Here is a 72089-nt window from a genome sequence, read left to right on the forward strand (position 1 = left end):
TATAGTGTTATTGTGCTTGTAAGTGTTGTATCTAGTGGCTAGCAAAGGCTAGAAACCAAGATCTTTGCGATCTAACGCTAGAAAACACAAGATAGTTCGGTTTTCGTGTGATTTAGTGATTTTGGACAGATTGTAGAGTGCTTAGATTCGGGTCATGAAATTTCACAGAGATGATCTATACATGAAAATATGAGATCTGTGAATTTTTGGTAATTTTTGGATAAAAGATGAATATTTGGTGAATTTAATGCTCGGTTTTGGCCAAAAATGGTGAAAAATAGCTAAACTTGATGAAAAATTCTGGAAAATTTAGGATAAGCTTTTTATAACATATAAAAGTCACACACAAAATTTGAGCTCAGTTGGAGAAGTCTAAAGGGGCTTTTCGGTAAAACGAGTTCTAGGGCTTTCTAGCTCGGTTTTTGTGAAAATGGCTTGAAAAATGAGTTTTGGGTTCTGGAAAAATTCCAGGGAGTTATGAGGATGGCAGGGATCATCCCGGAAAAATTTGGGATTTTTCTAAAGTCTTTTGGTATTTTTGACATATTTAGTGTTTTAATAATGTTTAAAAATAGATAAATAAATGTAAATATAAAAAAAATAAATCTGGAAAATTTTTATAAAATTTATTACTGTCAAAATAAGTTTTGTGCAAAATTTCAAGACCCGAGACTAAACGGGTAATTATTTGTGCTAAAAAGAACATAAAAACAAATTTTTAAAGCTTAAAACGTGTAAACCGGCAAGACTCGCATAAGCGAGCTGACTGGTATATAAAAACCTAAAAATAGACCATTTTCATAATACTAAGTAAATTAAATAAAAGAAAATCATCCGAAAATAATTCGGATGATTTGGGTAATTTCACCCGATTTTACTGTTTCCGACACCTAAATGACGGAAACGGGCCCCGCGGCCAAACGGGGTGTCCAAACCGAGCTCTAATTTCATCACGTTAACTAAAGTAACAGTCAAACACCATTTTTGGGTCGGGTGTGAATAAACTCATTTTTGAAACTAAAAACGGATGACCGTGCTAGGCACGCAAATCAAGGAAAACATAAAAATGATAATTTTGACCGTCCGTCTCTAAGTAATGGCACAATCTGAGTCCTTAGGAGTGTCACGGGGTTAACATTGTCCCCGGATCGAGTACAGTACTGGGTTAACAATGTCCCCAGATGTACCGATTAACACGGATTTAATTTATGGGAATTATATAGTAACGATTAGATATTATATTACAGATCCAGGCTTATAGCAGTTCATTGTATCACGTCCCGACTCACAGAAAGGTGAGTTTTCACGAGCCCCTTTTACTGAACTGTTTTAAATATTTTCCCGGGGCGGAAAGCATGTATTTATTAAAGTATTTAAGTACATACTGATCGTATGGAAACACTTGTATATTTAAATATATATATGGTTTGATGCATAGAATATATAAATTGTTTATCGTGTGGGATTGTTCTGGGGTAACATAGTTCCCAGAGGTTATTATTATTGTTCTGGGGTAACATAGTTCCCAGAGGTTATTATTATTGTTCTGGGGTAACATAGTTCCCAGAGGTTATTATTGTTCTGGGGTAACATAGTTCCAGAGGTTATTATTGTTCTGGGGTAACATAGTTCCCAGAGGTTATTATTATTCTGGGGTAACATGGTTCCCAGAGGTTATTATTGTTCTGGGGTAACATAGTTCCCGGAGGTTATTATTGTTCTGGGGTAACTTAGTTCCCAGAGGTTATAAATGTTCTGGGGAAACATAGTTTCCCGCATAATTACATTGTTTAATAAATGATTATTAAAATGATCTGTCAGTGTTTATTTAAATTAGTGAAACTCACCAACTATTCGTAGTTGACCCGTTTTCTTTACATGTTTTCTAGGTAAGCCCAAGTTGGAATGATTGATATGTGCTTAATGATCTGTGCTACTTGTTGGAAGCTTGCTGATCTATATTTTGTAATGAATATATTAATGTCTTATCGGTAAAACTTGTGTGTAACACCTAGACAGTAACGAAACTAGCAACAATGTAATATGATATAAATTAATGTAGTGGTATTTTCTTTATAAGCAAGGCTGTTGATATCAGATGTGTCTGTTGCATCCCGTGTACGTTTCCACTGCGGTTACGGGGTGTTACAGTGCACATCATGGTGGGTCGAGTTTAACTGTATGTATGTATGTATGTATGTATGTATGTATGTATGTATGCGTACGTATGCATGCATGCATGTATGAATACTATAATTATTCAGTTAAACGTTCAATGAAACAATCAAATCGACTTGATTATCATATCGTGTGTCTCAATTAATCATGTATCACCATAGCGACCAACTCCTAGCTCGTAAATCATTTTCACAGTTGGTATCAAAGCACTCGTTGCTCTTGATACATCAACTCTGTTGCAAAATTTGATTTGAGATATGTTTTTCGTGTTCATGCACTGTGTTTAGACCGAAAATGATTGAATTCATATGTTTTTGATGCAACTGATTGATGAATTGAAATCGTGAACCGAGTCTAAGACTTCGTAGATTAGTTTGGATAATTATTTTAGTGATGCGGAGGTTAATTGATGAATTTTATATGTATTAGAGTGTTCTTCATTTTTGAACTATTTTCGGACTAATTGGATCATCAAACAGAAGAATTAAGTGATTATTAGCCACATGATTTCATTTCGGGATATAAGATTGACGATTTGATGATCAAATTGAGGTTTGGAACAGTTCTGGTAATGAATCGACATGAACAGACCTTTCAGACTTGCCATACGCATGCCTTTGCTTCGTCATACGCCCCTAATCCATTCTCATATGCATGTAACTGCTCTCAATGGCTAATACGCCTAAGATCTATTTCATAAGCATGATTCAATGCGTATGGACATCCATTTGTGTGTATAGAGCTTCATACACACCAATTCCATGTGTATAGCATTTTATTGTTGGTGTGTATAGGGTCTTTTATGCGTATGAAGGTATTTTGGGTGTGTGAATATGTTGTTAGGCGTATAGAGGGTTCGTTATTACAACATGGACGCGAGTGTCCCTTTACACAAAAAAATAGTATTTTAGAAAAAGTTTCTTAAACGAAATTTTTCAGAGATATTTCAAATAAGAGGAGCATTCTTCTTGATAATTTTAAGGACAATATTTTCTGGCCAAAATTTCGACATTCCACACTTATCCGTATTCCATTTCGGGTTAGATTAGTTATTTACCGAAGGGAGGAAACACTACTAATTGAAGTGTTTATAGGAACTTGTCGAATTTATAAAAGAAAAGGGGGGAGATAAAATTTCAACTAGGTTTCTTAGATTTCGAGCGGTAATACATGCTTACAAAGCTGTGTTTGACCGATTTCAAGATTAAATGGCAGCAAATTTCTGAGATTAATTTAGGTCATTCAAATTGAAACATGACCAGTTGGCTACGAGTATTCGAATGATTACTTCTGTTGAAGGGGACAATATTGGAACGGGTTGATTTTATTAAAGAATACAAATCGAACTCTGCATCATATGCCTAAAACATTAGTGTATCCAAATGAATAAATGTATAGAGCTTCAAACGGTTAATTTTAGGAGAAGCGTTATTGAGAGAGGGAAAAACAAAGTGAAAAATATCTAATAATCTGGTTATTCATCAAGATGTGTGGAGGTCAATGCAAATTTATTTATGCTTTATCAATGTGGATAGATATATGATGACTTGTTGTTGATTGTTGAAAGATTGATCCGGATCATATGCTAGTTGAATGATTGGAGTGATCACCTGGAGTTTCTTACATTGAGGAGGAGATATGATATGAGAATCTATGAGTTATTGGGTTTGCTTACAAAGACTAGAGATTAATCTGTCTACAGAAGCCTGAGATCATTATTCAAGGTGGAGTGATGATTTGTATTTAGTATTTGACAGCAACGGACTAGGTGAGGTCTGTTAGTGCATTTTATGGTGTCCATGGCTATTCGAATAGAGTAGGAATACTTAATGGCTAAGTATATTTGTTATGTAGGCCCATACGCATGAATATGCAAGTGTATAGTGTCCATACGCATAGTCTAAAGCCTATACGCTTAGAATGTGTTTGTATGGAGTCCATAAGCATGGAGCCATGTCACACCCCAACCTAAGGCGGAAATGTCGGAGCGTGATCCGATTGCTCACAGCTTGAAGATACTATCATTATATAAATGTAACAATATCTAATTAATTATTTTATTTCAATTATACACACAATATCCAAATACAATAAACAATTTAAATATACAAATATAAACTCAAATAAAGGTTAACTTGATTATATCCTAAGGTCTTGTCTACATGTCCAAAACTTCAATCTTCAATACAAGCAACCTGCATATGCGTATAAAATGGAGTTTTGTCAACATAAAGTTGAGTGAGAATATCACCAGTTTCGACACAACAATATAAATAAGCATGACGTGATAAGTGCGGTAAATATAATCAAAACAAAAACAAGTATGTGGACCGTTGCCAAGCGAATCGGGCGTTGGTCACCAGCAGGAACACCCGCTATATGATTGATTGAATAGTAATACCAATATACGATTGATTGAATGGCAACACAAGTAAGCAAGTAGCACGTATGTTTGATTAAATCACTCGCAATAACACGTATGCATTTCTTAGAATATATACATATAGTATGAAATACGAATACGTACGCATATGTCCCCAAAACATTTAGAAAATTGAGTAAAATAGGGGAATGATAAACTCACCTTAGATTAACGACAAGCGAGTATAATTAAGAATAAACGAGTCAATGAATAAGCGAGTTGTCCAATACGCGTCAAAGGAGATAACCGATCAGAACCTGAATCTTTGAGATCTGATAATATAAGTAAAAATGAACCCGTGGCCGCTGGAATCAATCCAAACGGGCGTTTAGAACTCAAGTTATGTTTATTTTAAGATTTAAGCGAGCTGGTACTGACCAGAATCCGAACAGCGAGTCGGAAGTTGGGTTTTGGTCAGTAGCCTTAAAATTTCGTTATGGGAATAAAAGTCTTCTGGACCGAACGTTGAATCCGACCAGAAGTATGAGAAAACGTTAAGTCAAACTTGTTGACTATTATGCCCTTAAACGGGTTTGAGTCCAATTGACCATCGAGACTCCCTCAATAGGCAAAATTGTATGAGGTCTTTTGTTCTACAGATAAAAATCTACAATATTGAAGAAGACAACTTACCCTAACGATAAATGGAACAAGAGATAATCGAGGTCAAAGGGTCTTGAAGCTTGAAAGTCAACGAAGGCTTAAAGAACTTGAAGAAATTGAAGAAACCGACAATGGTGAAAGGTAAATTTCCTGGATTTTAGATGTGTTGGCTGGTATTGAAGTAATAATTTAAGGTTTTATGATATGCCTTGTTTAAATATTAAGGGTTAAGGCTTGTTTATTAGGAAATAGTTATTTTAGGAAACCGAATAATCAAATAAATGACAAAATCAGGTATAATAACTTAAAGATTCGGTTTTGACATCAATAAAATGAAATTTGAATATTTTATATAATTAGTTGACATATCTTGAAGCTTAAGTTTCGTTAATTTAATCGAAAACATGAAAGAATTGACAAAACTAGCCCCTGTAGTTCCCGAAAATGCGATTTTTAGCCGTTTTAAGCGATTTGAAAGGTTTCTAAGGATTATTTGGCATAATTGAAAGTTATGAAATTATAAAATAAGTTAAATACCAATAAATACAAGTTTTAAATAGTTTTAAAGATCCGAATTACGTTTCAGAATCGATTTAAACAAATACGAAAAATCCGAGATGTTACAGTCTCCCCTACTTAGGGAATTTCGTCCCGAAATTATGGAAAGCCATAACATCATTGTTTTGAAAACAATTAAACTTTTAAAGAAAATATCATAACATAGAACTTCTAGTAACCGAAGCAACGCTTCAAATGACAATCCGATAAGGGCAATTATATATAGGATGTACCAGCGGCGTATCCACCATGTCCTTATCATCTCATCATTCGTACCGTTACCCAAGCTACCTTAGGTCCTAAGTTATGACACACAATTTTACGTATTATGATTTCCATGCGAGGACTTGAATAATTATGTTCCGGACCATAATTACTCTTATCGTCGGATGGTCCACATAACTTGTTTCATCATGTGGGTTATAAAACATTTAAAACCATCATTTGAAAGAAGCAAACGTTTTGATAACTTTAAACTTAATAAATGTTCGAGTTGTATAATTAAATCCGTAAAAATTTCTAAAACATCTTGTATAGCAAAGTTACGAATTTCGGAGATAAAAATGGATTTCTTGAAACAGACATTCGAAATGAATTATGATGATCGAGAATAAGCTAAGAGTGGAATATTAAGTTAACCGTTAGATAAAGGAACTTGATTCATGAGATGATATGCGCAAAAGTTTAATTTATAACAATTCTTAAGATAGTTAATAACATGTGGAATATTTAAAGATCGTATTCATTAGGAACGGAATTCTTAAAACCGGGAGTATAAATTTAAATGAATATTTTGGTGAGTCGAGTTTAGTTAGTTTAAGAACTTACGAGATTAAAGAGAAGTTAATGTAAAGTTTATATCCTTTCAAATTGTGAATTTAAGATGAGATTAATTCGATTAAGATATTTTAAAATATTATAAAACTTAGTAATTAATAATTTAATTATTAAAATGCGAAAATATACCTATTCAAATACATTGTTAATAGATTAAATTGGGAAGCGGATATTCCCGAATCACCGAGATAGTCCTATTCTAATTAAATCTTTAAAATTAGATAAAATATAAAGTGTGTAATTGAAGATATTAAATTAGATTAAATTAGGAATTCGTGGATTTTTTTTTCTTTTTCACAAAATCGTTATAAATATTAGGAAATAAGTAAATTGAGTTATCGATGATTTATAATGGAAATTCAAGTAGATAACAAATTTTTAAATTAATTATGATACCAAAAATAAGATGTGAATTAACATAATAAAATAAGATAAACGCGAGGCTAGAAATGCATGAACCAACATGACTATTCTAACACTACGAATTTATCTTTTAAAACGTTCAAAATTTTTCAAGGTGTATTAAAATCAAAGTAGGGGTTGAAATATTTACGAACCAACGTTAGTTTCAAATAACGAACTTAATCAACAAATAAAGTGAGTGATGGGTTTTAATAAAGATTTATCAAAAAGTCAATTTTAATGGTAAAAATTTAATTAACGGAAGATTAATTTAACAATGAAATTTAAATTTGAATGATGAGAATTTAGTTTAATATAAATAAAATTTATAATATTTGAATTTTAATAATAAAGACTTATAAAATGAAAAATAAGTTGTGAAAACCATTATGATATTGAGGAAAACAAGAGATAATAAAATATTTATAGTTTAAAGTTGAGGATAAGGATTTAAATGTACTTAGAAATTTATAGTTTGAGGTTATGGATATAAATAAGAAAATATAATTTAAATAATATTTTAACGGATATGAGTTAGTATAAGATTTCTTGTTCAGTGTATTTTAGTTTTGTCGAGGTTGACGGTCGTTTGGTCGGTTAATGGCATACAGTAGCAACTCCTTGTTGATTCTAGTAGTCGAACGGCGATCGTGAGAAGCAAATGAACGACGTTGATTATGACGATGGATTCTTAGGGAAAGACATTCTATGAGAACCAAAGATGAAACCCTATAAGATGATGGGTAAGTTGGGGAAATGAGTTGATATGAAATAATGGGGATGCGTATGTATATGTATATATATATATATATATATATATATATGTGTATATGAATTAGTACTAGTAAAGACTCGAGGACGAGTTGGGATTTAAATTAATATGTATGAGTTTGAAGCATTTTAGTAAAGGAACAATGTTTTTATAAGATTTTCCAAGAATAACATAATCAAGCATATTAAACTAGTTGACCTCCCATGAGCTTTCCATGGCAATTTGAATGGCCCAACTTAATAAAGCAACATAAACTTTGTGAATTGACCTCCCATGAGCGCTCCATGGAAATTTGATGGCCCAATTCAAATAACGAGTAATAAACAATTGAGTTGGTCAGCCCATGAGCGTGTACATGGCATTTAACTAACCCAACTAATTAACGAATTATCGAATCAATGGAGTTGTTCGAACCATGAGCATTACATGGCATTTAACCGACCCAACTAAATATCGAATCAACAAATCAAATAAATTTAAAATAACTAAAAACACAATTTGGAAGTATAACCGTTTAGCCGGTTATGTTTACCACGCAACCGTTTAGCTGATTACGGGTACCACATAAAGTTATGGTTGTACGACATTTGTCACACCCCTATTCTTCAAGGTGAATGAGCAAAACAAAACACGGGAATTCTTAAGGAATTTCCCACAATAAAAGACAATCTACCAAAATAAAAGATATAGAAAAATATTTCGAATGTGAGGCATAGCCTCAGAATTTGTGTGTGTGCAATAAATAGAAAAGATACAATACAATAAAATAATTAATCTAATGAAGCTGTAAACAATTTATTAAATAGCACATAAGACAGTTCAGATAAGCACGTATAGGGTTCCTAGCATATGTCTAGGACCATTTCTAACGACCTATTTTATAACATTCGGCTCTGATACCAACCTGTCGCACCCCAACCTAAGGCGGAAATGTCATAGCGTGATCCGATTGCTCACAGCTTGAAGATACTATCATAATATAAATGTGACAATATCTAATTAATTATTTTATTTCAATTATACACATAATATCCAAATACAATAAACAATTTAAATATACAAATATAAACTCAAATAAAGGTTAACTTGATTATATCCTAAGGTCTTGTCTACATGTCCAAAACTTCAATCTTCAATACAAGCAACCTGCATATGCGTATAAAATGGAGTTTTGTCAACATAAAGTTGAGTGAGAATATCACCAGCTTCAACATAACAATATAAATAAGCATGACGTGATAAGTGCGGTAAATATAATCAAAACACAAACAAGTATGTGGACTGTTGCCAAGCGAATCGGGCGTTGGTCACCAGCAGGAACACCCGCTATATGATTGATTGAATAGTAATCCCAATGTACGATTGATTGAATGGTAACACAAGTAAGCAAGTAGCACGTATGTTTGATTAAATCACTCGCAATAACACGTATGCATTTCTTTGAATATATACATATAGTATGAAATACGAATACGTACGCATATTTCCCCAAAACATTTAGAAAATTGAGTAAAATAGGGGAATGATAAACTCACCTTAGATTAACGACAAGCGAGTATAATTAAGAATAAACGAGTCAATGAATAAGCGAGTTATCCAATACGCGTCAAAGGAGATAACCGATCAGAACCTGAATCTTTGAGATTTGATAATATAAGTAAAAATGAACCCGTGGCCGCTGGAATCAATCCAAACGGGCGTTTAGAACTCAAGTTATGTTTGTTTTAAGATTTAAGCGAGCTGGTACTGACTAGAATCCGAACAGCGAGTCGGAAGTCGGGTTTTGGTTAATTGCCTTAAAATTTAGTTACGAGAATAAAAGTCTTCTGGACCGAACATTGAATCTAACCAGAAGTATGAGAAAACGTTAAGTCAAACTTGTTGACTATTATGCCCTTAAATGGGTTTGAGTCCAATTGACCACCGATACTCCCTCAATCGGCAAAATTGATTGAGGGAATTTCATCTACAGTTAAAAATCTACAATATTTAAGAATACAACTTACCCTAACCATGAATGGAACAAAAGATAATCGAGGTCAAAGGGTCTTGAAGCTTGAAAGTCAACGAAGGCTTGAAGAACTTGAAGAAATTGTAGAAACCGACAATGGTGAAAGGTAAATTTCGTGGATTTTAGATGTGTTGGCTGGTATTGAAGTAATAATTTCGGGTTTTATTATATGTCTGGTTTAAATATTAAGGGTTAAGGATTGTTTATTAGGAAATAGTTATTTTAGTAAACCGAATAATCAAATAAATGACAAAATCAGGTATAATAACTTAAAGATTCGGTTTTGACAGCAATAAAACAAAATTTGAATATTTTATATAATTAGTTGACATATCTTGAAGCTTAAGTTTCGTTAATTAAATTGAAAATATGAGAGAATTGACAAAACTAGTCCCTGTAGTTCCCGAAAATACGATTTTTAGCCGTTTTAAGCGATTTGAAAGGTTTCTAAGGATTATTTGCCATAATTTAAAGTTATGAAATTATAAAATAAGTTAAATACCAATAAATACAAGTTTTAAATAGTTTGAAAGATCCGAATTACGTTTCTGAATCAGTTTAAACAAATACGAAAAATCCGAGATGTTACAAGCCATGTGCATGGAGATGTATGCGCATGGTAGACCTATTTATCGGTAAAAGTTTTACCGAAAAATAGGTCTACCATGCGCATACATCTCCATGCACATGGCTTGTAACATCTCGGTTTTACCGTAAAACCTATGAATATGAGTAATCATTGTTAGTTTTACCGAAAAATAGGTCTACCATGCGCATACATCTCCATGCACATGGCTTGTAACATCTCGGTTTTACCGTAAAACCTATGAATATGAGTAATCATTGTTTGCAATTGATTAGTTATATTTTGTCAAAATCTAATAGAAACCCCACGGATTTTGAGCCAAATATACCTGACGGTTATTTTGTCAAAACCCGATAGAAAACCCGATGGGAAAACCTGAAACCCGACGGGCAATTACCCAATTAAAACCCGAAGGGTTTAGGGCGGGTTTGGGACGGGCTTTAATAATCGGGTATGAGTTTTGGAATACATAAACCCAACCAACTGCCATCCCTAGCAAGCTGCAACGTATTAAGTTCCTTTCAAATTGAACTTATCTATTTATGTGATAATTTACCTGTTAAAGAAACCAAATACTGATCTATTAGCAAAAACATTTTTTTGACAATTAAGCATACAAAATTAGCTAGTTAAAGAAACAAAAAAAAATGATCCGTTACCGGTTTAATTTGACCAGATTATAAAAACCTTTTTTTGATCGTTAACAAACCAAAACAATGACCCATTATCGGGTTATATTTGAGCCGACATTATAAATTGTGTTCACGAGTGTTTTTAGGAGAGAACTTAACAAGTATGACAAATGACACAAATGCCCTTATTTGATTAACTTATAAATACAAACTCAAGTACCTAAAAACTCGTTAAGTTACCTTCATAATCTTAATCAATTATATAAATAAATTTAAAACCTAAAACAGCATGATAATAACGACAAAAAAAATAACAAAACAAAAAGAATGTCACCATAGTATAAAAAAGAGATTTAACTTTCAATACATTATTTTAATTAAATTTTGATTTATTATATTAAGATAAAATGGCAAAAGAGGTCCTTTACGTTTGACCTGATTTTCATTAGACGTTCTTTAATGAAAAAAATAGCAGAAGACGTATTTCATGTTTCAAATTTGTTTCACGTTACGTCCTTTGTCACTAACTCAGTTAAATTTTTTGTTAAATCTGATCATGTGCCTTGCACATGAGGGTAGTTTTGTAATTTTACAATTTATTTAATAATCAAAACTAAAAGAAATAAAAAATATAAATCTCTCGATCATGGCTTTGATTAAACAGGTCCCATTCCTTCTCAAACGGCAACCGTCACCGCCGGCGAAGATTCCGGCACACCGGCAAATCAAGCCGTCGAGAAAACAACAAAAAAGCTTGAAAAAATGAGCACATCGTTTAGCATTTGGTCGCCGACGCAACGCACACGCGACGCCGTCATCAAACGCCTGATCCAGACACTCACCGAGAAATCCGTTCACTCCGACCGGTACGGAACGGTACCTTTCGATGAGGCCGCCGTCATCGCCCGCCGCATCGAGTAAGAGGCCTTCAATGCCGCCCCTGCTTCACCGGCCGATGACGGAATCGAGATCCTTCAGTCTTACTCCAAGGAGATCAGTGAGAAGATGCTTGAGCCAGTCAAGTCCAGATCCGTCGCGTCGGAGGCGGCGATGGTGGTGGATTATGACGGTGATGAGGCTCCGAATGAAGAAAGCTTGACGGCGGAACCCTAATTTGAACGGTTAGGGTTTTTCGTATGTGTGTGTGTGTTCGTTTATCGGTTTTCCAGAACTAATTTGTGTTTTTTGAAATCAAGGGAAAGTGAGAACAATCCCTTACTAGGTTTTGATTTTAAAATTGGTCGAACACCCAATTCAAATCTCACAACAACTCAAATGACCAATCTGCTTTTTCATTAACCCTCAAACCCTTTTTTCTATTTCAGCTACCTCGTTTTTCCGATGAGGTGGTATGGCGGAAAAGGTAGCGGGTCGGTGACGGTTTTGGTGTTGATGGACGGTGGAGAATTGATGGACGGTTGGAAGATTGACGGACGGTCGGAGGTGGAAGATTGATGAACGGTTGGAGGATCCTTCGCAGGAAAACCAATTTTGGTGGTGATGGGTTGGATGGTGATGATGAAGATAATGGGGAGGAGATGATGTTGGAGATAAAAGAGTTTTTTCAAGAGGTCAAAACAGTTTTTAAAGAGGTAAATGACCACACTGCCCTCATGTGCAAGGCACATGATGAGATTTAACAAAAAAATTTAACTGGGTTAGTGACAAAGGACGTAACGTGAAACAAATTTGAAACATCAAATACGTCTTCTGCTATTTCTTTCATTAAAGGACGTCTAATGAAAATCAGGTCAAACGTAAAGGACGTCTTTTGCCATTTTGTCTTATATTAATACGAAATTTTAGAATTTAAATGTAATTTAATTTAATTTTAAATTATTTTATTAGCAATAAATTATGAAAATGCATGTTATTTATAGAAAGAAACATTGATTTAATAGTATAGTAGATAAATAGATTATAACTGAATTTGCGAGAAAAGTAATAAAAGCATAATTAGAAAACTATTAACACTTACGAAGGAATTTATATAATAACAAACTTTAAAAATGTTTTCAAACATAATTTGTGATGGGTTAAATACACACTACAATAAATTTATAAATGACCATCAACTATATTTTGTGAAAGAAACTAGTTAAATTTAAAATTTAAAAGAGCTATAAAATATATTTGTGACGGAAATTTCTTGTCGAAAAGCTGATTTGCAACGGTATTGTTTCACATTACAGAATGATCAAGGGATCGTCTATTAACGTTAATATCTTATTGAATAAAATATACGTCGTTTTTTCCGTCACAAATATGATAGTGGGCTTAAATCCTTACAAGTTATGTAAGGTTATGCAAAATGTTAGGTTAGAGATGTTAGAGCATTCCCAGCTTGTTCCATATCTCGATCTTTATAATTACACTAAAAAAACTGCATTTCTCTCTTTTGTTCAATTAAATAGTACTTTTTTATACCTTTATCATTACAATTTTATTTCCCCTCTACTCACAATCAATTCAACAAATACTAAAAAGAAAAATTCGATTTTAATAATCCCAACTTTTTGTTATTTACCGATAATAATCCCAACTTAGTTTATTCCCACCAGTGGTCCCAAATTTATAAAATTTGGCTCTCAATGGTCTTCTGTTAAAAAAAACCTAACGGCGTTAAATGTTTTCCGAATTTCAAACTGATTTTTAGGGCTTTTGATCGGAAGGAGGATACGAGTCGATTAACGTAAAACTTAGCTCGAAATAATTCTTCAAATGACTTAATTAGTGTTTCAAATCGGGTGTGAACTTTAAATTAACAAAAATTAAGATGTTTGGAGTACCGTTTCGAGCTAACTTTTACATTAATCGACTCGTATCCTGCTTCCGATCAAAAGCCCTAAAAATCAGTTTGAAATTCGGAAAACAACTTAACGTTGTTAGGTTTTTTTTAACGGGGGACCATTGAGAGCCAATTTTTTTAAATTTGGGACCACTGGTGGGAATAAACTAAGTTGAGATTATTATCGTTCAATAACAGAAAGTTGGGATTATTAAAATCGAATTTTTATTTATTTTGTAATAAATAAATAATTATTTATTTATTTATTTTGTAGTCTTTGCTTGAAGGATACATAAAAAGCCCAAAAAACACCCATATAAATTCGAAAGACAGGGGGAAGCGTGGGCCAGACTACAATCAGGAGAAGCAGCCGCATTCTATATATATTGATAGGAGGGAACTCTAAAGACTATTATCAGATTATTATTTTTTTCGTGGAGTTTAAAAGGAGCCGCACAGTTTGTTATATTATTGGTTCAGAAAGCAACTGCAAAAGAGCAATTAGAGTCGCAAGTGAGAATTTTTAGGAGGTGTTCGGGTTCACACCTACTCATTCAAACACGGTTCATTGTTTTAATTTTATTAGTTTTATTATGAACTCCATTATTGAACTTATTTATTTTATTATTTTCTTGAGCATGGTTGTTGGCTAAAGTCTTATCAGTTGCCTAGGTTTTTGAATGAATATTTGTTGAACTTTGGATTGCTTGTCGGTTTTATTGGTTATTGGTGCTGGACTAATATTATTGTAACCAACTTTTTGGTGCTTTTAAGATGAATATGCATACTTATTATAAATTTACTTTTATTCAATTGTTCCATATGTGTCTTTGTGAAAGTCTTTCATTGTGTGGACGCATATTAGGTTACCTTATGTGTGTTCGTAACTAGTTTATGGTTTATAGTCGACATAATCCATAGGAACTATTTTTTGAGGGTTTAGAGATTTTAAGTGTTCTACCTATCTTGAGACTGAGAGGTAATAGATAGTTGGGGTTGTCTTATTCATTAGGTGGTTTGGGCATAGATTACATGAGAGTGGATTCCCCCCTTATTGTCTTTTGATTTTTGATATCCTAAGTCTTTTTAAGCATCTTTAGGTTACTCCTTACGTCCCATACACTCCCGGATGTATTGTGATTAGTGAGACTGAGAGGTGATCTAGTTATTAGAGTACTTTAATATTGTTGGAGAGACTGAGAGGTAATCCAACCAACCGGTTTGCTTCATACGCCCCTTAGGTATTCCTTTTAGGTGACACCCAGAGAATGATCAGGGATCCACTAGGATGTCTAGGGCGTCATATCTTTAGATCCCGGTTCCATCACAGTTTTCATAGCCGATAAGCATCCAAGATTCACAAATAGGATTTCAAGCCTAGGTAACGCCTTTCTTAATAGTGTTTTCCTCTAAGTCTTAGACTTTTAAGTTTAATTTATTAAATCACTTTAGCTTAATTAATTAGTCTAAGTAATAATTAGTTTTAAAATAAAATAAATAAAAATCTAAAAACAAATCTTTTTCTTTATTATTCATTTATTTAGCTTTTAGAATCTAGTTCGTTAATTTAATTAGTGTCTCTAGGGTTCGATATTCCCGGACTTCCCATAGCTACTCTACACCCGATAGGTACACTTGCCTGTTGCCAGTGGTTTGGTTTAGGGTATTCTAGGTTTTTATTACTTATTGTGCTAGGTTGATTTATTGCAGTATTTTTATATACCACTTTTAGGCACATCAAGTTTTTGGCGCCGTTGCCGGGGACACTTGGTAATTGGCGAATTAGATTCTATTTGCTTTTTCTTTGTTTTTAGTTTTAGTTTAAATAATTAGATTTTATTTTATTTTATTTTATTGCTTAATTGCTCTTAATTGCTATCTGTGCTTCATGTGCTTTAGGGATAAGTTTGGGTCCTCACTATTTTATCTGTTTTTCAGCGAATGCGACGTTCTCGTTCACTAGGACCACCAGAGTTCACTGTTTCTGACGAACCCGAGAGAGATTTTCGTGAGCGCCGTAGGGAGCTTTGGGAGATTACACGTGCTCTACGCGAAAGCAAGGTACACGTTTCAGATTCCACTTTAGATATGGGTGACGCTATTCCCCCTAGGCGTACGGTTCACTCGAGAGCGAATGAGGGAGTTATGGGGAGACGGTCTGCTATCACACGTCCAGCGATGCCTGATGCTAATAACTAGCATATTCCGCCCAACGTTATGAATTCTATTACTAATTCCTCCCCATTTCACGGACTTGAAGACGAGGATGCGCCGGGCCATCTAAACAAATTCACTCGCATCTGCGACACTTTTCATATCGCCAACGCCACTCGTTCTTCTATTTACCTTCATTTTTTTCCATTTTCTCTTGAGGGCCGAGCTTCATCATGGTTGGAAAACCTTCCCCCTGGGTCCATCACTACCCAGGACGAACTTCAAGATAGATTTCTAAAGAAGTATTTTCCGCCATCTAAAGCCTCGCGACTTCGTGATCAGATCTACTCCTTCCGCATGGACCCTGACGAGTCATACCCTTTGGCGTGGGAAATGTTCCATAATCTGCTTAGTAGATGCCCCCAGCATGGTCTTTCCGAATGGGCCGTAGTCGAGAAATTCTATAACGGGCTGACTTTTGAGATGCAGCAGAGATTCAACACGTCAGCTGGAGGGGACATGTTAGAGAAGCTGGATATAGATGAGTGCGAGTAAATGTTTGAGAGCTTCGCCCTAGCCGAGCAGCGGGGGCCGTCCGCCCGAGGCACTTCTAAGACCACCACTTCTTCCGCTCGAGGTGTCCATCAAGTCTCGAATGATACTAGCATCACGGCTGCCTTAGAGGCAATTCAAAGGGAAATTAAGGACTTGAAGAAGGTTGTTGATAAGTGCAAGATCTGCCGAGGAGGGCACGACACAGTTGATTGTCCGGTCAACCAGCAGGAGTAGGTGGACTACTTGGGAAATCAGAATAGAGGACTGAATGCCTACGGGAACCCCGGATGGAGGAATAGCTCAAACTATGGTTGGAGGTCGGGAGGTAATTCTCAAGGTTTTCAGCCGAGGCAGGAGCAAAGTCAGGTTAGAGATACAGAGGTGGCAGGGAGTTCGAGTGCGGGGAAGTGCAGTGGTATGGACCCCGATCTTAAGGAGTTTCTATCTAAGCAATCTACCATGCTTTCCCCCTTATTGATAGAGATAGTAACACACAGAATAGACTGGCTGAGCACGACACCTTATTGAAGAACCAGCAGTCGTCAATTTTGGAGATGTCTCGAAAGATGGATGAGATGATGAAACATATGCTACCTAATAAGCAGGTCGGAGCGTTTCAGGGCAGCACCGAGCTTAACCCGAAGGCACAGTTAAAGGCGGTGACCACCCGCAGTGGCAGAGGAGGCTGTAGAGAGCAGCCGCCGGCAGATGATGAGGAGCCGGTGGACGAGGAAATAGAGATGGAGGCTCCTGTGAGGACGCACGAGAGGCGAGCCCCAGCAAGTACCGCGTCAAATGGTGAGTCTCCTGTGGAGAAGGTTGCTGAGAAGAAGATTGAAGAGAAGAAGAGTCCCGAAGTCGATCTTACTCGAGTTCCGTATCCTGCTCGTCTTCTGCGGCAGAAGTATGTGGAGGAATATGGACATTTCTTGGACATGTTTAAACAGCTTAAAATCAATCTTCCGTTTGTTGAAGCACTCCAGCATATGCCCAAATATGCTAAATTCTTAAAAGATCTTCTTTCGAACAAGAAGAAGCTAGATGGGCTTTCGACCGTATGTCTAAATGAAGGATGCTCTGCGGTAGTCCAGAACAAGCTGCCGGAGAAATTAGCAGACCCGGGACACTTCACGATTCCGTGTTTGTTTCGCAGCTTGACTGAGAGTTTCGCGTTGGCCGATTTAGGTGCTAGCATAAATCTGATGCCATATTCTCTCTATAAAAAACTAGACCTAGGCGAGCCGGTCCCAACGCGCATGAGTTTATCCTTGGCCGATCGTTCGGTCAAATATCCGCGGGGAACCGTGGAAAACATACTCGTTAATGTCGATAAATTCGTTTTCCTTGTGGATTTTGTTATTCTTGACATGGAGGCTGACGATCAGGTCCCGCTCATTTTGGGACGACCCTTCCTGCGTACTGCTAAAGCGCTTATTGACGTCTTCGACGGCAAAATTACACTTCGTGTAGGGGAGGAGAACGTCACCTTTGATGTCATCAAATCGATGAGGAACTCCAGTAGTCAAGACGATTCCGTTTACTTTCTTGACACGCTCATATCTCAGTTCGAGCGCTGTCTTGACTACATCTCTGGAGCAGATTTGCTCAATCAGGAGGATGAGGTTGATGTTCCCCCGGAGCATGACCTGAGCATTATTGCTAGCTCACCTTCTGAATACCCCGAGGTGTTCACGGTTGCCGATAGCACCGAGGGACCGAAGGAGAGACCATCGATTGAGGCACCGCCGTCCCTTGAGCTTAAAGAGCTACCTCCTCATTTGGAGTATGCTTTCTTGGACGGTGAGGCCGATTTGCCCGTCATCATTTCTTCTCGGTTGACAGATGATGAGAAGTCGAGGTTGGTTGATGTGCTCAAGGCACACAAACAGCCTATTGCATGGAAACTCATGGACATTCAGGGCATCAGCCCGAACTTTTGCACGCACAGGATACTCATGGAGGATGAGTACAAGCCTGTAATCCAATCTCAGAGGAGGCTCAACCCTAACATGTCGGTGGTGGTCAAGAAGGAGGTTATCAAACTCCTCGACGCTGGCCTGATTTATCCCATCTCTGATTCTTCATGGGTGAGTCTCGTTCAGGTCGTCCCTAAGAAGGGAGGGATGACAGTTGTCACTAACAAACGTAATGAGCTTATTCCGACTAGGACAGTCACAGGTTGACGGGTTTGCATTGACTACAGGAGGCTTAACGACGCTACTAGGAAAGACCACTTTCCTCTTCTGTTCATCGATCAAATGTTGGAGCGTCTGTCGGGATGACAGTTCTCCTATTTTCTTGATGGATTTTCAAGTTATTTCCAGATCCCAGTCGCGCATGAGGATCAGGAAAAGACCACCTTTACATGCCCATACGGTACCTTCGCGTACAAACGTATGCCTTTCGGGTTATGTAATGCTCCAGCTACTTTCCAGCGTTGCATGGTAGCGATATTCCAGGACATGATCGAGAGTTCCATGGAGGTCTTCATGGACGATTTTTCGGTATATGGGGACTCTTTTGATCAATGTCTTTCTAATCTTGAGAGAATGATGAAGCGGTGCATAGAGACGAAGTTGATGCTGAATTGGGAGAAGTGCCACTTCATGGTGACTGAAGGCATTGTGCCCGGGCACAAGATTTCGCGAGACGGTATTGAGGTAGATAGAGCTAAGATTGACACCATCAGTGGACTTCTTCCACCGACTAGTGTGAAATCCGTTCGTAGTTTTCTCGGGCATGTGGGTTTTTATCGTAGGTTCATCAAAGATTTTTCTAAGATCACCTGGCCCATGACTCACCTTCTAGAGAAGGACATCACATTCGACTTCGATGCTGATTGTTTGAAGGCGTTTGAGTTTCTCAAGGGGCAGTTGGTTAATGCCCCTATCTTAGTAGCACCCGACTGGAGCTTACCCTTCGAGCTCATATGCGACGCTAGTGATTTTGCAGTCGGGGCTATTCTAGGTCAGCGGAAGGACAAGCACTTCCATCCTATCTACTACGCGAGTAAGACCCTTAACGATGCTCAGGAGAATTACATGACTACTGAGAAGGAGCTTCTAGCAGTGGTCTTCGCGTTTGACAAATTCCGTTCTTATCTTGTGCTGTCTAAAACCATCGTTTATACTGATCATGCGGCATTGCGATACCTGTTTGCCCAGAAAGATGCCAAGCCTCGTTTGATACGATGGATTCTCTTGCTTTCCGAGTTCGATATTGAGATTAGAGATAAAAAGGGAGCGGAGAATGTTGCTGCGGATCAATTGTCACGTTTAGAGGATCTAAAGAGAGAGGAGATTAGAGAGGACACCATCGGGGATAGGTTTCCCCACGAGTCGTTGATGATGGTGAGAGTGAGATTTGAGAGCGAGCCAATCTTGTACGTGAGTGCTGAAGAGGAGGGTCTGCCATGGTTCTCCGACATTGCGAATTATCTGGCCGAAGGAGTGGTGGTCAAGGGCATGAGTTATCAGCAGAGGAGGAAGTTTTTCGCAGATGCCAGCCATTACATATGGGATTCACCGTATTTGTTTCGTGTAGGCGCCGATCGAGTGTTGAGGAGGTGTGTGAGTAGGGAAGAGGGCCTTGAGATTCTTAGACATTGTCATGAGGGTTTAACTGGTGGCCACCATGGTCAGTCTTCCACCGCTAAGAAGGTTCTGGATTCCGGTTTTTATTGGCCATCGATTTTCAAAGACTCACACGAGTTTGTCAGACAGTGTGACGCATGTCAGCGCACTAGTAACATCTCATCCCGTAATGAGATGCCCCAAAACCCTATTCAGGTTTGTGAGGTTTTCGATGTTTGGGGCATTTATTTCATGGGTCCGTTCCCTTCTTCTCGAGGGAACCGATACATTCTCGTGGCTATCGACTACGTTTCCAAGTGGGTTGAGGCTCAAGCCTTTCCCACTAATGACGCCCGAGTTGTAGTGGGATTCTTGAAGAGGTTGTTCTGTCGGTTTGGTACTCCCAAGGCCTTGATTAGTGATAGGGGCACACAATTTTGCAATGCCCAGATGGAGAAGACGTTGGCACGGTATGGGGTCACCCATCGTTTGTCCACCGCCTATCACCCACAGACGAGCGGGCAAGTGGAGAACGCAAACCGAGGCGTTAAGCGAATTCTAGAGAAAACTGTCGGTAAGAACCGCAAGGACTGGTCCGATAAGTTGGATGACGCGCTTTGGGCTTTCCGCACAGCTTTTAAAACGCCTATTGGGACCACATCCTTAAGGATGGTTTACGGGAAAACGTGTCATCTACCGATTGAGTTAAAGCATAGAACGTATTGGGCGTTGAGATCCGTTAATCTTGACCTGACCCAAGCTGCGAAAAACCGGTATCTCCAAATTCATGAGGTTGAGGAGATAAGAGATGAGGCGTATGCGAGATCTTAGAGTTATAAAGAGCGTACGAAGGCGTTGCACGATTGGAAGTTGAAGAAGGTGAAAGAGTTTAAGTGTGGGGATCGAGTTTTGGTTTATAATTCTCGTCTGAAGTTATTTCCAGGTAAACTTAGATCGAGATGGGTAGGACCATATACGGTCAAGGAGGTGTTCCTACATGCTGCGATTGAACTTTAGGATGTTGATGGGAGTTCATGGAAGGTGAACGGCCATAGGTTGAAACATTATATTGGTGGGCCAATTGATTCGGTTAAGGAGAACATGCTTCTTCTCGACATCCCTAGGTTGACTGCTAGATAGGGATAGGACTTCGGGTAATGCCGAGTGTAGAGTTTGTATATGTTTGTATTTGTTTTCTGTTATTTTTGTATTTTGAGTCGATTTTTAAGTTTTAGAGTCTTTTTGATGTCTGCTTTGGGTGGTTTGAGTTTTGTTTTGCAGGTTTGGATGCTATTGTTCGTACTCAATCTCCATTCGGGCGAGGGTGTTCTGAGCTTATTTGATTGTGGAGGGGACCCAAAAGCTGCGGCCGCGAATGAAATGCTATACGGTCGTTTTTTTTAGGTAGTTTAAAAAATATATATAATAATAAAAAAACAAAAAAAATAATAAATAAATAAAATAAAATAAAAATAAAGTAATAAAAAAAAATTAAAAAAAATTGTGTCCCTTGAATTAAATATTTTGCAACAAAATGGAAAATGATAGAAAAATTGGGGATTGGTTGTTCAAAACTACTAATATATACGAGATAAAAAAATAGAAAGCGCACTTAATTTGGATGTGTCGGTAGGCCCAACTAGCCTTGAAAGGTTTCCCTTGATTATTATAAATGTACCTATAATTAAATCATTAAGTCTTGTGGGTATTCATCTTAGGAAAACAGAAAAACTGAAATGTCTAAGGTATTGAAAAGCACCAGTGTAGATTAAAACCTTGTAAATCTTAAAATTTGATTTCATCTACATAAGTATTGAGCATATAAATATATAAAGCTGAAAAAAAAGATCCAATAATTTAATGTGTCTCCCTCTGGGATAGTGACTTGGAGATGACATCTGTGGATGAGGATCGATAAAAATAATAAATAAAATCCAATAACCTATGTGTTTTCTTTCGAGTTGGTAGCTTGACTGATAGGCCTCTAGGTGAGGATTAAAAGAATGTTCATGAGTAATGACCAACAGCTTACATGCTTCTCACTGGGCTAGCAACCACGGTGAGAACATCCATGGGTGAGGTCTAAGTTATGTTGAAATATAAAATTGCTCAAAATAATTCAGTATTTATTTATGAAGTTAAATTTTAATAGTTACAAGTTTTTAGGGTGCATTGGTAAAATAAAATCTTTATGGTTTTCTCTTTGCTTTAACATGCCTGAAACAAATTAGGTGGCTTTGTGATTTTTGGTGTGAGACCCTTACACTAAGTGTTAACTTGAACTTAATCACTGAATATGATGGGAGGCCTGATAGGTTGGTGGTTGGGTTTAAGTGGACAACACTTGTTTACAATATTTTATTTATTAAAAACTAAGCCATCTCTATCTGCGAGCATCTATCTCCAAGAGTGACTCTAGTGTCTTGCTATTTGTGCTATACTTGCTTTCCTGTAATGAGGGGGAAAAATACGTCAGCGATATGCTGGTGAATCGTTAACTCTGAAAACATTTGGCTGACAAGATAGTTTTGGAACAAACTCAGCAGAAACGTCTCTTATTTCTGGGAACTTGTGCCACTGCCATACACACACAATTATGGTTCTCCAATAACTGTTGCCCATTGGAGAACTTTCTTTATGTCTGTTAGCCTGCGGCCACGTAGCCTTGATTGGAAGGTTAACAGATATGTTTGGATCCAGACACATGTGTACTCGGTCTGAGTTGCTTTTATTATCTACCTTGCGACTTAGGGATCACGTAATCCCTTAAAATTTAGAGATCACGTAATCTCATATTTGACAGACTGTTTACGATAAACAACCCGTTTATCTGACTGTAAAAGGTTTAACGTATTCACCTGTGATTGTGATTGTGATTGTCTTTTCTGAATGATGTGGTGATCTCGTTTGAAAACCCTTGTGAATGAATGAATGATTGATCTAGGTAATAAAATAAGTTTATATAAATACCCGGATCGTCTCTTGATCCAGCTACAGACCTTTAGTCTGGTTTTGATATCTTTAAACCTTGACTGATCATTTGTTTTAATAAAATATTTAGACTCGTAGTCTTTTCATTTGTTTACAAATCATGTGTTGAGTTTCTTCTTCATGAAGAAACATCTATTGATAGGTTTCTTCTTCAAGAAGAAACATTGAATTGACTATAACCCTAGTATGTAAAATCTTACATTTCTTAGTTGTGAAGAAACTACTATATCTGCTTGTATGTAAAAGCTTATGTTTCTTAATTATGAAGAAATATAATTTTAACTATAACCTTTGCATGTATAAAGCTTTTGTAAATATACTTATGATCAAGGTTTTAAGCTATACCCCTGACTATGATCTAAGCCATATAATATAATAATAAAATAATATTTAGGCAGAACCCCTGCCTTACGCGGGTATTTGGAGTTTATATGCCTAAGCTTGTACGAGCAGAACTTCTACTTTCTATCGCGTATCGAGGCTCAAATCGTTGGAACTTCGGAGCTTGGAACATACTACGAGGTCGGCACATTTCTCGAGACTAAGTGTGTGTAAAAGTGTATGGTTTGGTGTGAGAATGAAATGCCGTATCCTTCCCCTTTTATAGCTGATTCTGGGAGCCATCGCGTAGCGTGATGGTCCCTTTGCTTAGGGCATCGCGTAGCGTGATGTCAGAGAATGGCACGTGCTATGCTGACTCAGCCCTAGCGTCTGCCACGTGTCCCCCCGTTGCGACACGTGTCTGTTGCGTCATCATGCACCATTGCGTAGCACGATGGTGTTGTTCCTGGCCTCATCATGCAGCTCGATGGGTCCTGAAATCAGATTTTTCATTTTTTGGTCCTTCATCTTTGATAACTTGCCACTTTTTGATCATGCTTCAATTTTCCAAAAATACTAAACAAGCCCTTATGCGGCTATGCGAGTGTGCGAAGTGCAAAGTGCGCCATCAAAACGCCACATTACGCCCATCGCCCGAGTCCAAGTCCGAATCCGTGCGCGTCGGGTGCTTCACACCCTCCGCTAGGACTATGGAGAGTGGTTAGCCACATTAAAACATTTCTATGGAAATTTGCTTCCTTATAAAGAGCTTCCATTTCTTTTCTTGTTTCCATGTGGGATGAAAGTTATCTTCCTTATTTATACCCATGTGAAGTGCTTCCACTTTCTTTCATCTTTTCATGTGGGATAGAATTTTCTCATTTCATTAACATGAGATATCCTTATTTTTCTTATCTCATTTTTCCCATTACTTGTCTTATGAATATTTTATTTTATTTTAATCCTTCAACTTTCAAAGTTGACATTTTTAGTCCAAATTAAATATGGGATTTTCTAGGATGTTACAATGATATTTTTTTGAAGGATTCGTTGGCCGTTTAAAAAAAGAACCCTTTTTTTTTCTTTCAATAATCCATCATAAAGAATTTAATGCTTGCTGGTAAAAAAAGAAAAAAAACGGATTTAATTCTATGTTTAAATGAATAATATCTTTAATATTTTTGAAATAATCTTAAATTTAATTTTAGTCATTATTCGATTTTGACTAGCTAATCTTTAAATTTAATTATTAATACCGTATTAAAACCAAAATATCATATATTAACCGTTTTTCTATATATACAAGTATACTGCACAAGCTTTTAGGTTATGGGGTATACTCTAATCCCATAATAAATTAAGATGACATGACACTTTAAAGATAGATTAAACCACTCCTCACTTGTGTTATATTTGTTAAAAAGGTGCCATGGATTATGGTTTTCATGGGTTATAAGGCAAAGAATAATATATTAAATTACTAATTAGCAGGGGTGAGATGGAGTTAAAAGGATTAAACAATTTCCTTTGGGTGAGATTGAGTGAAAGAGAGAAAAATAAGTGATGCGGTGCTTATGTGGAGTTAAAAGGGGTTAAGTATGAAACCAAGTATTAATGACTAAACATAAATACGAAATGGTCACTAATTTTGTCCGTTATTATTATTATTTATATTTTAATGACGAATTTCTGTCAATTATTTCAATCCTTGTTTCAATTAATAAAAATTCAGTCGTGACACGTGAATTTGAGAAATTAATAAAAAATAGAAAATGTCACAAGTGGGTCGTGTGTGTGTGTGTATAGGCAAAGTATAAAATGAAAACCCACTTGAGTTGTGAAAACACGTGAAAACCCTATGTAACATCGGTTTTTTTTTGTTACATATAACATATGTTGTTACATTTAATACAAAATATCGAAAACATAAAAAAAATGTTTTGCTATTTTTTATACATTTTTGACAAATTTTTATTTATGTTTTCATGAGAGAGAAAAGTTAAATAAACTTTAACATTTTTTATTAACTTTAATTGTGTACCACAAGATTTAATCTTAATTAAAAACATTTGGTTGAGAATGGGTTTCTAGAGTTTTCACAACTCAAATGGGTTTTTATTCTAACCTAACCCTCTCTCTCTCTCTCTATATATATATATATATATATATATATATATATAAAGAAAGTTTTCATAGTAATATTCTTATATGGCTAATCACTCTCAGTAGTCCTAACGGAAGGTGCGAAGCACCCGACGCCCAGGGCCTCGGGCACGGGCGATGGGCGAAATGTGGCGCACTTTGCACTTCGCACTCTCGCATCGCCTCAAGCCGCTTGAGAGCCGCCTTAGTATTTTTGATATGGAAGTTAGATCAAGACGTGACGAGCTACCAAAGTCCACGGACTAAAAATGAAAAATCTGAAATTTTATTCATTCACGCGACGCGAAGGAATTGGATACAGTTACTTCGCGCTACGCGAAGTAGCAATGAAGTAACCGTGTCGTTGAACGACACGTGGCAACACGTCATAGGACACGTGTCACTACGTAGTGACACGTGGAAAGCCTAGCTGTCAACTCACCAGACCTATAGGGCTACTTCACGCGACGTGAAGGGATGATTCGCGCTATGCGAATGAACACCTTTTCTGCCTATTAATAAGTGGCTATAGGATGAATTCAAAGTATTAAAATGAATCGATATTATAGCTTATCGCTTACATATGCCAGAAGAAATGAAAGGAATACATGATGTATTTCATGTCTCTAACTTACGCAAATGTCCGGCTGACGAAACTTTAGCCATGCCTTTAAAGGATGTCGAAATCAACAAAAATCTAAAATTTGTAGAACAACCTCCACAAGTTGAAGATTTCCAGGTTAAGAAACTTAAACGGCGAAAGCTAAAGTTAGTCAAGATAAGATAGAACTCCCGAAGAGGACCAGAGTTTACTTGGGAGTTAGAATCATAGATGAGAAAGAAATACCCACATCTATTTTAGCGAATCTCGAGAACGAGATTCATTTCAAGGTGGGGAGGATGTAGCATCCCCAAAAATTTGGTCCACATTTGACAAGTTAATAAAGATGAAGGCCAAAAATATTCATAAGATAAGTAACGGGGAAATGAGATAAACATATCATGTGAAGTAAATAAGAAACTTCATCCCACATGGAAAAAAGGAAGAAAGTGGAAGCATTCCACATGGGTATAAATAGGAAAAACAACTTTCCTCCCACATTGAAAAATTATAAAACTTGGTAGCTCTTTATAAGAAAGAGAGTTTCCATAGTAATATTCTTATGTGGCTAAACACTCTTAGTAGTCCTAGCGTAGGTGCGAAGCACCTAACGAGCACGCGAATGGGCACAGGATCGGACGATGGGCGCAACGTGGCGCTTTGATGGCGCTTGCATCGCCGCTTGATGCTAGATTATCGCTATCTAGTCAAAATCAATTAAATTCAGTTCCTAATCACCTAAGCAGGTGACGAGTGACTCGTAGGGAAGCCGTTAAGCGAGTTAAAAGATATAAATGCATTAGCTTAACCAACTTAATTTCATGGAATTAGTTGACTATGGTTAATCATATGTTTGCAGGTAGGAAGAGGTAGAGGATGAAATTACGAGAACGTGGGTAAAAACGGCGAAGAAAACGGAGTTGAAACGAGAAAGATATGAAGAAAACAAGAAAATCAGCAAAAGCTCCACCGTGGCCCACGGTCAACACCGTGAACCACGGTCAACCCAGCTCCAATCGGACAGTTTTCACCATACCGTGGTCATTCTATGCACCGTGGATGGACCGTGGCCCACGGTCCGAGTCGTAACTGCAGATTTTATTCCTCTTTTTAGAGGGTTTTAGGGTGTCTTTTCACATACCTTTCACTTGGGAACGACTAGAGGGCGATTTTTGAAGACAAAAACAATATTTTAGGGTTTGTAATCATTTGTTTATGTTTTGGATTGCTATAAACAAGACACTTGATGCAAGAATGATCTCTCAGGCCATGAGTGGCTAGTTTCTATGATATTTCTCTCGGGATGTAAGGTTATTTGCAAAACACTTTTGTTTATTATTCTTGAACTTGGATTGATTATCTAAATGTCAATGTTAGTATAATCATGTGTTTGTGTGATTTTTTGTAGCTTGTCTATATTGTTTATATTTAGTTTTGAGCCATATGTTCTTGGTGTCGTTGACAATCGAGATTTAGTGGAAGGACTAGGAATAATAGTATTGATTGATTGTTAAGTAACAACCTCGCATTCTAGGAATCCGAGTACTTAGTTCTTGATTAATCACAAACAATTGCATGTATACAAAACCGGGATATTACGGTTTATCCATTGAATGTTAAAAAGAGTGTTGAGCAATAACCCGAACCCCGAGAGGAATGCTTGCTTATTTATTCGCTTACAACTTTCGTTTAGTTTAATTTAGTTTTTAAAATCAAATCAAAAACCAACTTGGAAATTACTTTGTGTCATTTACATTTATATTAGTTTAATCGTTAAGCTACTTATTAACAAATTTTCCACAAACTCCTCGTGTTCGATACCCACTTACCGCTTTCTATTTAGTAGTATTTGGTTTAAGTTTGAGTGAGTCTTCGACCTCACGTCAAATTTTGGCGCCGTTGCCGGGGAGTAGTGCGCAACGTGTGTTACTTTTGTAGTTGTTTGTTTAATTGTTATTGTCATTTTTACGCGGGTTGTGTTAGTGTGCAGGTATTTACAGGTATATGCATACGCAAAACTCTCGGTCTTCATCACCGTTAGTTTTTGATCTGGAAATCGAAAGATCTGCTCGTCAGAATCGGATTCTTCAAAGGGAGAATAAGATTATTCGGTCACCAAGCACCCACAGTCAAACAACTGACACAACAAACATGGCTTCAGGTCAATCTGTACCACCTATACCACCACCCATCAATCCGGAAAATATTCCTCCCAATGAAACCGTTACCACTACAAGTCTTACGAGTGAGCCTACCTCAACTGTGTTCAGCTTTCAACCACCACTTAACCTTCCACCTTTTAACAACTCCAATCCTGTTCAAGGACAATCATCAAACTCACAACATCAATCACCTTTCCAATCTCAATAGAACCCACCTTATAATCAGCCATACACATTACCACAAGACCCACCCATCATCCATACTTCACCGGGTCTTAGGACGGGTCCGCATTCGTTTGGTGGGCCATGCTATGGCGATAATTGCGAGGGGTATGAAGAGTATGAAGAGGGATATTCGAGTGGGGGAGATGGAAATCAATTAAGGGTGCAAGGTCAATTTGGTTACGTCCCGCAACAACAAGTGCAACAATGGGGTGGACCACTTGTAAATCAAGCACCATTGCAATAACCACAACCATTGCAACAAGTTCCTCCACAACCTCATTATCAACAACCTCAACAACCAATACCTCAACCTCAATTCCAACAATATCCACCGCCAAGGCCCGTGTATAGACAAATGGGCCAACCGAGAGTATCGTTGGGGGTACCGAGAAGGCATATAAGAGAGATGGCTAGGGGAATTGAAGCTCACTTTCGCCCGATCGTCACAAACAACCCATCTCCGGTGGTCATTCCTCAAAATCAAAATGGAAGAACATTTGAGGTTAGAACCAATGCGCTCCAAAGTTTACCAAAGTATAAGGGTTTAGCACCTTATTTCCATTTGGAGGCGTATGATTCAATTTGCAACACGATCGGGGGTCAAGGTTTTTCACCGGATGAGGTTAAGTTGGTCGTATTCCAATTTTCGTTAGAATAATACATGAGGGAAATACTGAAAAATTACAAACTTTACATCCCGGGTATGACTCAAAAGGATTAGCCGCCATTCGTCATCTCTCAGTCTTTGATTTCGATGTTATAGATCATGTAGATGACTTAGAGATGATTGGGAATGATGGACTACTTCTCTTTTGCTCTCAAAACGCTGTGGTAACCGCTTCATGCCGTTTGGGTCATGAGATTATAATATAAATGCAAACCTAATCTTTCCCGTTTGTGGGACCCATCGCGACCTTTCCAGGTCATCGTGTATCACGACGGACGACAGTCAGCCATATATTAGTTTTTAATTACCATCGCGATACGCGATGGTAACTTCTTGAATCCCATCACGATACGCGATGGTTGGCTTCATCAGCTGCACTTATTTTTTGTCTCGTTTCGCGTGCTGGACATCCCGGGTCTTCATCTCGTGCTCGTACAGGTCCAAATTAATCTATTTAAGCATCCAAGACCTGAAACATAATAAACACGTATGAAGTACCGAAGTTCCTAGAATAAATAGTTAAAACAACTAAACTAACTACTCAAACTATATACAAACAGACCGAACATCACCGCTTAAGAGCCGCCCTAATATTTTTGAACAATGGAAGTTAGATCAAGACGTGACGAACTACCAAAGTCCAGGGACTAAAAATGAAAAATCAGAAATTTTATTCCTTCGCGCGACGCGAAGGAATTGGATACAATTATTTCGTGCTACGCAAAGTAGCAATGAAGTAACCATGTCGTTGAACGACACGTGGCAAGCCTAGTTATCAACTCACCAGACCTATGGGTCTATTTCCCGTGACCCAAAGAGATTCTTCGCGCTATGCGAAGGACAAAAGAAACCTGAGGCTTTTTATTAGCCTTTCGCGCTACGTGAACGAACATGATGATGGTCCTTCGTGCTATGTGAAGAAACACTTTTTCTGCCTATAAATAGGTGGCAATAGGATGAATTCTCATTTGACCAAACACACCCGATCACACATAGTACCTAGAAATACGTGCCACGATCCCGACATTTCAAGGTGTTAGTTGTTTCGAAGTGCGTGCAAGTAGTAGAAACTTTGTCGATTTATTCATTTCGATTTCCCGACGATAAGTAGAAGTGCTGCCTGTGTCAAGCTTAAGCATTTCATATAAACAAACCATGCAAGGTAGGGGTTCTGCCCGATTATTTTATTATATGTATGGCTTAGACCCTAGTCAGGTAATATAGCCCGTACCTTGATCATATAATAAGATGAAATTTAGAGTTTATAAGACGAGGTTATAGAGGAAATATTATTTCTTTATTTTACATAAAGTTTTTATGATGTTTCTTATGAAAGAAGAAACGCAGAGGATAAATAATGAATAAAAAGGACTAAAGCTTCTTATGTTTTATAAAGAAATGAATATCAAAGAAAAGGTTATGCAAACAGACTAAAGGTCTGAAGTTAAGATCGTTGATCTAGTATTTATAAAACGTTAATCTCATACTATAGGTCCGAGGTAACAAGAAAGCATAAATCAGTGAGACACACTAATCAAGAACAAAGGTGAATACGCTCAAACTTTATAACTCTTTTAATGAGTCTTTAAATGTTTGCATGGGATTATGTATCCCTAAAACTTTATTAAAAAAGGTAACCACTGACCCTCGGGCTATCGTATACGTTTGTTTGGATCCTTACATATGTGGGTAGACGGTGGGCACACCGCACCACACTTGCTAATGCCTCCGCTACGTTGGGTCGAACCTAAGTTATGTCCGAGAGGGGATTATCTTGTGTATATGGGTAACGCTACGATGTTGGCTGAGTGGTTTCGAGTTGAGTTGGATGTTTATAATAGTAATTCATACTTTCAGAACTTGGTTATTTCCTAAGTCACACTGGGCCAAGGCCTACGATGTCTCGAGGGGATAATTGAGTACCAATATGTGTTGCTGACGTATTTTTATAAACTGTTTTACAGGTAATCAAGAGTAGGCGATTGGAGATGATGACTAACCATTAGATGATCTGATGGCTCAGATGGAGTTTTCGTTAATAAAATATTGTAAATTTTGGTTTTATAATTCCAAACTCTTTTGTACCAACCATCGGGTGTTTAATCCCTTTCTTTTGAATATAATAATATTTTAATCAAGTCTTCTGCTTTACAATCGTAAACTCTGATATATTTACAAAACATGTATTAACTTGTGGTCACACTCCTAGACCCTAGATTGGTGTGTGACAGGTGGGCCCTGATTTACATCTTTTTGGATCCGACCGTTTCCAAATGATTTTTTGTTTGGTTGGGTCTATTTCCATTACCCATATTACATGCAAATGACAAAAGAATACAGTACTTGTTTTCTTAAATCATTCTAAACCCATGTACCAAACACTTAGAAAATCAAGAAAATAACATAGAAACACACAACTTGTATAGTTTCATAAGTTAAGAAAGACACATTGGTAAAGCACCATTTGCACATGTTGATTTTTACCAAGATGATATCAGCATATTGTGGAAGATCTATAATTCAAGCAGGCTAACTTTGATTTAAACCGAAATAAACAGCCAAATTTGAGAGGGGCAATTTGTCTCCAATTAAATAATACTTTGATAATGAATAACAAAAATGAGGAATACGAAAGTAAAAAAATAATGCTTTTATTAACCCGTTACATTTAGTTTCTGCTCCAGAATGTAGGCAGAGGATTTAGGAACAGCTCCTTATCTTCATGTTAATAATAGGCATAGTAACTGCTCCCCACTCTTCTAATTTACCACTAACTCCTTAAGCAAGTTAAAGATCCAACTTAAGCCCAAAACAGTATTCAGCTGGCCCATATGGGTAGTCGTGGCTAGGGCTGTTCACGAGCCGAGCCGAACCGAGCGAAGGCTTGCTAGTTGCTTGGCTCGTTTACAACCGAACCGAGCGGCTAAAATTCGAACCGAGCGAAACATGAAACAAGCCAAAATCGAATCGAGCATTTTTTGATTGAACATCGAGCGATTTCGAACATTTTTTTGATTTCTTTTTCTCTTTAAAATTTTCAATAAAAAACAAGTTTGAAGGCTGTAAATAATATATTTTGTAAATAAATTAGTTGTTTTTAGACAAACGTATAATAGGTTTTAATTTTTAGGAGAAAGAAGTTTGAAGTGAGATATAATGATATATTTATATATTTGTTCATATATAATTATATATAAAATAAATTAAAAATATTCAAGCCGAACGAACTGAGCAGACCTTTGCTTGTTGCTTGACTCGTTTACAAACCGAACTGAGCAGAGCGGCTCGTTTACAATCGAGCAAAATAACGAGCGAACAGTTTCCGAGCAAACGACGAGCGAGTTCGAGCGGAGAGCCGAGAGCGGTTTGGACGGCCCTAGCCGTGGCCCTTTTCCTTCTTCTCGCATATACTTTAATTGGACCTTTATCACATTACTTGGGTGGAGGGCTTAGTATACGATTAAACGACCTGTTAATCACTCAAAGCTAAGATTTAATTTTGCATTTGCATTAATGAATCAAGCTGCCAGACTGCCAGTTCACCAAAATATAGGAGCCTTATAATTAAGAGCTTCACACATATATTTCCAATGAAATAAAAATCTAAACCACATACGAATATAAACCAAAACCAAAACCAAAAGAAAACATACAAGTAATCATATGGTCACTCAAAAATTTCTAATATACACAAGAAAGAGCATTAATAAAGAGATATTTTGACATACATATTGTAATGTTTTGTAGAAGTGGACACAATTTTCCTTCTCTCCTGGTAGCCCAATGCTTGATTTCAAAATCTTACGAGATAAAAGCTTAGTGATATCACAGGTTTTTTGGAATATAGGGCGGGTAGAAGGAGCAACAGTCACTGAAGAGAGAGGTGAGAGCTTAGATGAATGAAAAACGAAAAGTTTACAAAAAAATTGCATATGGAAGGTTTCTAATGCGCAACCAAGGAGTTTCGAAGCCGGGAACTAGTCACTGAACTAGAAGGCACTTTTGAATTCATTCTCAGCTCATTTTGATTGGTGTCAAATTTTGAAAAAATATGGGATCAATTGATTTCCAATAACAAATATTGCACGCGCAACGATAAAAACTATTGTGTCGTTTGACCGTGCAGTCTTTTACGTAGCTCCGCCCCTGATTGCACGGCTCCTTTGGCATAACCCTTGTAAAGCAGAGTAGACACTCTCTTACGGTTTTGTTGTTTGTACTGTAAATCTCTTGGCCAGCAGTGCACAAAACACATTCACCCGTGAGGCATGCTTGTGTTTTCTAGGACCCTCGGTGATCATAATGGGTACCGTTGCCTTGATCTTAGTAGAAGATTGGAAGGCTTACATGGACTTTGGTGCCCCTGCTGCTCTCACGGACTTTGCACAGCTCCTTTGGCATAACCAAAATCCTCTCACCAGTAATCTCCACAAGAACACACACCATTTTTAAAATGATGAAACCGATTGGCATCTCTGACAACTATCACTCGGTTTTCAAGTCTTGATATCAGTTTTATTGCAGCATGACAGTTCACACACGCACGCAGATTCTTAATTATCCTAAGCGTGGTTCCAGCAGGAGTACACAGAAGCCCATAAACAATCGCCAAGCGTTCGCTATGATTACAAATACTCTCTTCCTTATCTTCATAACTCAAATCATGCAAAGCCGACTCAGTATCTGCAACAAGTCCCGCCTCTTTCAACCTCGCATCCAACCTCTTGTGTTCCTTAAATATTTCATCAGACCTCGGGTGTGACATATCTCCCATACGAAACACATGAAGCTTTCCATTAATTTCAATCATGCTACACCCCATGTCTTTAACTAACCCTCGTTCCTTCATTAAAACCCTGACCCTAGTGACACCACTCCACATATTCACTGAGGCGTAAAGATTTGACAGCTGTACATAATGCCCCGTGTTGTATGGGTCTAACGAGAATAGATATTGTGCAGAATATTCTCCTAGTTCCACGTGGCGATGTATCCTACTTGCACTCAAAAGTGCTCCCCATATTGACACACCAGGTTTTATCGGCATGTGTTTTACAAAATCATAAGCGCGGTCCAAACGCCCTGCTCGACCGAGAAGGTCAACCACACATGCGTAATGTTGATGGCGTGGCTCGATATTATAGTCCTTCATACTGTTGAATATTCTCCAACCTTGTTCTACTAGTCCAGCATGATTGCAAGCTGTAAGAAGCCCGATAAAAGTGACATCATTCGGGCCCACACGAGCCTGCTTCATTAATTCAAAAAGGTTAATAGCTTCATCTGCTTTACCATGTAAACCGTATCCTACAATCATGGAACTCCAAACAACAATATCTTTGGTTTTCGTTTGGTCAAACACTTTGCGGGCTAAGTCAACGCTTCCACATTTTGCATACATGTCAATAAGTGCACCGGTGACGAAAACATCGTTTTTAAACTCACTTTTGTTAATATAATCACCCATTTTTCTTGCTTCTTCGAGTGATCCCAATTGGGCACACGCCAAGATTGTAGAACAGACTGTAATCGAATCCGGCCTCAACTTTTTCGACAACATTTTTTTAAAAAGTATTATAGCTTCTTCACAGCAACCATTTTTAGCAAAACCAGAAATCATGGTGTTCCACATGATCACATTACGCGTTTCCATTTCATCAAATAGCAGCTTTGCAATCGTTACACGCCCACATTTTGCATACAACGTAATGAGGGCAATTCGTAAGTCAGGTTCAGACTCAAGTCCCGTCTTGATCACGCACGAGTGAACAGATTCGCCTTGTCCCAAATCATCTATGTCAGCATACGCGCTCACAACACTAACCAAAGTAATCCAATCGGGTCGCATATTACCAAAACTCCTCATTTCTTTATATATTCTTAAAGCCTCAACCGGCCGGTTATTTTGAGCATAGGCTGAAATCATACTCGTCCACGACACAACCGTCCTATCGCCCAACCCGTTAAACACAGTTCTAGCACGATCAGTTTCACCACATCTAGCATAAACCGCAACCATCCCGGTCTGCACAAACCCGTCTGACTCAAACCCGTGTCTAAAAATCTGCCCGTGCACCGCCCGACCAACTTCAAACGCAGCCGCTCCTCCACAGGCCTTAAGAACATGCGGCATTGTGAAGCAATCCGGCCCGACACCCGAGTTCTGCATTCGGGTGTACAATGCAATAGCTTCATTAAACATGTTTTGCTTCGAGTACCCGCGAATAATAGCGTTCCATAAAAACACATATGGGTCAGGAAATTCATCGAACACCTTGCGTGCATGATTAATTTCCCCTAAATTTGAACCCACGTGGATGAATTTGGTGATAATGAACCCGTTTGATTGAAACCCGGATGTGATTATTTGGGAATGAATTTGATTTAGGTGACTTCTGCTGGTTGATTTGTCGAGAAGTGACGTGTAGAAAGCTTCGGGATTGAAGGTGGGATGGCGGGTAATAATAATATTATTATTATGGTCGTGATCCTTTGATTGTTGGAGATCAAAAGTTGGAATCTTTATGGGTTTAGAGATTCGAGTAAAGATCTTCAATGGTTTGGAACTTGCAAGACTTCGAGACATAGTATTAGTGTCACAACTCACAATCGTGTCATTGTCATCTACATGTGCACAAAAAACTTGAACCCGGAACCATACCCAACAAAAAAATCCGGAGCTGGATGTTTACTACCCGAACCCGACTTCGCTCGTAGCGTATGGATAGGATATGCATTTCAGCATCAAAACCCATACACGGAATCGGACCTGATCTGTACCCGGTAATACCAGATAACCAGAATCGGGTTTTCCAATACCCGAAACCATGTTTTTCAAACACCCGAAAAATACATGAAAAGCCCAATCTATAGCCGACCAAAACTCGGTGCATAGGGTATGGTTTTTAGAGACAATACCCAGATCCGACCCGACCCGGCCAGAATATAGCCAATACCCGGTCATACCCGAACCCGGTTCCATACCTGGAACCAGGTATTAGAAAAACAAGACTCGTGCACCTCTATTGCCACCAGATGAGGATTTAACTGACACACTCTTTTAACACTGCATCGTGGTTTAAAGACACATTAGCATGTTTGTGACTTAGCACAACCATTTCCTTGCTAAAGCCTCATGGCCTCACCTTTTTCTCTTTTACCACTTTGTTCACACGTTACCAAATCTCCCTTTACAGCCCAGGCCTTCATGCCCTAGTGTGGCGTGCGTGGTGTTAAGGCCATGTCACATCACCTTTTACCGTCCTTTTGAAACCCCATAGCAAGTTGTCTAACGATTAAAATGTACTAGTGTAAAAAAATTGAAGTATAATACAGGAATAATTTAAGCACCATTAAAAACGTAATCAACATTCTTTATATTATTATTATCTCTATGAAATAAAATCTACCTGTAAAATGATCATAAGTATTATTATTTAGAAAAATTAATAAATTTACAGTTGCCTTTATTAAATGTAACTAATGTACTAATTTAGTTCATGAAATAGAACTTATTTTCCGGTTACAATGAAATTCATTGGTAACAAAAATTATCAGCAAATAGGAAAGCATTATTTGATTATTAATCAAACAAAAAAGGGGTTGCCCCCATTTTTTCCCCCTCATTGCTCGCGGCTTCAACATTAAAATGACATGGCCATTTGAACAAGTTACTAAAAACGACCGTACAATTTAATAGTCTTATGGTGTTTTTGATCTTCTTCTATACCCTACGCACAAGACAGTAAAATGACTATTGTGTTTTCTTTCCAAAACCGATGAAAATGGCTTGCAACACTTATGCCAAAGGGTATAGTTCATCAAAGGGTTCTACGTGGACATTTCCTCATTCGCTTGAGGCTTTAGACCCCCCCCCCCCCTCTTCATTTCACTTGTGACGGGAGCCCACTGAGCACCGTCATGCGGCTTATTCTCTTTTATTTGTGACCGTTGTGAACCAACGGCTCTTTTCCAAATTTAAAAAAAATATATTTATTTATATATGTAAAGTAAACCATTCTCAAATCATTTTAAACAAACCCATTTTAACAAAATCAACATCATTTCCACCCTAAATTTTAACATGAATTTTTCTTCGTTTGACGATACGAATTTTTTTCTTCATGCAATGGAGTTTATGGCTGATATAATATTTGGTGGCGAGCAAACATCGAGTCGGCTCAAAAGAAAAGCTGGCTGAATCGAGATCGTAAAGGTGCGCATGACCGTTTGGTAGCCGATTAGTTTGCCAAAGATGCAAATTTTACAAGCGAGGATTTTAGGAGGCGTTTCCGAATGAGTAAATGACTGTTTCTAAGAATAGTCGACAATCTATTGACAACGGATTCGTGGTTTGAGTTACGTCCGGATGTGAGAGGGAGAAGAGGTTTTACACCTCTACAAAAGTGCACTGATCCGGCATGGTCCATGATGCATTGGACTAGTATCTTCAGATGTCCCAAAGAACGGTACGCGAAAGTGTTTATAATCTACCAAAAATATTATTAAGTTATATAACAAGAAATATTTACCTAGCCCTACTTGGAGTGATATTCAATAATTATATGAATGACATGAAACAAAGCATGGATTTTCTGGAATGCTTAGTAGCATTGATATGCATTGGAAGTGGGCAAACTGTCCCAATGCTTGGTGTGGTCAGTGCATGTGAGGTGATCATGCACACCCAATTATATGTTTACAAGCAGTCGCTTCACAAAATTTTTTAATTTAGCATGCCTTCTGTGGTTTTGGTGGTACAAATAATGATTTAACGGTCCTCCATCAATTGGGGTTTTACAATAATATCCTAGAATGTATGATGTTAGAGTCAAGTTTTCAAGTTTCAATAATCGAATATAAGCACGACTATTATGAAGGGATATAACCGTCGTGGTCCATGTTTCTAAAATCCTTCACGTGCTCACAAGATGAAAACGAAAGGAATTTAACAGGGCTTAAAAGACAGCAAAAAGATATTGTAAGATGTTTTAGTGTCATTAAAGAAAGTGGCATGTAGTGGCACAAGCAATGACGCCAAAAAAATTAGAGGATGATGTATGCATTATTTATTTTGCATGACATGATTTTTGAAGATGAGGGACGTGTGATTTGCGAGTACAACAATGATGAAGACAACGTCAAATATCAACCCGTTGATGAAACACAAAGAGAGTATAACCGATTGGCTTTGGAAAATGCAGATACACATGACGCGCTACGTTAGACTTGGTCGAACACTACCGCCTTTTTCCGACAACGAAGACAAGTTATTTTTTTTATTTTTAGTTTATTACATTATATTATTTCTAATGTATTAGTTTACTTATTAATGTTTAAATAATATGTGTGTGTATATATATATATATCAGTTGGTCTTACATAGACAAGGTTCTTGATGCTATGAACTTCCCGAGCAAATGGAGAATGTGGGTAAACGGAATTCTCCACTCGGCCCGTGCTTCTGTTCTTGTCAATAGGTCCCCCACGTGGGAATTTCAATGTCACAGGGGTATACGACAGGGTGACCCATTGTCGCCTTTTCTCTTTATTATTGTCATGGAGTATTTCTCTTATCTACTCGGTCATGCGGTTACTGCCAATCTACTCCAACCGATCGTGATCCCAAATGATGGACCGGGCCTTTCTCATTTGTTATTCGCAGATGATGCTGTGTTATTGGGTACTTGGTCGGAAACGAACTTGCTGAACCTGGCAAGGATCCTGCGATGCTTTTATCTTGTCTCCGGGCTCTGAATTAACCTTAACAAAAGTGAAATTGTGGGGATTAATGTTCCAGCGGGTGAGGTGGAAAATATGGCAAATAGATTAAACTATAGAATTGGAAACTTCCCATGCTCATATATTGGCCTTCGGGTGGGAGAAAACATGAACCTAATAAACAGCTGGAATTCGGTGGTGGAAATCTTTGAAAAACGATTGTCAAGGTGGAAAGCCTCTAACCTATCGATGGGAGGTAGATTAATATTAATAAAATCAGTTCTTGATGCGATTCCTAATTACTTCTTTTCCCTTTATAAAGCCCCGATTCAAGTCATCGAAAGGTTGGAACAAATCCGACGGAGTTTCTTATGGGGGAGCTCTTCAGAAAAGCGAAAAATCCATTGGGTTAATTGGGAACTAGTGATAAAAGATAAAAAAAATAGGGAGGCCTTGGTCTCGGTTCGTTACGAGACACAAACCTAAGTTTACTTGCTAAGTGGTGGTGGCGCTTCAAAACGGAACCAGAAAAATTGTGGTGACGAGTGGTTACCGGGATCCACTTTAACACGCGGGGTGTTAACCCTATCCCCTCCAAATCAATACTAACTAAGGTTTGGAACAACATCTCGAAAATAGATGAACTTTTCTTGGCTAAAGGTGTATTGTTAAATGAACAAATAAAGGGTAATGTGGGTGATGGATCTAAAATTCTTTTCTGGATTGACAACTGGGTAAGAGACAAACCTCTTTGTAAGCTGTTCCCATTGCTATTTAAGTTGGCGCGTAACAAACGCTGCACAATTCAGGAGATAACAGTTGAGGGATCATCAGTGGCTGGATGGAACTGGAACTGGTTGGTCGAACCATCAACTCCGGCTGAAATACAGGAGTTATGGGACTGTTTGGAGGTGTTACCGGGTCGGGTTTTAGAAGAAAAACCTGATAGGTGGACATGGAAACCTGAAGGTGATGACCGATTCACAACCAGCTCTTGTCGGAAATTATGTGCAACAAACTTAAATGTCCGGCTGCCGTTTGTAATGGAATGGAATCGGTGGATCCCAATGAAGGTTAACCTCTTTGGGTGGAAAGCGGATATGTGTCGGATTGCCACCTCGGATGAACTCTTTAAAAGAAACGTGGTTGACGAAATAAAGTAGCATTGGTAATTTGGCAGTTCATAAGTAGTTGGTGCAAGATTCCTCCGTGTATGCATTTGGGTTCCGTGATCTACTCACTACTCATCTTCATCTTGGGATTCCGGAAAATAAACGAAAGGCCATTCAATCAATTATTCTTACAGCAAGTTGGTGCATTTGGAAGGCAAGAAACATGGCGATCTTCGATAATAAAAGGGTATCGGTCAACCACCTCAAAGAAGACATAAAAAGATATAGCTTCCTTTGGGTAAAAAATAGAGGAAAACTTGTGGGTTTGGATTGGGAAAAATGGTGTTCGTTTTCGTTCTGAGAATAGTATTGTACCAGGTGTGGTTTCTTTGGTGTTTGGTTGCCTCTAGTCTAGCTTCTTGCTAGGCTAGTTTTGAAGTTTCAATAAATTTAGCTGTTCAAAAAAAAATATAATTGCCTACCATAAAATCCTACGTGTCGCTCTCACATCGCTCCCCACCCCATTTAGAGCCACCAGATTGTTTGATTTACAAATGGAGATCTCTCATTGATTTAACCCGGTTTTTACCTTTTTAGTTTTTTTGCGGGTCTCCAAAACGCATTCGGATCCAATATGTTAAACCCATTTGCTAATTTACATCTTCATGCTCCCTGATCGTAAACCCTAGCCTCCTTCGGCCATCATTGTTTCTCCTCCCTCCTGTTCAGAACCGTCAGATTCTACCAGCAAAAACCCTAATCACTTAGAGATAATGTATTCATGTTACTGTCCTTTGATAATTCTTTTTTTCTCATCAATTCAATTTCTAAAACCTAACCGGTTTTCCTCTTTTAATATGAACCCATATGTAACATTTCGGGCTTTCATTTTATTCGGTTATCTTGTTTTATCCGTGTTTGAACGTTATTCGGATCCTAATTTCTATTAAGAACTTTGCATTTATGAACTATTAAGTTTCTTTATATTCACATTGAGTCCTTCATGTTTACTCATTGTTTAGTTACTAATTATATCATAAAATATTCATAAAATGACCATTTAACAAACTAGAGGGATCAAATCTGCCATTTATGAAATCTGGACAGCAAGGACGCCGGAGCGCCGCGCGGTGGTGATCCACATGCTGGCCGCGCAGCGCCGTGGAGGAACTAGACAGGTGCTACACTTTTTTGTTCGTAATATCTTGTTTCCAAACTCGTTTTGGCATAAAATCGGTTATTTTAAGCATGAATCGCGAGAAGTAAGAACCAAGTAAATGTATTATAGTGAAGATACAAGTCCTAATTCGTTATTTACTGCCCAAGAATAAATCTTTGTGATTATATTCCTTGATTCTTTCATTAAAACATATTTACTTGCTTAACGGGCCAAAAAGACTAAAATTAGTTCGGTTTATGTTTTTATATATAAACAAACCTTAAACCCTGCCACAAATCTTTACACAAACCCTAACCATTATCCTCTCAGCCGTCACCCTCTCTGCCTCTCTCAAATCTCTTCAGTTTTGGGTGTTTTGTTGAAGAACCGTTCATTAAACGGTTGACTTTGCAAGACTAAGGACCTTTGACTCGTTATAACTCGTTGTTCGTTCACATTCCGGGTAAGTTGTAAACTGAGTTTTTTTCATAAACATTCTCTAGTCAATAACCTTCAATCAATTTCTGAGATTGAAGGGTATTGACTGGTCAATTGCTTTAAAACACGATAAAGGGTAAAACAGTCAATAACTTTGACTTCTCGTTTTGTCATACTTCTGGTCGGATTCAATGTTCGGTCTAGAAGACTTTTCTTCTCGTAATTAAATTTTAAGGGTTCTGACCAAAACCCGACTCCCAAATCAAAGTTCGGATTCTGGTCAGACTCGACTCATTTAAACGTTAAAATTGACGTAACTTGAGTTCTACTCATCCGTTTGGATTGATTCCAGCGGCGTTAGGTTCCTTTTTACTTATACTTTCATACTGCTAAGTTTCAGGTTCTGTTGATTATCTTCGTTTGACGCGTTAATCGGAAGACTCTTATTTATTCTTAATATTTTAATCAACTCGCTTATTTTAAGGTGAGTTTTGTCATCCCCCTATTTTCACATATTTTCAAACGTTTTGGGGGCGTATAAGTACTTATAGTATTTCATATTATGCATATCTCAATCATTAGCAAACGTTATATTGTGTGTGAATTGCTAGACATAAATGCTAATTGATTACTTGTTTAATTTGCGCATTTGGAGAGGTCCACCATATTCTCATTATAGTATGATCATACGACCGTCTAGTTTTAACCGGCGCTCGATTCTCTTGGCAATGGTTCGCTTGACACTTTATTTGCTCATTGGTTTGGTTTATTTACCACTTTATTCACGTTTTGCTATCTTTTCATATTATATATTATTGCAAAATTAATGACTTGCTCACTCAACATATTTGTTGACAAAACCTATTGTGTTTTCTACGTATATGCATGTTATCATTTGAATTGAAGAATTGAAGTCATGGATTGCTAGATTGAGACCCTAGGCATAATCAAGAACAATTTCATTAAGTTATTTGGATTATTTATTGTTATGGATTTTGAAGAGGTAGGTCCCAGCAGAGCCCAGTTGGACCCGCAAGACTCACCTTGAAGAGAGACGTCTGCGCAGAAACCAACTGGATCCGTAGGACCCACCATGCTCAGAGACGTGACGTCCTTACGCGCAGTACGCAAGCTGTTCCCGCAGGAAATGCCTCCCAATGGTGTACTCCGCCTGTTCCCGCAGCTGCGGATACAAGCCATCAGGGAAGGCCACCCGCGCAGCAAGGCTACACGCACAAGGCACTTAGCTCTCAATAATTCAGTTGTCACCTGACGGAATGAGCAAAGCTGGGAGCAATCCCGCACAAAGGCGGGAGGGGGAATACTCCCGCCCAAATAAGCCAGTCCGTACGATACGGGAAGATCTTCTGTACTGTACCTGACGAGGTATAGGCAAAAGATCTGACCAAAGATACGACAGCTCATTGACAACAGCATGGCGAGCAGCATGCTCTTGTACTGTATGTCACTATTAGCCGCTGCCTACTCACCAACTCCTGTCATACCACGTGCATAGCCGGCAGTTGGTGGAAAAGGAATAGTACACAGCAGGCCTGGTCACTGTCAGCCGCTGCCTACCCACCAACTACCAGCATGGCACGTGCGTAGGCTACAGTTGGTAGAACAGGAATACTATTCAGCCGGCTATACCTTCTTGGAAACCTACCTTCGGCTATAAATACCCCAAATGGTATGATCATCTTATCATCATATACTATCTCGTATTACATATTATACCTGATATCTGCTCTAGCAATCTCTCAATATACATTTATATTCAAGAGCAATCTAGTATGATTCTCACGCCGGAGGGTGGTCACAAGGAGGAACCCCCCCTTCTCAGTGACGAGCTCACGGTGTCTGTTTTGCAGGTTATCAGAAGAACCATCTTTGCCGGGTCTAACCCCTCGTGGGAAACATCTATTTAACCCCCAGGTTATCCGTAATCTGCCCGGGGTCCGATTAGTGTTTCTTCATTGGCGCCATCCGTGCATAAAAGCTAGGACTTCATTTCTTTTCAGTTTTTTCAAACTTCTGGAAAGATGGTTAAAGAAACTCCGGTAACCACAACCCCACCTACTGGGAGGGATACCGGCGACTACACAGTTTTTACGAACACTACCCCGGTTACCCAAGCCGGGGCAAGTGCAGTAAATTTTACGAACACTACCCCAGTTACCCAAGCTGGGGCAAGTGCAGTAAACAACCATCCCCTGGGATTCAATAATACCCAGGCGGAAAGACAACAGACGAGACTCCCCCGCCAAACACTTGAACAAGTTAAAGCGTGGGCGGAGGCACGTCAGAAGGAATTCCAAGCTGAGTTGGACGAACGCTTGCGTTCCGTCCAACAGGCTGACGAATTCGGAGAATACTGGGACAATGATTCGGAGGAATCCGATAGTGACGCAAACCCTCGTCATAGGGCAAAAGGGAAGCGTAAGGAAACGGACTCCCAACCGAGAAGGCATTTTGGAGAAACCTTCAAACCAAAAAACGCGGGTGGAAACCCACGTGACTTCTCCAAAACATTCAGACCAACTGTGGCAAATGCGGGAACGTCCAAATTTGCAAGGGACATTGCGGAAGCAATCGCCCCGAAAAGTGCCAAACAGATGTCCAACATCGGCACTTACGATGGTATATCTGATCCAGACGATCATTTGAACAGGTTCATAGCGGGGGCAACCATCAGTAGTTGGACGGAACCTACGTGGTGTTACATGTTCCAAATGACGCTTGTTGGGGCAGCTAGAGCGTGGTTCGATCGTCTACCGGTCCACCACATCTACGATTGGGAAGACTTCCAGCAGAAGTTTAGCCAACACTTCAGCCAACAAAGAAAGTATACCGAAGAGCAATGGACAATCCTCAAATGCATTCGAGAGGAAGATGAATCTTTGCCAGACTTCATCACTCGCTTCAACTCAAAGAAGCTCAGTCTGGGTAATATCAGCGAAGATCTTGTTCGCGCTGCTTTCATCCAGGGCGCGAACGACCCAGAGCTCATCCGCACCTTAACGGGTAAAGATGGCATGCCATCCACATGGGATGCCATCATGACAGCAGCTAAACGCTTTGCGGAAACGGAGAAGCAACTGGGTAGAGATCTCCCCCAGAGCACAAACCTCTACACCCAGAAAACAAGAGAAGACAACGTCCTTACCGCCCGATTAAACAAAAAGCGGAAGCTAGGCATTTGGCAGTCAAGGGTAAACTTTGACACCTCATCCGGCTTGCAACATCGGTTAGGCGGAAGAGATAACGTACAGTCAAACCAGAACTCCAGATGGACGCCGCTCACCAAAAGCGTCACCGAGATATTCGCCACTGAGGAGCTCCCATGGCCAAAGGCTCCAATAATCCGACATCGTCACAATGCTGATCGGAGCAAATACTGTGACTTTCACAGGACAAAAGGCCACAACACTGAAGAATGCACAGACGTAAAGGACATGGTCGAAGCATTTGTCAGAGATGGGACGCTCGCGCACCTCGTGGCGCAATGAACGCTGAGCAGGCTGATGCGTGTAGAACCCCAGTTGGGGAAAACACGAATAAAATTACAGCTTCAATGTTGGAGATTACATACTGCGTAAACAACGAGATCCCGAACCAGGTGCATATCGGCTCGATGGCACTCCCATCCCAACAACATGGAAGGGAGCTCAATTACACAGTTTGCATGTAGATCAATTCCAAATTTGTAAAGAAAAGGCCCAGAGCCACTTCTAATGGAAATGATTCTCCTTAGAACATCGACGCTGATTTTACTTTTATACTTTTATGAACTTTCAACACTGATGCCGGTTTTCACCGCATACATAAGTGTGAAAGTCGTTGCGTGGGGAAGGCGGCAAAACCCGCATAAACCCAAAAAACTGCAACCTTCACGCAGGTCAGTTAAAGGTAAAGTTTAGTCATCCCACTAAATGAAAGTGCCGGTCTATCCGCATGAATCATGATAAGAGGAAACTGAACACTAATCTATTAACAACCGCGCGTCGAACGGTTAATTTATTCCAACACTGATGCCGGTTTTCACCGCATACATAAGTGTGAAAGTCGTTGCGTGGGGAAGGCGGCAAAACCCGCATAAACCCAAAAAACTGCAACCTTCACGCAGGTCAGTTAAAGGTAAAGTTCAGTCATCCCACTAAATGAAAGTGCCGGTCTATCCGCATGAATCATGATAAGAGGAAACTGAACACTAACCTATTGACAACCGCGCGTCGAACGGTTAACTTATTCAAAATACTTTAGAGAAATTAACAGAAGGATGAGGAAAACCTCCACGCAGGTCAGATGTAGGTAAAGTTTAGCCATCCTACTAAGTGCAAGTGACGGTCCTACCCGCACAATCACGAAAGAGGAAGCAAAACTTCAACCTATTATCTACCACGTTCAAAGGTTAACTTATCCTAAACACTTAGAAATTTCAAAAAAGATGAGGAAAACCTCCACGCAGGTCAGATGTAGGTAAAGTTTAGCCATCCTACTAAGTGCAAGTGACGGTCCTACCCGCACAATCACGAAAGAGGAAGCAAAACTTCAACCTATTATCTACCACGTTCAAAGGTTAACTTATTCTAAACACTTGGAAAATTGCTAATTTAAACTAAAGTTTGCAAGCCATATAACGTTTATAAAGCAAGGAATCCAGTGAAAATAGCGGTCTTACCCGCACAAAGATTTATATTTCATATTCATTACAAGAATGGCCGGGTAACTACCCGCCTACAAGAATATAAATCTATACAAGCTAAATCTATCCTAGCAGTGGGAAGGGATCTTCAGGATCAAGCTTCAGGGCCACTTCCACTTGGACCAGCACCATCAGTAGAGCGTGGCGGTTCAAGGAAAGCTTTAAGGATAGCTAACCCATCATCAGCAGCAGCAACTTCGTTCACCTTCTCCACCACCGGATGCGGGAAGGCGGCATACTGATTCACTGCTTGGTCGTAAACAGCTTCAGTATCCACATCAAATAAAGGGAAGTTGGAAGGCGGGATGCCTTTCTCAACGAACCCTAGACCAAGCAGGAAGCCGGCCTTTTCCCCATCCTCATGAGAAGCGTTGAGGGCTGCGCTCATAGCATCGTCATAAGACGTATCCGCGAAGACCCGATGCACAACCTACAAGAGAATACAAGTATCAAAACCTTTTCTATTTACAAAGAAAAGCGTGAAGACATGAAGCTAAACATACCTGAGACAACGCTTCTCGAAGAAGCCATTCCTTGGCAACCAGAGCCTCCTGGAGGGCAGCTTGAGCTTCGTTACGGGCGCGTTCGGCTTCACTTTTGTTGAGGTTGGCAAGCAACACTTCTTTAGCCGCAGCCTCTTCGACGCCTGCTGGAGAGCCTCTAATTTGGCTTTAAGCTCCTCATTCTCCATGCGTAGAGGCTCAGCAACAGCTTCAGCCTTGGTGGCCCTTTCAGTTGCGTTCCTAGCAGTTTCCTTAGCCAGCCGAAGCTGTTCATTAACAGCTTGGGCAGCCTTGGAACGGGCCTCGAGAAGGGCCTGAACCTCAACTTCAAGGGCCTTGAACGCCTTCTCCTTTTCGGCGGCCGCGGCGGAGAGCCTCCTATTCTCCTCCCGGACAGCCCGCGCCTGAGCTACTTCTTGAATGCGAGCTGCTTTTAACTTGTCGTTTTCACGACAAAGCAGCTCGACGCGCGGCTGCATCCGGGCCAGGAGAACCCGAAGCTCATTGGTTAGCCTACCCTCCTGGTAGCTAGCCATGGCTTCCCCCAACGCACCACTGGGAGCTGCGTGACGAGCCCACTCCACGCACTCCACAGGTGTGCGAAGGGTTGTTCCTCGGCGGATGTTCCATCGTGGAACATACACTTCATTGGAATCCGACACTGCAAAAAACAAAACGCAGTTAGGAAAAGATGATAATAATAAAAAAATATATATATATAGGCCAAAAGAACCCTACGCACCTGTAGGGTCAATAACAGGCCGATAGCCGCCAAACCCATCACCTGAACCCAAGGGAAATCCGTCCAAGAGGTCAGGTAGATGGGAAGGAGGCAGAGGTTGGCGAGAAGCCCCATGCATACCTGAAGGATCGGCCGTCGTTGCCGATGACGGAGGAGGCATGGTGAAGGCCGCCGCGGTCGCCGATGCGGAATCCGCAGCAAAAGTAACCGCCGGCTCAGTGAAAGATGCGGTAAAAATGGCACTGACAGCCGGCAGTGATGTCATCACAGCTGGAACAGTTGGCTCAATAGAATGAGCAACTGAACCAGCGGAAGCAGGCGCAGCCGCCTGGGTCGTCGCCTCAGGTAGGCTGACCAAGCCTACCGTCATGGGCGGGGGGTACTCCTCCCCGCTCCACCCTGGAATGCGTCAACATCCACGCCTGCACAAAGAAAAGTATTAATGATGGAAAGCTATGAAGTTAAAAATAAAGTTTGTACTTACGGGTTTTCTTGAGCCTAAAAGTGCGGACAGGCGGGGATGAACCCGATGGAGCCGGCCTCTTCACGCCGCTCACCGTTGTCATCCTGGGCTCTCCGGAGGTGACAGTCGTCGCAGCCTCCGGAGCGGTGCTCTTATCACCACCGGGGTTCCCCGCCACCTCCTCGCTCTCGGCCTCTGAGTCAGACCGAGGCACCGGATCGGCAGTGGAGGCCACCTTCTCCTTCCCCTTCCCGCCGGCAGCCTTCTTCTTCCGCACCAACGGAGGACCATCTGTGGATTCCTCATCAGAACATAAGATTAGAGGAATGCCAGCAGAGGTTTCAGCATTGAGGGGTCGTGGGTTGAATAACGCCTTACCTGGCCGCCTGGCGCTCAGGATCTCGTGGCCTAGCGGGTAGACCTCCACGAACCGATCCGCCGTTTGTTCTAGGATGGGCAACTCGTTCTCGTCTAGAGCGCGAGTACCCATTCGAGCGGGACTGTCAGCCTCCCGCGGATACAGGAGCGACTGCAAGTCGTTCCCCTCTGAAATAAACAGGAAAGAAGTTAGAAGAGATTCTAAATCAACAAAAAGAAACAGAGCATACCGTAAGGAACAGAGTTCAAACCGTATTCGAGGACGATCGGGATCTTTTGCGCATCCGCATCCTTCCATACCCGGCTCATCCCGAGCATCACCATCCCGGACTCCGCAAACCGGTAAACCAGAGATTGGACTCGGGAAATCTTTGAAAACCATTCCGCCTCCTGGTAGTTGGAGGCGTGAAGGCTGGGGAGAGCTTGCCCATTCTTAAATTTCATGGCAAGGGGGATGGCGCGAGCGGAGATGTAGAAAAACTCCCGCTTCCACGAACGAAGACTGCGCTCGGTTGCGCAAATCTTCAAACCCTTGATCCGGGTTATCAGGGTATACCACCCCTGGATGCACCTCCAAGTGTAGAAGGTCATCAGGCAGTCGACGAAGGGCTCAATGCCCAGAATCCGGCACACCCACTCGAAGTGGCAAATCTTCGCGATCGCCATCGGATGCACCTCGGTCAGGTGCACACCGTGCCTCTCCAGGACACGGTACACAAACTTTGTCAATGGGAACCTAAGATTCCCATAAACAAAAAATGCAGCATATACCCCGATCTTGCCTCTGGGGGCATCATACACCGTCTGATGGGGTTCAGGAAACTCAGGCTCGAGAGACTCGAGCATGAACTTCCTGACGATGTACTGATATAGATCGACAGGCAGAGCACACTGGCACTCGCCAGCAGTACTCTTGTCATCGGCGTGCACCCCAACCTCCTGGGCTGTACCCTCAAGATCGTAAGCAGAAGACATCTTGCAGATGAAAGAAGAAAACGATTTCAAGAGAATGCTCGACTGAAAAGGAGAGTATTCGCCGGAAATCGTTTTGAAGATGAAGAGAAAAGTGAAAGTGTGGATTACAAAGAACCCTCTCCCCCTTTATATACTAATCGCAATTAATGCGATGAATTTAATGCTGAAGAGAGAGAAATCGAAGGTGCAATGAAACTATGACACGTGGCAAAAAGCAAGCTGGCAACAGCTGTTGAAAGGACGCGTGCCATTAATTTCGCGGCCACGCGCCCGAAATATCGCGCCCACGCGCCTGAAAAAGCGTCTGGAATGACCAGGTACTGTCACGTTGCCATAACTTCCTGCACGTCCTGACACAGTCAGAAGAAACCGTCGCAGGACGTTTCAGAGGTTTGGACTGTTCTTATCCTTTCACCAACTCTTCGAATTTCAAAAAAATTCAAAAAGATTCAAAAATAAGCGGGAGAATACCCCTTACCTTGGCAACCAAGTAACTATAAGACGGGTGCGGGAACAGTGTCAAGGCAAAACCCTTCACATACTTAGCACCCGCAGGGAATTGACGCCAGGAATACCTTGGAAGTAAAGTAACCGTAAGACGAGCGCGGGTACAGTGTTAAGGCAAAACCCTTCACATACCTAGCGCTCCGCAGTGAATTGAAACCAAGAAGGATCTTCTGGGCAATGCTTGCGGAAACGGAAATAACATCCCCACATAGCGGGAACGTCGAGAACTACATTGTTTGAAGCTCCAGGATGGAATTGGTGGTTTTAACATAATTGATCACTATGTTCAAAACTACCAAAACCTCATGGAGAATCCACACAAGTGGGACTCAACGCTCCTGACTTGCGAGGAGGTTACAGACCTACCCGCATCATACCCAAAGATCAAGCAGGAAAGTCGGGAATTTCTGCAAGTGACAAGGACTTCCGCGGGAAGAATCCCCATGGAAAACCTTAAAACTAAACTCTTTTCAAAACCCTTTGCTTAAGTCCAAAAGTTCACCTCACTTTATTAAACATTTATGAGAAGAACATTGGACTGGGGGGACTTGAAGAGGTAGGTCCCAGCAGAGCCCAGTTGGACCCGCAAGACTCACCTTGAAGAGAGACGTCTGCGCAGAAACCAACTGGATCCGCAGGACCCACCATGCTCAGAGACGTGACGTCCTTACGCGCAGTACGCAAGCTGTTCCCGCAGGAAATGCCTCCCAATGGTGTACTCCGCCTGTTCCCGCAGCTGCGGATACAAGCCATCAGGGAAGGCCACCCGCGCAGCAAGGCTACACGCACAAGGCACTTAGCTCTCAATAATTCAGTTGTCACCTGACGGAATGAGCAAAGCTGGGAGCAATCCCGCACAAAGGCGGGAGGGGGAATACTCCCGCCCAAATAAGCCAGTCCGTATGATACGGGAAGATCTTCTGTACTGTACCTGACGAGGTATAGGCAAAAGATCTGACCAAAGATACGACAGCTCATTGACAACAGTATGGCGAGCAGCATGCTCTTGTACTGTATGTCACTATTAGCCGCTGCCTACTCACCAACTCCTGTCATACCACGTGCATAGCCGGCAGTTGGTGGAAAAGGAATAGTACACAGCAGGCCTGGTCACTGTCAGCCGCTGCCTACCCACCAACTACCAGCATGGCACGTGCGTAGGCTACAGTTGGTAGAACAGGAATACTATTCAGCCGGCTATACCTTCTTGGAAACCTACCTTCGGCTATAAATACCCCAAATGGTATGATCATCTTATCATCATATACTATCTCGTATTACATATTATACCTGATATCTGCTCTAGCAATCTCTCAATATACATTTATATTCAAGAGCAATCTAGTATGATTCTCACGCCGGAGGGTGGTCACAAGGAGGAACCCCCCCCCCCCCTTCTCAGTGACGAGCTCACGGTGTCTGTTTTGCAGGTTATCAGAAGAACCATCTTTGCCGGGTCTAACCCCTCGTGGGAAACATCTATTTAACCCCTAGGTTATCCGTAATCTGCCCGGGGTCCGATTAGTGTTTCTTCAGATTTTGTTGCTATAATTGAATGCTTGCTATTTTTGGATATTGTTTAGTTATTTATGAAATGAATTAATTATTAGATATTGTCACAATTATTGCATGATAGTTACCTCGAGCTATGAGCAATCATGCTCACGCCCCGGCATTTCCACCTTAGGTTGGGGTGTGATACCATAATGTTGGTAACCCAACTTTCATGTTTTTATTGCACGATGTCTGCTTTTGTGTTGTTCTACAGTAACCAGATCCTTCAGAAGTCTAAATCATTATATAAAACCTAGGAGTCTATTGTGACAGGTACGTTTTCGATTATATTTTTATTCGTTAGTATCTTATATTTGATATTTTTGCCTACGTATAAGATTTGTATTGAAGGAAGATGCTTACATTTATAAATTGATTTCAAAGTTCATTCTCAAACAACTGGAGTATATTCATACTGCCTGAAAAGGTATAATCTATTAGTAGTATAGAGTATACTGGTAGCTTATATGTTAAAGGTATCTTTATTCTAAAAATTAAAAATTGGTTTGGTTGTTGGTGTTTTGTGGATGATTATATGATCAAGTTAAGCCTACAAATTACTATGCTATTGTTTTTAGTCTCCACTCTCCAGTATTATATTCTTTGTGATTGTGCATTTTAGGATTCTTGCTTTGCAAATCTTTTCTTGGTGGATTTTTTGATATATATCTGATCCTATCATTAGTTTAAAAATGATTGGATTTGTTTAGTGAGGTTTTGATGGGTGTAGCAGGTAGTTTGTAAGTTGAGGAGAAATTAATCAAATAAGTTGGGTTTGTTTTGGTGGATTTTGTGATATTGAAAGTGGGCATCACTGTTCTTGGAATTTTATATTTGAATACCGTAATTAGATTAAAAAAAGATTGGATTTGTTGTGGGGTTTTGATGTTTAAATTGGGTGAAACATGACTTTTGTGAGTTAAAGATTAAAGAAATAGGGTTTTTTTTTTCTTTTTTTTTTTGCTGTATTGTGTGATATATGAAGTGGTGGTCAGTGTTCTTGGATTTCTATATTTGAATTATGTAATTAGTTTTAAAAAGATTGGATTTTTGTGGAGTTGTGATGTTTAAAGAAAGTATACCATGCTTTTTGTGAGTTGAGACTAAAATTGGTCTTTTCACTTAATTTTATGATGTATAAAGGAGCGTCACTGCTATTAAATTTTATGTTGAATCCTTTAATTACTTCTAAAAAGATTAGATTTTTCTGTTGGGTTTTATGTTTGAAGAGGGTTTAACATGTTTTTTATGAGTTCGGATTAAATTAATCGAAGGATTTTGGTTCATTTTGTTGTTTTGTGTGATATATGAAGGGGGTATCACTATTCTTAAATTTTTATATTTGAATCCGCTGATTAGTTATTGGATTTTTTTTTGTGCGGTTTTGATACTTAAAGTGGGTCTTGGTTTGATTGTTACAGATGAATATATGGGACGATAGAAAAGCAGCATGGCCTAGAGCAAACTTTTCATTCTGCCACTCTAGCGTTTGACTTTTCCTCCAAGTTCTTGAAGAACTGTATCAACGTGAAGAAAGTTTTTAGTGTGCGGATGGAAACCGAATCAAACACTTTTCCAAGCTTTATATATGGTGATGATATTGTACCTCTTTTCGTCTTTCGGATCTTTCTTGACTTTTCAAAACTACTGAGGTCGGTCCCGCCTACAAGAACGAGATGGTCAACAAGAGAATACATGCTGGTTTAATGTCTCATTTGTTTTTGCAGGTTATATATTTATACATAAAGATATCTGCTTTGAACCACATGTCAATGATGATTATGAGTTTGATCCACAATGATACTGATGTTTACACAAAGTAGTTATATGTTTAGACACCAGGATCTAATGTTAGGTTGACAACAATGAGTATGTGCGGTACCTACTTCGGCAATCAACGTTTTTCTACGATTTCATATTTAAAATATATCGCTTTAACTGGTTTCACCAAACCATAAGAACTACGTATAAACATATATAAAAAACAAACTAAACTAATATACTCACAATAATTTAAAATATAAAAAAAATTAAAGCAACCCGCGTAAAACGCGGGCTAAAAGCTAGTATATATGTATGTGTGTGTGTGTGTGTGTGTGTGTGTGTATATATATATGAGAGATTTCAAATGAGAACCACTTTGAGTTTTAAGAACTCAACGTAACAATTTTTTTTTTTGAATTTTGTTTACACATGCGTAATATATGTAGGTTACATATACGTAAAGAAAAATGACATAATTTTTTACGCACCAAGTTAGCTTATTACATATGTGTAACGGACATTTAAATTTGTGTAAAAACTGTACATATTTATTCTTTCTCCTAATCTCAACCACATAATATGATTTTAATTAAATATGTGGTCCAGAATAAAGTTCTTAAAACTCAATAATGTTCTCAAAACATCATTCCCTTAATATATACTAGATTTTATCCCCCGTATTACGGGGGTTGTTTTACATTATTCGTTTTATATTTATATATGTATATTTGGATTTTAATTTTATTTATTGTAAGAAAGTTAAAAATTAATATACTTGATGTTTGATGATGAAATGGTTTCAGAAATAAATGATATGTTATAATCCGGTTTAAAAGCTATCTGGGTTTGGTGATACCCATTACCCGTTTATTTTCTTTATTATAAAATTATAAACCTTCATTTAAAAATAAAGTAATCTGATGGCTTGTGAGAATGGTTGTTTTACATTTTTCGTTTTTTAATATTTATTTTTTGGATTTTAATTTTCTTTATTATAAGAAAGTTAATAATATGCTTAGGGTTTGATGAAGAAAGGCTTTTGTAAATAAATGATATGTTATAACCCGTTTAAAAGCTATCTAGATTTTGTGACCCATGACCCGCTTATGTTTTTTACTATAAAATTGTTTATTAATTATAAATAATATCTTTTTCTTTTTAAATTGGATATTAAATTTTAGTATATTTATATTTTGTAGGATTTTCATATCAAATAATTGGTAAGATTAATTTTTAGTTTAATGAGATGTTATCTGGTTTTTGTAAGACCCATAACCATGAATTTGGGTTAAATCAATGAGAGGCCTCCATTTAAAAATCAAGAAATCTGGTGGCTTCCATAAAAGGGGTGAGTGACCACATCACGACACATAAGATTTTTGAGTTTTCATTTATATATATTATAGATATGTGTGTGTGTGTATGTATATATATTTGGTTTGGTTTGTTTTTGGTTCTAAACTTCTAAGTTTTAATTGATAGTGATTAGGTTTAGGTTTTGATCTCAGTTAGTGTAACTTAGTTGAATTTCTAATTGCTAGATTTGTTATTATCGTTCTTGAATTTGTTTACTGTTTTGGACTTTTGGTTCAATTTTGTTCCTCTTTCAATTTTAGGTGCAAAGCTGATGAATTATATCAGTTTTCAAACCTAATGAATTGTTTCAAACTATTATTGAATATTTGTTTTGTTTATATAGTTCTATTGCCAAAACATGGAAGACGACAAGATTTAAATGTTTCATATGTCTTTTTGAATGAAATGTGTTTATTTTGGAATACTTTAAAAAGTGAAGATTTAACTTTAAACATGTATCATTTTGAATTATGTTTATTTTCACACGAATTTATGCTTATTTTGACATGAATTATGCTTGTTTTGGCACGCACGCACGCACATACACACACGCACACATACACAAAATACATATAGGGGAAAGTGAATATGGGGTTGTTAAGCATGTAACCTTACATACGAAACCATCAAAACTACGTCGTTTTGAATAAGACTTTCCAAAACAAATTAATTTTATTATTTTAAATGCTTATTTCCTTCCATTAATATTACATACCTAATTCTGAATAATCATTCTAAAGAATTATCTCTAACAACATTGATCATAAAAATCATGTTTTTTCAAAAAATGAATATCAAGTCAATTTACTCCCAAAGCAACTATATATATTTCTACACCTATGTATCGTAATTCAAAAGTTTAATTAATCATGGTTGTTACTAAGCTAATGGAACTGAATTTTTATTATTCGGCATTGTTAATTATATCGTTGTGCTTTTAGTAAATTGATATTAAAAAAAAACATCTCAAAAACTTACCTGTGAAGATAAGAACATTTGCATTTTCATTTGACCTTTGAATTTTCATTTCCTCATGCCACAAGTAATTATTAATAACAAAAACATAATCTAAAACGATGAATTCTAGTTAAAGTAATTCATATTTTTTTAAAAAAACATAGTTTAATCTTTCATGACGGTATTAATAACGAGAACAACATATTCGAATATGAAGACATGGTTCAGAATTAGGGATGTAATATTAATGGAAGGAAACAAGTATTTAAAATAATAGAATTAATCTTTTTTGGAAAGTTTTATTCAAAACGATGTAGTTTTGATGGTTTCGCATGCAAAGTTACATGCTTAACAGCCCCATATTCACTTTCCCCATATATATATATATATATATATATATAGGATGCTACCCCTCAACTTTTCTTCAATAGTTTAATTTTTTTCTTTTTGAGTCGGTTTTTGAATTTTGCTACCCCTAAAAAAATATTACGTTACCCCTATTTGTTTAAATGCCAACTAATTTAAAAGTTTAAATCAAATAAAGCCAAAACACATTTATAGCCTAAAGCCAATAAAAACCATTAACCTTTTTTTTTTTCTTTTGTTTGAGTGGGAAACATTAAACAGAAACAAACTCAAACAGAAACAAGACTCAACAGAATCATCATTTTTTAAAAGTTCATATCAAATAAAGCCCAAACAAAGTTTATAGCCCAAATCAAATAGAAACCATTAACCTTTTTTTCCCTTTTTTTTTGAACGAGAAACATCAAGCGTAAACAGACTCAACAAAATCATCATTTTGAGATCAAAACTTTTAATACAGTTTTGGATATGAAAATTCAAGAATTTGGAAATAGATTTAATGAGGTCTCATCTAGTTTGTTAGAAAATATGTCTGGTTTAAATCTTGAGATATGTTTTCCAAGTTTGACATATCTACGATAGTGCATTTTCGAAAATGTATCCGAATGATTTTAGTAATGAAAAAAGAGGGTGTATTTCGGGTGATCTTGCGGTATTTTATCACACTTTAAAGGAAGATGATAAATTTGCAAAATTGGGTGAATGTGTGACCTTGCTCATGTAATGGTGGAAACCGAAAAAGCACATCACTTTTCCTTTGGTTTATCGAATATTGAAGTTGTATTGGTTTTTCCGGTTGCAAACGCAACCGTTGAAATATGTTTTTCTAAAATGAAGCTTATCAGCATGGGTTTGCACAAGCGAATGGGTGATGAGTATTTGAGCAATGCTTTAATTTGTGCAGTTGAGAAACATTTGATAAAGTAAAAGAACATGGTATAATGGCTCAATTTCAAGCTTTCAAAAACTGAATAGGAGAAATTTGCACCCCATGTGTTTAAATATATTTATTATCGTGTGTTTGTTTTTGTTTTGTTTACATTATATGAAATACGATAAAAAAATTTTGAACGTTACCCCTAAGATTTATGTCCAGATCCCCCCCCCCCCCTCTCTATATATATATATATATAGGGGAAGGTTCATGTGCATTTTAGTCTTAACAGCAAAAAAAAATCTAATAACAACAACAAAATACAAATAAGCAAATACTTATAACATCTCATAATAAAAAATTAACAAATACGAACAAAAAATAACAGCAAACACTTATAAAAATAAGCCTAATAATAACAACAAACTGGTTCTCACTATTTTCATGTTAAGAATAAAATGTATTTGATCCTGTTTCTATATATATATATATATATATATATATATATATATATATATATATATCCAATAATTAATTTCCATTATATTTAGCAGGTCCCAGTACTCCCCTAATACTCTCCCCTCCAACGGATCGGCCATCTAGGAACCGTATAGCAACTTTTGCAAACATGTGGTGCAGTAGTTTTTAAAACAAAAAGAAAACTAGATATACTAATTAAGATTTAGATACCCGTTAATGTTAGTCCCATTTTGTTTTAGTCTTTTGTATTGTAATTATATGTTTTGGGCTTTAGTTGTTAGTGTTGAATGTATAGGCCCAAGGGAAATAATGTTGTAAAGCCCATTGGGCATTTGATGTGACTTACTTCTCATGCATGCTTCCCTATAAATAGGTAGCATGCCATGAGAGTTGGTGTGGTTGTTCATTTTATAAAAAGAAACCTTTTTGCCAAAACTCTCACTCTCTCGGTTTTTCTCTCTTTCTCTCAAACCACCCGAACATAAAGTTCAAGATATGAGACCTCTTAGGTTGCTTAGTGTGATTTCCGCTAGCACTAAGTTAGGTTGATCCAAGAACGTTGTTAGATCCACCCGCCACGGGACCTACAATTGGTATCAGAGCTTCGGCTCACTAGTTGAGGGTTTTTGGATCACAACCTTAGGTTTTGATCTTGAGAAGAAGAAAACAAGTGTTCTTGACTAGAAGACTCACAAAATAAGAAAATTACAAAAAGATTCGGCCAAAAACTTCATAAAAATGTCTTAGAAAGTGTTCTTGGTGAAAGTATCAAGTGTACAAGTTCTAGATCTGAAAAGTTTTAGGTTTAAAAGTGTTAAAATTTTGGTGTTACGGGTTGTTGAAAAGTGTTAAAATTAACAAGTTAAGATTTTCGCTTCTCATGACATCAAAATCAGTGTACCAACTTTTGACCTAGTACTGACAAGTTAGGTAAACAGATCCCAAGAAAGATTGCTTCTATAAAGCTGAACTTTTTCGCATATGAAAGTTTTTCGCTTTGCCTGAAATTTTTTCGCTTCGCTTGGATCTCTTTTTCGCTTCGCATGGAGTTTCGCTTCGCTTCATCTTTCGCTTCGCTTGGAAGTTTTCTTTTTCGCTTCGCTTTACTGTTCACAACTTTTTTGCTTCGCTTTACTGTTCACAACTTTTTTGCTTCGCTTTACTGTTCACAAGTTTTTCGCTTCGCTTTTCTGTTAACTTTTTCTCTTCGCTTGAAACATCTTTTTTGCTTCGCTTGAAAGCTGTTTCGAGCAAAAAAGTTGACTGTCTTAAAATTTAAGTTTTTTTTAAGGTTTGTTAAGTGTTTGAGACTACTGAAATCATGACGAGCACTGATTCTGAGCTGTTAAAGGGATATTTGTTATTAGAAAACCAAGTGGGAACCCCTTAGAAGCCTCCTAATTTTATGACCTTAGATGACACCTTTGCCGACTTCAAATGGAGGTTCATGAACTACATCTCATTGACTGAAACTGACCTAATGAGATGTTTTGAACAAGGTCCTCATATTCCTGTGACTCACACTGATGCTGGGGAACAACTTAAGACTGTTGACAACTATGATCAAGCAGACAGAGACTTATTAGCACAAGACAAAAAAGCCTATCTCATTTTAACTATTTGTCTTTCAAATGAGATCACTGAAACTCTTCGTGAACACACAAGTGCCAAGGGTTTGTGGGAAGCACTTGTTGAGAAGATTGAAAGCAAAGTTGAAATTAGGGAAAACAAGAAGGCTCTATTGAAGGAAGAATTCAATATGTTCAACCATCGTCAAGGTGAAGCTGTGTTGGATTTGGTAAAGAGATTTGAGAAGCTGATGGTTAGAGTCAGAGCTTCCAGTGTCAACATCACCAAATCTGAGGTCAATCACAAGTTGATGAATTCGTTACCCTACAGTTGGAGTACAAACACAATCACAATCACAATCAAGAGAACAACCAATCTGAATGCCATAACAAACAGTGATTTGATTTCTACTATCAAATCATTTGAAATGGATGAACAAATGAGAATGAATAATCATCTGAGTTCTCAGAATCAAGTTTGGGTGAGTACTGCATCGTCAATGCCAACTGCCTTCATAAGCAAGACTCAACAGAATGTGTATCCTGTGACCACTCCTAAGTACTCCCCAAGTGTGCCTCCACAATCAACAGCATTCATCTCAAAACCAATCAGTTCCATCCAGTACAAGTTCGTTTCAAAAGGCAGTCGACAGTGCGGTTGCACAAGCTTTGAAGGCTCATGGAATCTCTTCATCAAAGCCTCAAACAAGCAAAAGCTCAAGCTACTATGAAGCTATTCCCATGTTGAATGACTCAAACATAACATTGGTTCAAGCTTTCTTGTCATGTCATGAAGAGTTGGTGCAAGGAAATCTGCTGCCCGGCACAGTTTAAGATAGGTGATTTAAAAGACATTAATCAAAAGGATCTCGAGAAGATGGACATCAAGTACCAGATGGCCATGGCTGTGCAAAGAGCCACGAACTTCATGAAGATGTATGGGAAAGACAGCTTCAAAGATTCTGATCGGAAGAGAATTGGTTTTGACAAGGACAAGCTTCGATGCTACAACTGTGTTGAAATGGGTCACTTTGCTAGGGAGTGCACAAATCCTCCTAAACCAGCAAACGATATTAGAGTAACTGAGGTGACCGATGAGGAAAACAACAAGTCAGCAGGAAAGAAGCATGAAGTGCACAAGCCAGACAGCTCGGCTGCAAGAATAGGAGGTCATCCACACAAGGGCAATCAAAGTTCAACCTCAAGAGCCCTTGTCTCCCAATCGGAGGTCCAGACTGTGGATTAGGATGATCAATTCCAGGAGCTGAACAAACCACTCAATCAAGCATGCATGGCTTTCACAAATGAAGCTTCTTCATCTTCAGCTACTAGTTCTGGTGCATCACCCCTCGACAAGGTAAGCCAAAATCTTTGCACTGAAGCTTGCGTAAATAAGGTTACATATTATAGATATCTTCAAGACGAAGTTTTGAAAGAGAATGCAAAACTTCATCAATTGAATGCTGAATATGTTAAGGCTGACAAGATCTATGTTGAAAAGATTAAGACTCATCACGATGATGTTGCAAATCTTAAACTTAAAATTTTTCAAAAAGAGCATAATGTTATTTATTATAATAACATAATTAATGATTTAAAAGATGAAATTGAAAAGTTAAAACTTGAAGTTTCTAATAAAAGGGAAAAAGAAAAACAAGTTGAAAGATTTGAAGCATCATCGGAGCAATTAGATGATCTTATTGGAGCCCAGAGAAGTACTAAAGTTAAAGCGGGGCTAGGATATGATTATTTAGTGGTACCACCACCAATGAATGATAACTACACTAGCTTGCCCCACTTTAGCTATAATACTTCTCCTGAGAAAGAAATGTCATACGACGTTGGTAGAATACTAAAACCTGTGACATTTGTCCTGCAGTGTCACAAACTGCTGCTCCAATTCAATCATTTGATAAATCTAACTTCGATGTGTCTTGTGAAGCAGGTGATGTAAACAATGGTGATTGTGGGAAGATTAATCAGGGTTGTAAGCTAAATGGAGAGTTAGAAACTCGTTTTGAGTCTTGTGTGGGTCTAACAAAATCAATTAACAATCCAGTCTGTAATAAAATTTGTGAATCTATGTTAGGAAGTCTTACGACAGGATCAAAAGCTGTATTTTGTGAAACTTCAAGTGATGAAATTTGTAAAAATGCTTGTAATGAAAGTGAATGTTCTTCATCTGATTCAGAGTGTGAAATATTTTATGATGAAACAATTAAAGCCAAGGTTGACGAATAGACTAGTTCTAGCTGCTCATCAACTGATCATCATGTTGAGAATTTAAGAAAACAGAAAACAAATTTTGAGAATGAAAAACCAATCACTTCCTGTAAATATGAGCTACTAAAGAAAATCTCTTTTTCTCAAAATGCAAATTACAACAATAGTTCTCAATATTATAATCAGTTTGATAATACCTAATTACTATTCTCAACAGAAACCTAGGCATTCAAATTATTTTGCTTCAAAATCTTCAAATGTTCATCATTATCAAACAGATACATGTTACAAACAAGCTAACCCAACCACATCACCTTATCCCACATATCTCAGTGATCAAGATATCTATAATTGCATCAAAAGAAAATGTTGCTTTGTTTGTGGCAATCCGTCTCATCTTGCAAGAACTGGCATAAGCAACAAAGAGACTTCAACAGTAAGTTTGGTCAGACATTTCCTAAGTATAATTCTCAAACCAAGAAAATGCCTAACCAAACTTACACTTCAGCCAGTGAGACAGATTTAAGACCCAAAAGAACCAAAAACCCAAGAAACCTTTCTGGCTAACCCAAAGGGAAAGGAAGCGGTTAGCGAAGGGGTCTGAAGCTAAAAAAACCCAAAAACCCTTCAAAAGTTTCACCAAGGCAAATAAAGAAGATTTGTGGTTAAACCTAAACCAAAACGAAGGCAATCAATAAAACCATTTCATAACCGAGGAAATTATAATTCAAGTTCCTCGAGGGATTGCTCTTTAGATTCTGACTCACCAAAAGATTACATTTTCAAAAATCATAAAATTAAACTTGGTGATTTTGTGTTTAATTTTCCCGAGACAAGTACGTCTCGGGAAACCCTCCACTAACTGGTTGTTCATGTGTGTAGGGTCAGCCAGGACGGCCTGTCAACAGTATTTGGTACTTAGACAGTGGCTGCACCCAACACATGACAGGAGACGAGTCCCTGTTGTTCGACATCAAACCATTCGACGACGGGCACGTTTATTTTGCCGGTGACATTGGAGGAGAGATTACAAAGCAACGAAAGGTCTTAAATGGTACTTTGACATTCGATGAAGTCAATCTGGTGGAACAACTCAACCACAACCTGCTCAGCGTGTCTCAAATCTGTGATAAGAAATTCTCAACCTTATTTACAGAAAATGAATGTCTCATTTTAAAACTAGGTTTTAAGGTCCCTGAAGAATGGATTATGTTGCGTACTCCGAGGCACAATGATGCCTACATTATGGACATGAGAAGCAATTATTCCATGCGTTCCACTTCTTGTCCAAGGCCTCGGAGAACGATTCGTCATTATGGCATCGACGTTTGGGTCACGTCAACATTAAAAACTTGAACAAGTTAGTTAAAGGGACCATGTGAGGGGTTTGCCTGTTAAATCATTTCATTGTGTTGAAAAATGTTTATCTTGCTCAAAATGCAAACAGCACAAACTCCCTCACAGACACAAAACTGTCAATTCCATAAATTCCACTATTCAACTGTTACATATGGATCTCTTCGATCCCATTCAACCAATGGCAATAAGTCGAAAAGCCTATTGTCTGGTTATTACTGATGACTTTTCGCGTTTCAGTTGGACATTTCTGTCACACCTCGACTACCACAATACGGAAGCGTAAAACGGGAATGCAACAGACACCTATGGTATCAACACATTGTTTATAAAGAAACATCACAAACTAATTTACAATATATTACAATTTATTGTTCTATCATTGTTTTACAGTCTAGGCGATACAAACAAAGCTAGTTCGTTAACTATACGTTCTTACTACTAACACCCTTGCCTCTATTCACATAGTATCAACCACACACCTTGGGCAAGTAACAGATCACCAAATCATTCCGATTTAGGTACACCTGAAAAGTATTTTAAAACAGGTCAACTACTAGAGTTGGTAAGTTTCACGAGTTTCGATAAAACAGTAATGAGTATTCACAAGTTAACACTTGTAATCATGAAATAAGTATGTATGTATGTAAATGATGTAATTATGCTAAGCTACAGTGAAGCCTTGACTGTATGTGCTGCGTGCATCCATTTCCCACGCTCAATCAACCACTGTGGCCCCTTTCCGCCCATAACATGCCCCAAGTAGCTATGTCTAACACTACATAGCGTGTTGTATAATTATGGTCATGTACAAACGGGATAAAGTCTCAGCAATACATGCCGGCTCCGTTTGGGTTTGTCAAACCAATAGTACTATTCACAAGCCACCGGCTCGAAGTTAATCACTGTGATCGTGGGGACTTTCGTGTGTTAGCACTTAGATAATTCACATCAATACATGTTTCAGATATGTATATATAATCAAACATGTTTTTCACCCTAAAAGTTCGTAAAACAGTTTAGAAGTGGGGTCATGAAACTCACTGTTTAGTAGATAATCAGTACTGTATCAGCTCGTGGTTTGTTCGGTTTGCTATCAGTAGTTCCTATAATCAATATTATAATAATATTAATATTTTAATATTATTATAATCCCAATACTAAACTGGGCTGTATAACTAATCTGGGTGTAGCTGGAACGCCCAGAAAGTGGCAATAGGCTTAGGTTGTGATGTTGTTCAATGTCTAACACTTAAAACCGAACTTGGTTCAGATTCCCGTTTTCCCAGCTGGGCCAAGTTGTTCGTTTACGCGTTCAGCAAACAGTTATGGGGAAATAAGCTTGGGTAAATGTATTGGTTAATAAAATGATTAATTTATAAAGAAAGTTCACATACTGGGGTCCCGGATTAGCCACGGGGCCCGTTTCTGTTTATTCAGTTTGATTTAAAAAGAAACGCGCACAATCCACCCGGATTGTCCAGGTTTCTCATAGAACAGTTCGTTTTTACTTAATTAGTCGAAAAAATTTGACTTTTTATTACTATTGGTGTTTTGATATTCCTGCAGGTTCGTTAGTCGCGAACTTGCCGGTTTTTACAAAAACTGAATTTGTTTAATCTTTAAATTAGCATAATTAATTAACCGTTAATCATTAAATTATGAAAATTTAGCCACTTATCAATTAAAATATGTATATTTTTATAAAAATATTTCTGGAATTATTTACTGATTTATTAATATATAAAAATTTATTTTATCAGCTATATTTCGCCTGAAAATCGTCCGTTTACCCCAAACAATTTCCAAAAATTCCAAAAAAATTCCTGAATACTCAAATCATGTCCCAAAACAACCTGTATCAATTCCAGAATGTAAAAAGCTCATGCGATATTCTTTTCGGCCCAAATTCGGCTATAAAAATTCACGCGAACGCATATACACAAAACACCTTTAGAATTCTCCAAATGATCCCAAAACTTATATGTGATCAAAATACATCAATTATGAGTTTTCAAAAAAAATTCATAATTTTTGATGTATTTTAGCTATTTTTCCCAAATAAACTTCCCAATTCGGTAATAAATTCGCCAAATATTCTCGGATGGTCAAAAGATTACCAAATTTGAACAGGGACTGGTTGACATGGTCCCTGATGTCCCTGAAAAATTTCAAGTCCTAATAATATGCACATCACAACCTTAACCTAAACAGCCCGTAAGCGAGTGTTTCGGCATTACCTTAGCGGTTTTGGTTCGTTTCCGCCTTTCTAATCAAATTTTCAGGATCTTGTGCTCCTATGTAGGCTAGATACAAGTCCTATATCACAAACCAAGCAGGTTTCATCAATAGAACAGCCCTTTAACTTAGGGTTTCGGCTAGTGCACAAAAACGAACTTTTGAACCGTAAAAACGCCGTTTCAACCCTTTAATCCGTGTTTATGGCCAAAAAAAACTATCAAAACAGGTTCCTTACCATGTGTATGATCAAAAAATATTTATGGACCATTTTTGGGATTTTTACATGGTTAGGAATGATTTTTAGTAATCAAGACATGTTTTTATGGTATTAATCAAGGTTAAACAAGTACAAAAGTTACTTATTTAAGCTCCTTACCTTAGGGTTTGAAGGATTCTGGAAAATCAGGTTTTGAGCTGCTTGGACCTCAACTTCTTATCAACTAAAATGAATAATCAAGCTTACAAAACAAGTTTTATAAAAAAATGGGGGTGGGGTGGGCTGGTCCGATCGGAAGTCCTTATGGGCTCCCTTTGGGCTGTTTTGGCCCAATATTCTGATTTCTCAAGCCCAAATACGAAAAGCCCGGTCCAAATTTAGTTCGGGTTTGGTTTTTTGCGTGAAAAACTTATCGGGTGCGTTAAACAGCGCGAAAACGAGTGTTTTTCGGTTAGTTTTGTGTAAATTATAAAAACATACTATATGTTTGTAAAAATCAAAAATATTTTCACGGATCGTTTAAAACATTTCAAAGAAGTTTTTGGTAAGTCTTTTTCGGCTTAACGGATGATACAATGCTTGGTTTGTAACTATCTTTCGTGTTTAAATCTATAGCGGGTAGTTAAACGAGCATGTTTTCGTTTAACTTGTTTGCTATAGAACTAAGGCCATATTACTAATATTTTAGCTTGTATAGATCGTATATCACTTATAGATGCCCCCCCCCCCCCGAGATATCTGGGTCATAACCCGACCCGTTCGGTTAATCGTTCGTTTGTTACGCAAAAGACGTTTATTTGCTTATCGGTAAATACGTACTGAGGTGTACCTTGTTTTGGCTCAAATGTCACAATTTCTGTTAGGGCACAAGGACGAGACATCACAGTTTCTGCTCAGGTTTATCGTGTTGGTTGAAAATCAAACTGACAACAAGGTGAATGAATTCTGCAACAAGGTGGTGAATGAATTCTGTCACAACAAGGGAATTATTCATCAACTCAGCACACCTTACACTCCCGAACAAAATGGGGTGGCTGAAAGACGAAATCGTACATTGGATGAAGCTGCTAGAACCATGCTGTCATACTCTAAACTTCCTTTATTTTTCAAGGGTGAAGCCATCAACGCTGCTTACTTTACCCAGAACCGTGTGTTGTTGAATAAAAGATTGAATAAGGCACCTTATGAAGTCTTTTATGGAAATAAGCCATGGGTTAACTTCTTCAGGACGTTTGGATGCCCTTGCACCGTGCTCCAAACAAATGTTGCCACAACCTCCAAGTTCGCTGAAAAGGCGGATGAGTGCTACTTTGTTGGCTATTCCGTTGACAAAAGTGCTTATCGCGTCTATAACAAGAAAACACGTGTGATCCTGGAGTCGTACAACATTGATTGGCAAGAATTAAACCCTACAGATGCACACACCGGTCCAAATTGGATGTTTGACTATGAAGGACTGTTCAAGCAATTTCGAGGAATGTACACTGTACTAGCTACTTCTCATGTTTCCACCGTTGTGACAACACCAGCTCAAGCTGAGGATGATCAGTCAATCTTAATGAATGCTATTTTGAGAGGTTGGAAGATGTTCAAGTAGATGCACCTGTACCAGTACTTAATGTTCCACCGTGGCTAATCAACCAGCCCCGGTAATTGATGTACAACCTTCTGCAGACTCTACTGAGATGCCCACTGTCGAGGACGCCTCCGATTCAGATACAGATTCGTATGTGTCTGCTGACAATGTGGAGAATCTTGTTGGAAATGTCCAGACTGATCACCGGTGGATCCTCCAGCAGAACCAAGTGTAGTTGAATCTGTTCCTGCACCTCCCAATGAGGAAGAAAATCTTGGTAATGCTGAGGAGACTGATCAAGCAAACTTGCAGAATGAACAAGCTCAGAATGGAGCTTCTGGCAGCACCGACTCGACTTCAGTTCCAGCAATTGTTGTACCATTCTACGACAACCTATGGGAGGTTCCCATTGCACAGGAACACTTGGTTGATCAAGAAGAAGATGCAAGTGATCCTCAACCAAATGCTCCTATCAATGTGACTGCTGTATTTCATCCCATAGAGAGCCTGACCGTTCAGCTTAAGGCCACACCATTCGAACATGTCGAGCAAATTCCTCAGCTACCAATTCATCGTCGACATCCGACTGAGAACATCATTGGAGATCTGTCCGCTGGTATCCAAACAAGCAACACTTCCTGTAACATTAACAAATGTCTTTTTGCTTGTTTTATTTCATAGGTGGAACCCAAGGACTACAAGGTTGCACTGAAAGAGAACTCATGGGTTGAAGCCATGCAAGAAGAGCTGTTACAGTTCAAGAAGCTGAATGTTTGGAGACTAGTGAAGAAACCAGAAAATAAGAACCGATTGGAACGAAGTGGGTGTTCCGAAATAAGAAAGATGACAAGGGGTGATCATTAGAAATAAAGCCCGGCTTGTTGTGCAAGGTTTTTGGCAACATGAAGGTCTTTAATACGATGAAGTCTATGCACTGGTAGCCAGACTAGAAGCAATTCGTATCTTTCTGGCATACGCCTCGTACATGAACTTCAAAGTGTATCAAATGGATGTGAAGACTGCTTTCTTGTACGGGAACGTAAAAGAAGAGATCTACGTCAGTCAACCTCCAGGTTTTGAAGATCCAAATCATCCTGATCACGTTTACCGCCATGACAAAGCACTTTATGGTCTTCACCAATCACTTCGTGCGTGGTATGCCACACTAGCCGATCATTTAGTGAAGAATGGATACAAGAGAGGAATCGTTGATCAAACTCTCTTTGTCAAGAAGGTCAAGGGTGATCTGATTCTAGTGCAAGTTTATGTTGATGACATCATTTTCGGGTCCACGAATGAGGATCTATGCAAGGAGTTCTCTGAGGTTATGCAACAGTGATTTGAAATAAGTTCCTTAGGGGAGATGACTGATGTGTTGTAAAACACACGTATTTTTCGCACCTTTTATCTACGTAATATATTGTATTTTAAGTGTTTTAACTCGTTTTATATAGGTTTTACGTAAGTTTAATAACCTTGTAGGTTTTGGGTGAAAGAAAGAAGGAAACCGGGACTTTTCGAGGAGTTTACGAGCCTTTTACGCATACAAGTTCAAGACAAAGCTCAAAGCCCGGCCCGTATGCATCATGGACAAGCCCAAGCTACATTATATTATATTATAAAAAATAAAATAAAAACCCTAGAGCTACACCTACCTGCCGATCGGAATTCACCGCAGCCAAAAAAGAAAAGAAAAGCTAGGAAAAAGAGGTGTTGGCGGCTAGGGAAGGAAAAGGGAAGCAAGTGCAAGCCTCGGGATCATTCTCCATTGATTATTACAGCCAAGTGCAGCCCCGGAACATCTCCATATCCTTCCATTCATTACTTTGTTCATCAAACTTTATTTTCTTGATCAATTGTTAATTTGTTTTGCAATTGTGTTAGAGATTGAAGTGTTTATGATTGTTATTGATCATTTAATGAATTTTAAGATGATTGGTATGAGTTTAATGATGTGTTTATTAAATGTTCATGGCTGTCCAAAAAGTATGAGAGGCTAATCTTGCTAGTTCTACCTAGGAATGATGATTATTGTTAGTGTTTGATAGGTTTTATGGATTGTTTGATTAATAGACCTTAATTGCTATTACAAAGTTTGATTTAAACATGAAATAGGCTGTGTTTAAGGGCTGGAAATAGTGGTTAATTCATTGCATAAACCCCGTGTGTCGGTTGATTAGTTTTGTATTGATTGGTTGGTGCATTGTTTGATTCTAGACTTTGTGTTAAGGGTTTGTTTGCGGTAGGTACCAACCGTAGGGTTTTGTTGCGTGATTATATGGATTAAGTACAGCAGTTAGACACCTTCTTTGAGACTGAGAGGTGATAAGAAGTTAGGGTTGTCTCATTGCCTTTGTTGGTGCATTTTGTGACCGTCGCTATGCAATTCTGTTAAGCGAAAACGAAGTGCGAAGTTATAACGACTTCTGCCATAGGCGAAGTTAGAACAACTTCGCCATAGGCCAAGTTGTAACAACTTCGCCTACAGGCCCAAGCCCGCGAAGTTTATATATATATATATATATATGTGTGTGTGTGTGTCTTGTTTAGGTTTAGAGATCCAGAAATTAAGAGTGTTTTTGTGTTCAGTTCAAGTAGCTAGAGAGAAACCGAGAGAGAGAGTTGTGTGGGATGACCCGAGGTAGAGCTCACCTCGGGTCGGCCGTGTCATTTGTTTTCATGTTTGGTATGTAAGTGTTTCGGTTATTATATAAAAGATCTGCAGATGTGTTTATCCATTCGTGTGTTTGTTCGTGTATGTGTTTGTGTGTAATCGTGTTCTTCGTCTTCTACACCATGAACGAGTCTAGGAGGCTTCCGCACTCCTAGACATCGTGCGGATCTCGTATCGATCAGCGACGCCCCGGGGCGGGGGACCTACAAGTGGTATCAGAGCCTTAGGCTCTTATGCTATGGTTCGAGATCTGCGTTTTGGTGTTTCTGGCACGTTTCTGATGTGTTTCTGTGCCGAACAGCCGCCGCAGGCGAAGTTATGGGGTTCAGGCGAAGTTGTCGCTTAAATTTTAGGGTTTAGGCGAAGATATAAGGTTAAGCGAAGTTATTCACAACTTCGCCTACCTCACAAGTTCGCTTATCTCAGGCGAAGTTATCTGTCAGGCGAAGTTTTGGTCAGGCGAAGTTATGGACAGGCGAAGTTAAGGAGGAGCGAAGTTGACTTTAGGCGAAGTTAAAAAAAAAAGTGTTTGGAGTTTTCGTCTGTATGGCCAGGTGTACACGATTATTGTGAGACCGAAGACGTTGTTCCGTCAACGAGTGAAACTTGTTATCTCTTTGTCTTACGTGTGAACAAATACGTGTCAACTCTGGATATGGAGTTGAGGTTGTGAATGGGATATTGATTGAAACTGGATATTGACACATATTTGGGTGTTTGTGGGCAATGAAATTGTTGTTGTTCGAGGTTGACCAACTGAAGAAAGTCAAATTGAACTGAAGGTTTTCGTCATTACTGGATTGCGGTCAGAGCATATTATTTATGTTATTTTCAAGGCGTTTGAGAATTGGATCCTGAAACGTGATGCTTATTTATTAGAGTGAAAATTCTGGAACAAGTTGGATTTAATAGGGAATTAAAGTGTTTATGTTCTTGATCGTTATCCCTGGTGATTGAAGATGCTTCGGATTAATTAATGGTCATGTGTGTTAGATTCTGTCAAGGTGGTTTTGTGATGAAATTGATCACTTGATGTTGAGTAGTTGAAGATTAAACCTTATCGTATGCCGACGTGTTGGTGAAGTTGTGGAGGGAGCCCAACTTCACGTGTTGGTGAAGTTAGAAGAACTTCACGTGTTGTGAAGTCAGAAGGACTCACGTGATTGGTTGAGATGATTAATTAGGCACGGGGATGCATGCATTTCAAAGACCTCAACCTATATAGTCGGAGAAGCTTACACTGAAGGGGAGATCTGATATGGAAGACGCTGGGTGATTGGTAGATTTGTGAAGCTACAAGACAGTTTCAGACACGGCTGGTTGAAGAGCAAACAGAAGATCATCAGTTAAGAGGGAGTCTGTTGGTGCATGTTTTGTAACAGATGATCTTTCGTGTTTGTTAGAATTGAGAGCAACGGTCAAAGGGGAGTCTGTTGGTGCATTTTGTGACCGTCGCTATGCAATTCTGTTAAGCGAAACGAAGTGCGAAGTTAGGACAACTTTGCCATAGGCGAAGTTGTAACAACTTCTGCCATAGGCGAAGTTAGAACAACTTCGCCATAGGCGAAGTTGTTACAGGCCCAAGCCCGCGAAGTTTATATATATATATGTGTGTCTTGTTTAGGTTTAGAGATCACGAAATTAAGAGTGTTTTTTGTGTTCAGTTCAAGTAGCTAGAGAGAAACCGAGAGAGAAAGTTGTGTGGGACGACCCGAGGTAGAGCTCACTCTCGGTCGGCCCGTAGTCATTTGTTTTCATGTTTGGTATGTAAGTGTTTCGGTTATTATATAAAAGATCTGCAGATGTGTTTATCCATTCGTGTGTTTGTTCGTGTATGTGTTTGTGTGTAATCGTGTTCTTCGATCTTCTACACCCATGAACGAGTCTAGGAGGATTCCGCACTCCTAGACATCGTGCGGATCTCGTATCGATCGGCGACGCCCCGGGCGGGGACCTACAGCCTTTGCATGCTAGAATAAGGATTGCGCGAGAGCGAGTTCGTTTCTTGTCAGGTTTAGGTGTTTTTGAGCGACTAGTTGATCTATTTTGTTTAAGTTGAATTGTTACTCTATCCATGGTTGTGTAGTATTCATTGCCATTAGGGTCGAGTGTTTGGTGAGACCGAGAGGTAATCCAGTGAGCCCCGAGCGATCCTTAGTCGTGTCATCTTTAGGGACCGGTGTCTTGAAGTCATTCAATCCATTAGCTTGTTAGGCCCACAATTTTATTCAGACCTAGGTAGACATTTTTCTCAATCCTAAGTTAACACAGTTAGTTTCCCGTTAAGTTTTCTATTTTTGGTAAGTTTTTGGTCAGTCTGTCTAGTTAATCAGTTAAGTTAAAAGAATTCAAAAATCAATATAATATTATTCTAAGGTAGGTCTTGTCTAGGGTTAGTAATCGTTAGCGTCTTAGGTGTCACGTGTTCGATACTCGGACTTCCTAGGTCTATACTACTTGCGATCGGTATACTTGCCGGTTGTGTGTGGTTTTAGGATTTTCGTTTTAATATTAAAGCTTAGTTGTGAGAGTCATTATTATAGAGTTATTAGACACACATCAAGTTTTTGGCGCCGTTGCCGAGGACACGGTTTTAGGCGTTTTGAGACCAATCCGAGTTAGGACTTACTTTTGTGCTACTTGTAAATTATTGTTTGTTTTATTTGACTAATTTGTTAGAATAGTTTAGATAATCTTATTTCTAATTATAGTTTTTATGCGACAGACTCGATCTCGTGGACCCACCGACACTGAAGCATTTCCCCGAGCCAGAGAGAGTTTCGCTGAGAGACATCGTCCCGTTTCACCCTCGTCCACATTCTTCATCCGTTGACCCCCGACGATAGGGATAGGATCATGGGCAACATTTCACCGAGGAGGACAGTTGCGGACCGGGCCCGACCGGCCAATGCTGGCGTGAGATCCAGCATATGCACCACCCGCCATTGGAGTTGCTACGAACTGGCAGATCCCGTCGAACATTCTAAATACCATTGCTCATT

General features: G+C 38.7%; 1 protein-coding gene and 1 pseudogene across 1 annotated transcript; one reads left to right on the plus strand and one right to left on the minus strand.

Annotated features, from left to right (window-relative positions):
- The first annotated feature begins 17064 nt into the window (after positions 1 to 17064).
- Positions 17065 to 20901, plus strand: LOC143595471 (uncharacterized). Its single transcript, XM_077074468.1, has 4 exons — positions 17065 to 17683; positions 17969 to 18474; positions 19045 to 20157; positions 20521 to 20901. Exons 1-4 carry the CDS (start codon positions 17065 to 17067, stop codon positions 20899 to 20901), a joined length of 2619 nt encoding a protein of 872 aa, XP_076930583.1.
- A 12692-nt stretch (positions 20902 to 33593) lies between these two features.
- LOC143595475 (pentatricopeptide repeat-containing protein At3g12770 pseudogene) lies at positions 33594 to 35765 on the minus strand (annotated as a pseudogene).
- Between the last annotated feature and the right edge of the window lie 36324 nt (positions 35766 to 72089).

The sequence above is a fragment of the Bidens hawaiensis genome, unplaced genomic scaffold (assembly GCF_021521415.1).
Source record: "Bidens hawaiensis isolate Kalapana, Puna unplaced genomic scaffold, B.hawaiensis_p1.1 tig00045234_1, whole genome shotgun sequence".
NCBI classification, from domain to species: domain Eukaryota; kingdom Viridiplantae; phylum Streptophyta; class Magnoliopsida; order Asterales; family Asteraceae; genus Bidens; species Bidens hawaiensis.

What these genes read in the sequence shown, in the direction of transcription:
- LOC143595471 (XM_077074468.1), top strand. Translation starts at nt 17,065, where the DNA reads ATGGATGAGATGATGAAACATATGCTACCTAATAAGCAGGTCGGAGCG. An exon ending in TGGAGGATGAGTACAAGCCT is followed by an intron (nt 18,475 to 19,044) that starts GTAATCCAATCT and finishes TCTAATCTTGAG; the next exon opens with AGAATGATGAAGCGGTGCAT. An exon ending in AGTCTTCCACCGCTAAGAAG is followed by an intron (nt 20,158 to 20,520) that starts GTTCTGGATTCC and finishes TGCAATGCCCAG; the next exon opens with ATGGAGAAGACGTTGGCACG.